At 30.6% G+C, this 67,884-nt stretch overlaps 2 protein-coding genes across 8 annotated transcripts in view; both read right to left on the bottom strand.

Moving 5' to 3' along the window:
* Window positions 1-8,878: 8,878 nt before the first annotated feature.
* Window positions 8,879-47,602, bottom strand: LOC111636093 (multidrug resistance protein 1-like). Of its 7 annotated transcripts, none has more exons than XM_023381272.1 (28): window positions 40,759-41,953; window positions 36,440-36,609; window positions 33,903-33,963; window positions 28,447-28,619; window positions 27,615-27,854; window positions 27,361-27,532; window positions 24,902-25,026; window positions 23,869-24,058; window positions 23,659-23,772; window positions 23,204-23,314; window positions 23,005-23,130; window positions 21,410-21,613; window positions 20,646-20,816; window positions 19,448-19,609; window positions 17,375-17,509; window positions 17,119-17,274; window positions 16,883-16,987; window positions 16,711-16,788; window positions 16,553-16,636; window positions 16,270-16,473; window positions 12,803-12,903; window positions 12,584-12,692; window positions 11,888-11,922; window positions 11,529-11,685; window positions 10,293-10,490; window positions 9,584-9,790; window positions 9,370-9,516; window positions 8,879-9,288 (listed from the first exon to the last, which is right to left on the bottom strand). In XM_023381272.1, exons 2-28 carry the CDS (start codon window positions 36,580-36,582, stop codon window positions 9,079-9,081), a joined length of 3,918 nt encoding a protein of 1,305 aa, XP_023237040.1. In that variant the 5' UTR covers window positions 36,583-36,609; window positions 40,759-41,953; the 3' UTR covers window positions 8,879-9,078. The 7 variants fall into 7 exon arrangements, with proteins under 7 accessions (XP_023237040.1, XP_023237036.1, XP_023237038.1 ...); XM_023381268.1 differs by lacking the exons at window positions 11,529-11,685; window positions 11,888-11,922; window positions 40,759-41,953 and adding exons at window positions 12,190-12,346; window positions 36,732-36,941; window positions 38,314-38,363 and having other exon boundaries at window positions 8,880-9,288; window positions 12,549-12,692; XM_023381270.1 differs by lacking the exons at window positions 11,529-11,685; window positions 11,888-11,922; window positions 40,759-41,953 and adding exons at window positions 12,190-12,346; window positions 47,583-47,602 and having other exon boundaries at window positions 8,880-9,288; window positions 12,549-12,692.
* Window positions 47,603-61,419: 13,817 nt separating this feature from the next.
* The window catches only part of LOC111636092 (integrin beta-PS-like), a gene marked incomplete at its 5' end in the record, with an annotated part of 33,111 nt that continues 26,646 nt past the window's right edge, over window positions 61,420-67,884 (bottom strand). The window contains 2 exons of the mRNA XM_023381265.1: window positions 61,420-63,719; window positions 65,822-65,988. Coding sequence (XP_023237033.1) covers window positions 63,648-63,719; window positions 65,822-65,988 — 239 coding nt within the window. The remainder of the gene's footprint in view (window positions 63,720-65,821; window positions 65,989-67,884) is intronic.

Here is a 67,884-nt window from a genome sequence, read left to right as displayed (position 1 = left end):
TTGGCAGCGACTCAAATTGACAACTCGCTGAAACACGTTTTGCCAAGAAATGAGTTGATCAAATTTAAAAGAAATTTTGCAAATTAATAGAAGTAATAAAATGGCTTGTCGTGACAGAAGCTAAATTTTAAAATTCTACCTAGCTTAATGTATACAGTTACGCGACATGTCAACAGAGTTAAATGAATTGAGAACTTTAATTAATCTTTCACGTTTTTATGAAATACTTGTAAAGTATATCAGATTTATATAAAAAATATCACAACTTTTATAAAATTGCCATCAATGCTTATCTATGTTAAAATATAATTGAAAACTGCAAGTTTTTGAATGAAGTCACATCAGATTATGTATATGTTATAATATAGACTATATGACGCAGTAAGAAGTTATGTTACGAATAATTGCAAAGAAAAGAAATACAAATGTACTGTACACGTTTTAAGAAAAAATTTAAAAGTAAAGAAAATCTTTACTTTTAATTTGTTTTTTTTTTAAATTTTATTTTGCACATTATACAGTAAAAATAAGAAATTTAATTAAAATATCTTTATATACTGTACAGATATTTTATTTTATTTTTATCACTGATGTAAGGTCTTGCTCTATAGACGTTCTCTTAGGCTCTAGGAGTGGCTCAACCTCAACTAATTTTGTGAAGTATCTTCGCGAAAGGCCAACGTCCTATGAATCCGGGATGGAGTATGAAAACGCTCGTATCATATCTTATAAGGATTATATAAGTAAGAATTTAGCTAAATCTTTGCAAATATTATAGGTTATAAATGGTTAGATCAATTAACTGTGGATTATCATTATATATAGTCCGCACGGGAAAAGAATAGATTTGAGTCAGTCTGAGCTGAAAGGGTCTACAATGATGATTTGTTCATCATTGTATTGGCACACAGCCACTTCATAAATTTTCTTGTATAAATTTTTAATAGTAAAAAATCTTGTAGCCCCGTAAAATTTTCACATAATAATTAGATATTATTCATCATATAAAACACTAAATAAAAATATTATTTACGTATTTTTGACGAATAATATTTTTACACGTGTTTACAAATTAGTTTTAAGTGCTACATATCAGCTCCTATCAATGCTGATCGCGAGTAAATTCCAAACCTAAGCCTTGAGAGCGTGCAAGTATGTTTTATGACAGTTTTATATAGTTGAGAGGATAAAAAAATTGCATAAAAATATTTTATNCACGTGTTTACAAATTAGTTTGAAGTGCTACATATCAGCTCCTATCAATGCTGATCGCGAGTAAATTCCAAACCTAAGCCTTGAGAGCGTGCAAGTATGTTTTATGACAGTTTTATATAGTTGAGAGGATAAAAAAATTGCATAAAAATATTTTATATATATGTATTTTAATTTTATTCAAATCAAGCCGCCCGTAGATAATAGGCGCCTTTGTTCAAAGTTATATTTCTGTGCCGCCATAAAATACAAGTTGCAAATTAAAATAAAATTTTTCTTATTTAATACATAAATATAATACATACGTATGTGTATATAAAAATCTATTTAAATATGAATATTTAAATTAATAACGCTGGTGGGCATCTTTTTGTTTATTTAAATTTCCTTTATGTTCCGTCAATAATTAAAACAATTATCGCTTTAAGATTAATGGCAGGGGAATAAAGGCCTATTCACACTGAAAACTAAACATAAACATAAAACCTTGTACCTATGTTGTTAATATTATTATAGTATTAACATATTAATTAATGATGTTATTTTTACAATATTATATATACGATATAAATAAATAGCCTGAGTTTTACAAGCTTTAAAAGTTTACAAACTGCAATTTTTTACGTGATTTAAAACAAGAAACAATCGTAGTGATATGGAATTCCCACTGTTGAATTTTTTTCTGGTTCAACGGATAAATCCCCCATCAACTGTCGCTTGCACTTTTAAATTTTCTGATGCAAAACACCTAAGGTGTACGCTTTGGCGTTATTTATATTCATAAACTCACAGCTCTGTCATCAGTGGTCATCCAAACATCAATCTATTTATCGCCGACCACTATATTAAAATAAAATTCAAATATAATTTTATATTATTTTTTAAAGTGCAGCCCTAAGAATTTGGCCGTCTGCATGAATGCACTCACTGCACACCTACCACACCGGCCCTGCTGGTACGTACCGCCAGAATTCCATGACACTGGAAAATGGGTTTTGCTACATGAGAATGTGCCAGCGTATCAGCTTACTGTGCGATCCTTATGCATCAATACTTGGCTCAGTGTGGTGTGACTGTTTTTGAACACCCGCTATATTCCCTCGATTTAGGTTATGTGGTCTTTTATTTATTTGTTTATTTTTTAGTTTCCTTGCCTAAAAGTGGTCATTGAAAGACCATGTTTTGCTGATGTTTCTGCGATTCAGGTTCATGTTACAGTAGTTCTTAAAATGTTAAAACAACTACTATAAAGTTTTACAAAAGTTGTCATGGAGAGTACTTTGAAGGCCAATGAAAGAAATTCCTATATATCTTCTGTTTCTTTTATTCTAACATTCACCATATACTACATTTTTATCACCTTATGTATATAATTAATTTTATATTAAAAATTATTGAAAATTTGTAATATTGTTCTTTAGAATCGAATTCCTTTAAGTGCAGTTTTTCACTCTTTATTTATTTCATTTTTATTTTTATTTAAATTCAGTATTTACAGTATATTTAAATACTTGTAGCTCCATCTGGTGATATTGTAAAAAAGTTTTAATAAAAATACAGTATATGTATAGCTGCATTTGTATAAAGATAGCGGCACTTCTAAACAATTATTATTTATTTATATTTTCTAATATGAAAAAATATAATGTAAATTAAAATAGTTATTTATATAATTTGCTCATATAGATTCTTTTTTTAAACAGTTTTTCCAATATCTAAACTTTATATTTCAATAATAATTAAATATTCAAACATTCAAATTTTGAATATTTTCGCAAAAACTGATTAGAAGTTATAAGGAAAAAAACTTAAATGTTAATTAATTTATGGTGTAAAGGACGAATTTTCAATATTTTCAAGAAAGATAAAAACAAAATAAAAGTCTTAAGTTTTACCAATCTGGAAATTATGATTATTTAAATGATTCTTTATAAATGATATCCTCCTCTTCTTCTAAGGATTCTGTAATTTCTGGTTTTTCTAAGTATGGGCCGAAAGGTTCAGCTGGAACAAGCATTTCTAGAGTTTCCTTTAAGCAATGTTTCGTTTTCTTCCTTGATGGTACACCCGTTAAAAGGGGATCTGAGTTTAATAGTAACCCGAGTCGTGCCGGTTATCATCTAACACCGTTCAGGGAAAATTTTTTTAATTGAAATAACGTGAATTTCGGTTTGCAACGGAAATTCGTATATAGTTCAGGCCTCATGCCCCTAAGATTTCCGTATCTGGTCTCGTCTTTCAGATGACTGACACGACTCTACTTTTAAAGGAAAAGTATGGTATACAGGGGCAAGCCACTACTAATTTGAGGTGGAGAGCATATAATTAATGTANCAATACTTGGCTCAGTGTGGTGTGACTGTTTTTGAACACCCGCTATATTCCCTCGATTTAGGTTATGTGGTCTTTTATTTATTTGTTTATTTTTTAGTTTCCTTGCCTAAAAGTGGTCATTGAAAGACCATGTTTTGCTGATGTTTCTGCGATTCAGGTTCATGTTACAGTAGTTCTTAAAATGTTAAAACAACTACTATAAAGTTTTACAAAAGTTGTCATGGAGAGTACTTTGAAGGCCAATGAAAGAAATTCCTATATATCTTCTGTTTCTTTTATTCTAACATTCACCATATACTACATTTTTATCACCTTATGTATATAATTAATTTTATATTAAAAATTATTGAAAATTTGTAATATTCTTCTTTAGAATCGAATTCCTTTAAGTGCAGTTTTTCACTCTTTATTTATTTCATTTTTATTTTTATTTAAATTCAGTATTTACAGTATATTTAAATACTTGTAGCTCCATCTGGTGATATTGTAAAAAAGTTTTAATAAAAATACAGTATATGTATAGCTGCATTTGTATAAAGATAGCGGCACTTCTAAACAATTATTATTTATTTATATTTTCTAATATGAAAAAATATAATGTAAATTAAAATAGTTATTTATATAATTTGCTCATATAGATTCTTTTTTTAAACAGTTTTTCCAATATCTAAACTTTATATTTCAATAATAATTAAATATTCAAACATTCAAATTTTGAATATTTTCGCAAAAACTGATTAGAAGTTATAAGGAAAAAAACTTAAATGTTAATTAATTTATGGTGTAAAGGACGAATTTTCAATATTTTCAAGAAAGATAAAAACAAAATAAAAGTCTTAAGTTTTACCAATCTGGAAATTATGATTATTTAAATGATTCTTTATAAATGATATCCTCCTCTTCTTCTAAGGATTCTGTAATTTCTGGTTTTTCTAAGTATGGGCCGAAAGGTTCAGCTGGAACAAGCATTTCTAGAGTTTCCTTTAAGCAATGTTTCGTTTTCTTCCTTGATGGTACACCCGTTAAAAGGGGATCTGAGTTTAATAGTAACCCGAGTCGTGCCGGTTATCATCTAACACCGTTCAGGGAAAATTTTTTTAATTGAAATAACGTGAATTTCGGTTTGCAACGGAAATTCGTATATAGTTCAGGCCTCATGCCCCTAAGATTTCCGTATCTGGTCTCGTCTTTCAGATGACTGACACGACTCTACTTTTAAAGGAAAAGTATGGTATACAGGGGCAAGCCACTACTAATTTGAGGTGGAGAGCATATAATTAAATAAAATAAATTAAAAATATGATTAAAATTTGCATCCCAGCATTGTGACGATTTCACAATAAATATTTGTTCGTTTCAATATAGTAAATATTCTATCAAACTATTTATAAAATAGTAACGAATAAAATATTTCAATAAATTTATAGTGCAATTAAAAATAAAATGAAAAACTCGCACTTGTTTTATAACCATTTGATAACAAACTCCTTTCTGTTTCATTAATTCTGCACGTGTTCCAACTTCAACAACAACTCCTTTATTTATGCAGACGATTTTGTCTGCATTTCTTAGAGTACCCAAGCGATTAGCAAAAACAAATGTCGTTTTACCTTTTCTAACCTATAGAAATTCATCAAAAATAAGATTAATACACGAAAAATAAATATAAAAAAATTATTGATGACTGAATTAAATTTAAACAGAATTTCAGCGAAGTATACAGTAAACGATTTTCTTATGAATGTCATTTAAAATATTGAAACGAATATTTAGTGAGGTTATTAATACTGATATGAGAAGAGCAATTGAAAAATTTAAAAACGAAGTCACTGGCATTTTCATTCATTTTCAGAGCAAACAACCTATGATACGAAGATAACATCGTTGTTTTGGTGGAGTATGACAAAAAAAATGGAAAGATCGGTGAAAATCTTGAATGAAGAGGAAATGAGGCTTGGTCTAAATTACTATATTGGAAAGACAAACACAATGTGTTTTCATAGAATCACGTAAGGAAAACAGTAGAGCAAGGAGTGGTATTGTACCCCTCAGTATTTGAAGAACAACTTACTGGACTCTAGTAGTGACAGCTGGAGCTTTTTAATAGGTCATTCTAAGGATCATACTTATAGAAGGGCTGAAGTCACTAATTTTGAAATTGTGGCAGAGGAAAAAGTGTTTTTGTCTTTCGTCTATTTTCAAATGTTTAAAAGTTACAGCCACTCCTCATTTAATGACCTACTTGTTTAACGACTGCACAAACTTACGACCAGCTCTCCAACGCCTGAAATCCCCTTTCTCAGTTTGAGTCTCAGGAATTCTCCTTCGTAGTCTTAGTCGCGTTCCCGCAGCCGGTCAGGATTTATTACACGAAGTGTTTGCAATCTCCAAGACTACTTATTTCGTTTTTAAATTTATACTTTATTGCATTCCATAGTACAAGATGTCGGCGGAAAGAAAGAGCACGACTTAACCTGGAGGAAGCGCTGTCATAAGGAAGGACAACAGAGTTGGAAGCGGAAGAAGAAAAATGGCTTAGCTAGTGTATTCTCAAAATTGAATGCGGCTATATTAGAACTAGTAGGAGGTATGAATACGAATGTTGAACGATTCATGAAAGTAAAACGTCGATGAATGAACTTTTATGATACTGTTGTAAAATTTATGAAGAACAAAATAAAACTTACAAATTTAATAAATATAAAATACAATGCATTCACTAAAAGTAAAAACCTTTGTCTTTGCTTTTCTTGCCATCGTTTCACACCATCAGTAGTCCATTAAAATTTACAAAAAGTACGGAGACGACCTTCCTTTTTTAGGCTACTGCCTCTGATGCTCTTGCCACTATCACAATATTACATTTTTAACGTCGGCCATGATTTATTTTACTATTTTTACTAAATACTTATATAAAGTTTTGAATTATCTATTTTGTAATTCTATTTAAAAGTGCTCGATCCCGAGGATGACTACATATATAGCCGAAAACGTTAGATTAAACAAAAATAGTTGCTGGAATAGGCTAGTTTTATATATGACTTTGTTGTAGTAGAATCTGCTAAGATCTGTGTAATAAATATATCTAAACAACTTGTCTGTAAATAACTTGATAACGAGGCTGTATTTTCAAATATATGCAAGTAAGTAAATGCTGTTAATATTGCTTCAAACTTTAGAAGACTTCGAATTAAAACTGTTGCTTTTTGCATCAGACTTGTCTGAATCTTGTATCATCGATAAGCGTAGTTTACAAAAGTACCGACAGCGGCATCATCAAAATATCCAAATGTAGTTGTTGGTGCATTGCATTTTCCTGACCATCTTGTCTCACCAATTAGCTTTAATCGTTTTATTTTTTCATGTTCTAGATGTTTTCTAACAACTTCTATCCATGCGGCCATTCTCTTGTGTGATGTTTTCACAAAAGTTGGAGCAAATTGAAAAAAGAAACTACAGACGCGCAACATTTTGTTGTTTCAGTTATCACCAAATTCAAGACATGGATGTAGGTAGCATCATATATGAACATGTCAGTAATTTTATTTTGCAAATCATTCTATAGGCATACTATTAAACTTTTTTTAATATCAATTTTAAGATGCTTTAATGTTTCAGTCAATAGATCAAAAAGTCCGTCCTGTACTCCTGTACCATGATTAATTGGCACAACTAAAAGTAGTCGCTTACAGATAATACTTTTAAACACTAACCGAATAATAATGCAAAACTGATTGATGAGTGAATTATCTTGTGTTGAATCAACTTGAATAGAATAAGGCTATGTACACACTAGGCGTTTTAAAGAACCAAGAGTTCTGCATAGGCATACACACTCAAACGCGCGTTTATAGATTTTTCTTAAAACGCGCGTTTTGCGGGCGTCAGCCGAGCGCTTTGAGATATATGTGCTGCCATGTTACTGTACATTCGATCGCGCGTTTTCGGGTAGAGTGGACGTACGTTGGCCGAAATGGAGAACGATCATTTCGATACTGATCTATTTATTGATGAAATCTAAAAGAGACCAACCATTGTCAAAGGATTTTATAGATATTTTAAAAGAATTAAAAAACTTGGGTTTATTTTGTCTTAGTTTTGGATACAACGTCGCAAACATTCCATGTGTCAGTCTATCTCGTAATATTGGGTGCACCCAAAATTCTCTTTGCCTCTGCCATCGTCTTTTATAGCGACGATGGAGGAGGGGCACACAAGCAATTACTTTCACGTCCATTTCCAAACTGAGCCAGTGCGTATGCTCCACTAAACGGTCGTCTAACGCCGAGCTAACGCGTGCTGTGTACGCTGCTAACGCGCGTTTAACGCAACGCAAAACGCCTAGTGTGTACACAGTCTAATATTTTGCTTAATTAAGAGACTTCATAAATAATTTTTTCTTGTATCATATTCTTCATAATTTGAATTAATACGTTAATAGTTGTCAGGTATATAGGTATAGGTTAATAGTTGTCAGGTATATAGGTATAGGTTAATAGTTGTCAGGTGTAAGTCCACCACTCCTACTACGAATCTTTCTTTGTTCTTCTAATCGTTTGATTCTTCGTGTAGTCTTGTTTTGTACTGCCACAATGAGGTCATATTTTGCCTTCGACTACACTGCAGCTAAAAATTTGCCATAATTCAGAATCTCATTATCCAGAGAGTGGCTGATTCATTTCTGTGACCGCGGAAAGAAAGTGCTTTTTTCCTAACATTTTTATGATGTCTATAATACTTTATATTTAAATTAAAAGTCATAGGGCCATAAAAAATATTAATTAAAAATGCTCATAAAACACAGCTAGCACGAGGTGAAGAGCTGACGAAGCAAACTCAATCTGAACCAATGCAATTAAAAATATTTGCTGTCTTTGAAATGTAAGCAATAGCTCAATACAAAGTTGATTCCGGCTGCACATTATGATCCCAGTTGGATTTCCTACCAAGCTTCATTGCGCAATCTCAATAGTAAAGATTCGAGCCTGTGTAACGAATGCATCGGTCTAACATAATCCGAATCACAATTATATTTTTAGAGTTACTTATTACATTCTTAAATATAATGTATCCTCGAAAAATCACTATTAAAATAGTATTACAACGGAAATTTTAGTTGCATTTAGTAATAATATTAAAACTTCTATTATATTCTTAAGCTACTAAAAAGTCATTAACATTTTTAACATATTGTCTAATGTTTAAGGGCAAGCTGAAAACGCTTTCTTTCCGCCCCGAAGTAGACTAGTGGAACCCTTGACGGGCTTGATAGAATGCATATAACCATAGTGCTCCTGATAATACTATATGGTGAAAATAATAAATAAATAAATAAAAATACATGTTTATTTTTTAATAAAAAATTTTTACAATATCAATAAAAACTTACCGTTTATACATATATATCACAAGCAATATACTATATATTATAAATAAAATGTATCAACATCGACATTAAAAACGGCATAAATAAAATAAGTGTATTTTCTTTAGACACTTTTTAACCCACGTATTCACTGTTCGTGTTGAATTTTATGAATCACTTAATTTTCCAGATTGAAAGGCGCACAGTTTATGATAAAGACCCTTTTTTGATAAAAGAGAATTATGGGTTCCTTTCTCGACAACTTTTCCTTTCTGAATAACTACAATCTGGTCGGCATTTTGTATGGTAGATAATCGATGAGCAATAACGATGCAAGTTCTTCCTACACGCGCTTGATCTAACGCATCCTGTACTATCTGAAATAGGGGATAAAAGATAATTTATTATAGTGAAGAATATTATGAATTATTTTAAAAAAAGTTTTTTATATTATTTACCTTCTCGCTTTCTGTGTCCAGTGCAGATGTTGCTTCATCTAATAAAAGAATTTTTGGTTTTCGAACTAAAGCTCTTGCGATAGCAATGCGCTGTTTCTGACCACCACTTAACTGCGTACCCCTATCGCCTACACTGGTGTCATATCCCTATAAAATTCAAATTAGTTAGTCAATAGCACCAAATAAGTTTTATTATAAAGTTAAGAGTTCTTACAGCTGGCAAGGATGCTATGAAATTGTGAATATTGGCTTTACGAGCGGCTTCGATAATCTCGTCCATCGTAACTTGTCGGGAATTGTCACCGTAAGCTATATTTTCAGCGATGCTATAGCCGAAGAGGACTGGTTCCTGAGATACCAAACCAATTTGTGATCTCAGCCAAGATACATTCAGATTCTCGATGTTAATACCATCGACCAACTGAAATATATTTTGAAAATTATTTAGAAATATATATAAAATTCTTCTACCAAACATGTTAATCCGCATATCAGCACCTAATTTCTAAACCCAAATCTACCAAGCGTTTAAAAGGTATGAAACAATATGCATTTATTTAGCTAATTATTTAATAGTAGCACACCGAATTTCATTATAAAATATCATTTATTTTTTATATAATTAGTATATAGAAAACTAGCTTCCTTTAGAGTAAGTCCAATTTCCACTACTAATTTATATTTACATTTAGGTTTGTATGAAACTAATACGATGATTAATATTATAAGTATAAGTGAAAGTATGAATTATAAATATGCAACGCAATGGAAAGTAGCTTGCACATTGTAGCTACACTTTTGGTACAGCGCGTTAGGTAAGTGCAAGCCTTACGTCCCCGAGTATTATTTAATACAAATATAACAGCACAGACATCTATATCACTACACTTTTATACTTTACAAATGAATTTAATGGAACGTACCACTTCTCCATTAAGTGCATCGTAGAATCTTTCCAATAATTGTATACAGGTACTTTTACCGCATCCACTACTTCCCACTAATGCTACAGTTTGTCCAGAACTTACTGTCAAATCTAGACCTTCTAATACTTTTACTTCTGAACGTGTTGGATAATTGAAAAACAAGTTTTTGAATTGGATACAACCAGATGTTGATACCTGAATAAATTTTAAGTTGTCATTAATTAAAAAATTAAATTTAACATTAAACACTTAGTTAATCTTATTTTAAAACTAAGGCTACTTACTATAAAATACATGATAATTTATTTAAGTGTTTAAACTAATCTACGAATTCACTTTCATTTGAACGATATTTTGAAAAATTAAATTTTGTATAGCCTATAGCTTTGTTGTTTTTAATATTAGAGAATAATAGATTTCTGAAAGCAAAACCAGTATCAATTAGACTTCATTCAAAGTTATTCGATATACAATTCAATTCAATTCAAAGTTATCGATATACAGATACGTCAATATTAAAAAACATCTCTAATATTGATATATTGCTATCGGAATATCGCAATACGAAATTACTTCTTTAGTTAGCTCAGCTTGTTTTTTCTTCATAGAATTAGTATTTTAACGAGTTTCGTAATATGTAATCCATTTTTTTTCTTTGGTTTTACTTCTCTTTCCCACATTTTCCTGTGTCTTCATTTTCCTATCAGTTTCCTTTATCACAAACTTCCTTCCAGTAAACAAAGCTTCCTTTTCCCCTCATAATATGCCGAAACCATCTCGACCTTGCCTCCTGCATTTTCTCACCTATACTTTTATTTGTAATCCTGTCAATCTACACATCCAATATAAAATTCTAGTTTATGCCATCTTAACCTAGTCATGTTAATTCTCTTGAAGAGAAAAGAAAAAATCTTCCTCTCAAAAGTTCTAATACGAAGTAATCAATAAATTTTAATTGAAAGGGTTTTAAAAGTCAATAAGAACATTTATTTAATAGCGTGATTATAAGCAATACTTTTCTTCCAGCAATGAATTCATTATTACTTAGCTGAAATAATACCCGTTTAGAATTTCCCCTAAATAAAGAATTTTATTCAAAAATTTTCTCTACAGGAATATCGACAACTGTTATTATCAGTAGATATCGAGGAGGTCTAATCTAGGTCTATCAGTATATAATAAATAAACAGAATAATTAAAAATAAGTTATTGTATATTGTAATTAATTGTTACCTGTTTGAGCCCCGCTTGACAGAAACTGTCGACTTTTGATTTGATATCTATCAATTTAAATATTCTATTTGTTGCAGCTTTTGCTTTTTGATAGTTTGGTGCAAACGAAACTGCTTCTGCCATCATCATCGTTCCCAGAATAATACTTTCAGTAATTCTATTTAAAATGAAAATGATATAATTATATAATTATTGTTTAATTTTTTAAATTATAAAAATATCACAGAATATAAATGAACATGAAGAAGAATTAAGTAATAAGATTGATAGATATGAACAATCATATTTCATTTAGTTTATTATAGTTAATAGATTTATAAAAGTTCTAAAAATATTCCAACAATAACCTTTCAACTTACTTAAAAAGATCTCCAAACTTTAAGTCGTCCTCCACCATCAATATACTTCCATAATACATGGCTATGGAATAAGCCAAAGAGNAATTTTCTTCCAGCAATGAATTCATTATTACTTAGCTGAAATAATACCCGTTTAGAATTTCCCCTAAATAAAGAATTTTATTCAAAAATTTTCTCTACAGGAATATCGACAACTGTTATTATCAGTAGATATCGAGGAGGTCTAATCTAGGTCTATCAGTATATAATAAATAAACAGAATAATTAAAAATAAGTTATTGTATATTGTAATTAATTGTTACCTGTTTGAGCCCCGCTTGACAGAAACTGTCGACTTTTGATTTGATATCTAACAATTTAAATATTCTATTTGTTGCAGCTTTTGCTTTTTGATAGTTTGGTGCAAACGAAACTGCTTCTGCCATCATCATCGTTCCCAGAATAATACTTTCAGTAATTCTATTTAAAATGAAAATGATATAATTATATAATTATTGTTTAATTTTTTAAATTATAAAAATATCACAGAATATAAATGAACATGAAGAAGAATTAAGTAATAAGATTGATAGATATGAACAATCATATTTCATTTAGTTTATTATAGTTAATAGATTTATAAAAGTTCTAAAAATATTCCAACAATAACCTTTCAACTTACTTAAAAAGATCTCCAAACTTTAAGTCGTCCTCCACCATCAATATACTTCCATAGTACATGGCTATGGAATAAGCAAAAGAGGGAATACTCTGTGCAAAACCAAAGGTCAAACCACGAGCGAAACATCTTGTCTTAAATTTTCTTCTAATTAAAAAAATAATTAAATTTTTATAAAATATTCTAGTTAAGTTTTTAATTTTAAAAAACATCTAAAAATATAAAAAAAACTTTTCATATTGATATGAACATTTTACCTGGATGACTCTGATAAAAATGTTACGTAGCTATTGTAAAATGATTCTTGCTGGTGAAGAGACGTTACTGTGCGAATATTTTCAATGGCTTCAACTGAAATCTACATCAATGATAATTCAAATTGTTTTAAAAATAATTAAAATTTTCTTAAGTAAATTATATTAAATTGTGATAGAAATTCTTCCGTACGTACACTGCTGGACATTAACGATGCTACACCAGGAAGGAAATCAAATATCAGAATCATATTTATTGTGCACATACAGTATAATGGGAGAAAGACATGATTAAATTGACAGGTAATTTTGAGGCAAAAAGCATTATTAAGAGCAGCGCCTCTGGCAGCAATAACAACTGTCATCAAGCTGGGAATCGAGTCGAACAGAGTTTGGATGGCAGGTATGGGTATAGCAGTCCATGCGGCTTCAATTTATGCCAGAGTTTATCTATTGTACGTGCTGGCAAGTGGTGGCATGCTAGTATCTCTGCAACCAATAACCAGACGTTCTTAATTGGTGACAGATCTGGAGAACGTGCTGTCAAACACTCTCTGTAATCAGGAAGGTCAGGACAGTATGGAGTCGTACATTCTGTTGAAAAATAGCTATAGCATTCCATACCATAACTGCAGATGCTGGGCCCGCATGATGATGACGAATGCACACTGGTAATGATCGTTTCCCTCGGTGCATCCACACACGGATACGGCCATCATGATGCTGTATGCAGAACCAGATTTCGTCTGAAAAGACGCCACTCCTGCATCCATATTCGTCGTTGAACGCACCATTGTAGACGCACCTATCTCTGGTGCAGCATCAAGGGAAGTCGCAGCAATGGTCACCATGCTTTTAATCCGTGATGCTGCAGACATCGTCGCACTGTCAGTGCAGATACTTGTTACAATCCCGCAAGGTCAATCAGACAAGATGTCTGTCATCTCGGGCGTTAGTTACCGGGGACCGCTGAGATTACGCACGGCATTCTGTATGCCGATCCTGGATCCATATTCTCGTGACAGTCATGGGATCACGACCAATGCGAACAGCAATAGCGCGGAACGATAAACCGCCGCCCAGGTAGGCTACGATTCTACCACAATCAAACTCTGACACGTGCTGCTAAGCATTCCTAAGCAGCTTCCAGCGACCACAGGCATGACGCGCTTCCAAGTGGAGCGAACAAACTGGTTCAAACTAAGGCCACGTTTCTTTATGTAGCGAGAATATGTTAAGAATAGCTATCGCTACACGTCACTCCATTATAGCTTAGAAACGCTTTCCGCTCGAGCTAAATGTGGATGCAGTAATCTATCCTTTAATTCCAGTTACAGTCGAAAGTAGTGCTTTTTTGTTTTATTAAGTTATGGCAATGCAAAACTTCGGCGATCTGCCTAGGGAGAATGCCTTGCGGGAGATCTTTCAAAGGGTAACTGGCCCCTGTTTAGGCGTTACAGACGCGGAGAAAAGCCGGAAAACTCTTCGTGGTCAGACCGTCCTAGGCGAGGCGCGAACTCACGACCAAACTGCCAGTGTTTAAGGAACGAAACCGTTTGGCCACTGGTAGGTCAAGTAGTGCTTTAGTTAAATAACTACAATACTGTATTTAAATAAAGAAATATAAAGAATTAAGCACTTCTCTTTCCGAAAATGTGAGTAAAGTAAAGAAATAGATAATTATATTTAAAATACAGTACAGTATTTTCTTATTCTTAGATTACTTTCGGAGTCATTTTAGAAAATTTAAACCTTCTTAATCTTTCCAGATTATTTTTATTAACGTTTCTACACGCGCGTGCAGGAAGCAGTTACCAAGCAAGTTTGATCGGCACTTCCAAATAAGAAAATGACTTATTTTGTAGATGAATGAAAACAGAATGACAAGTAATGTGTATATGTTGTATATACTGTACTTCAATTAATAATTTTTACGTAATTTAAGAACTTCCGATTTTGTAAATGCAATATTTTAAAAACAAAAAAACTTTTTAAACTTATTCTATGAAGATTCTTTATATTTGTTGTTTATGTAGTTAGTGATAGCATTTACCTTTCAAATTTCACGTTTTAATGCTTATCATATTTTCCATATCAAACGTTCGACAAAGTCGTCTCGCCACCATTTTTTAAACAACACGCATCCACTCTGGACAGAGGTCGCTCGCGAGTTGGAAGCGCGTACAAAGATTCTTTTCGCTGTCATGTAGGACGCACTCTTACACGAGGCATAAGAAAAGCTTTACACAACCAACCAACGTGCGAATGCTATTTCCGTATGAGAAACCCGCATTGAGATCTTTCCTTTTAAATAGAGTGTAGGTGGCCTTACTCCTACCTGCTTTGCCAGCATGTATTGAAATGCTAATCATTTAGATATCCTTTCACGCAAATTTCGCGTTTGTTGCGTGCAGCTTTCATGATGTAGCAGTTTTAATGGCCAGCAGTGTAATTAAGTTAATAAATATCGGTTAATATTGTTTTTATTTTTTTTATCAGNTGGGATCACGACCAATGCGAACAGCAATAGCGCGGAACGATAAACCGCCGCCCAGGTAGGCTACGATTCTACCTGGGCGGCGGTTTATCGTTCATCACGACATGTGCTGCTAAGCATTCCTAAGCAGCTTCCAGCGACCACAGGCATGACGCGCTTCCAACCAACGTGCGAATGCTATTTCCGTATGAGAAACCCGCATTGCGATCTTCCCTTTTAAACAAACTATAGGTGGTCTTACTCCTACCAGCTTTGCCAGCATTTGTTGAAATGCTAATCATTTAGATATCCTTTCATGCAAATTTCGCATTTGTTGCGTGCAGCTTTCATGATGTAGCAGTTTTAATGGCCAGCAGTGTAATTAAGTTAATAAATATCGGTTAATATTGTTTTTATTCTTTGATCAGTATTCTATATTCTTTTATTAATATATACAGCAAAGAATAGAATATAACTTATGCATAAAATTAAAGAAATAATCAGTTTTAAATTTATACTTTTTACATAAAATTCGTTGGATATAACAGAAAGCTATTTCTATTGAGTACTTTCAAGATATTTTTTCGTTATATCCGGGGTTAAATTTGGGTAAGTTATCCTAGCAATGTTTTGGGGAGTAGTTTATCTCAGGTATGGTAATCTACAATGGAGGAGGACGGAAAAAGATAGGCTGGCTTCTAATCATCCGGCCTCCTCCATTGTAGTCCATGCCCAATGGAATAATCTTATCCATTGGGCATGGACCCGTCGAACTTCGGCCATCTTAGTCCTCATAAGATAAAAAGAGAAAAAAAAAGTCGAAATTAAAAAATATAATTATTTATGAATGTAATAAGATTTAAAATCTTCATAAATTCATTATAAATATATTTATGCTGAGAATCCTGAAAGTACATAATCAATTACGTTCATTACATCTAGATACTGTAATAGCTAATTTAATATCATTAAGTATAGTTTCTATGTCTTATACCTTTGTGGCGCTTTCTGTGGATTTCTTTTCTCTCAAGAGATGTCCACTAATAATTCGACTTTCCAAATAAGTAGCCAGTAAAACAAGAGGGACAAAACTAAGAACGACTAGACCTATCTTCCAATTATAATAAATGCCAATTACAACTGAAGCTATCATTGTGGCGAGAGCTTGATTTAATGTAGCTAGTCGAGATCCCGTAGCCTATAAACATTTCAATATGAGATTCAAAATAATTTGTAAAATATAACAGACACGTTGCTTAAAAAATAAAAATACTTACACCTTGTATTTGAGAAGCATCAGACGATAATTTTGAACACAACGCCCCGGTATTATTTTGAGTTTCATCGAACCATCCAATATGCTTTAAAGGAAAGTATAATTTTTACATAACGTTGTATTAATAGAAATTTTTAATACTACATTTTATATACCAACCTGACGAACCATAACTGCGAATACGTTCTTTCGAAGTTTCATTGTTAATCTTTCTCCAGCAATTGTAAACATCAATGACTAAAGATTATACGTCATAATTTAATTTTATAACCTTACAAAATATCCGAAATTATTAAATTATGATAATTTTTCATAATAACCATTTAAATACCTGAAGAAAAGCCGCAATTGCAGTAATAACCGCCATAATCATGAACAACGTCGAGTACCAGATTGTGTCTTTTCGAATCTGTGCTTTATCTGTGCTTGATAACATCTAAAAGTTATTTTAAAATTTTCATGAAAATCATTATTTTTATGAAGTGTACAAAGTGTGCTTTTTAGAAAATTGTTTTGTAACCATAACAAAAGTGAAATAAGCTCGAAAAAATATTCAATTACACTTACTTGAATAACATCGCCAATAATTATTCCATAAATAGGAACAGATAAACCCATTATTAGAGAACAAGCACATCCAGTAAGTAAATATGGCCACTCCTGCGCTGCAACTTTTATCAATCGTTTATTATTAATATTTTCATCATCGTTTGTATCATTGATCTAAATCGTAATTGAAGGTTTGACAATTAATATATGAGAATTCTGGAAATTAAATTTGGATAAACAACATTTGAACAATTGATTTTCGAAATTTTATTACCTGAGGAGGAACTGGACTAATTTCTGATTTCAAATTAGTGGACCCATTGCTTATTGTGCTTATGTTGCGAGTTAGATTGAGTTTTGTTGTTGGTTGTTCTTCAAAGTTCTCAATCGATTCTTCAGTTTCCAAATTCTATAATAAAAGAAATTTTATAAGCATATTATGTTATGAAAATTTAATTTTTTAAATATAGTATATTTAAAAATTAAATTTATCTTAATTAGATAATAATAGTATTTAAGTTTTTAAGAAAATACATTTATAATAGTCAACAACATAGCAATATAGTTAATTTATAACTTATTGCCATAGAGATCCTAGGTTCGAATCCGATTCAGATTATAATTTATCATTGGCAGTACGACTGTAGGGATTGTTTCCCATCCTTCATCTCACCTACGCTAATTCATCGTGATACTTGGGTCAGGTCTGTTATTAAAATTATGTTTTATATGCCAGCGTGCAGCAAACACCAGCGAACGTTTCGAATTTGTGTTCAGAACTGTAGCATCGCGTTTGGTATAAAAAAATACTGTCTTGATGACTTCTATGAATCTTTGCAATTGATCTTTAAGGAAGTTACATACAAATTTTTCGAGTAAACGACGATCAAACATAATATTTATTTAAAAAAAAACACCGATTGGATGGATTTCACACTTATATCCTGAACTTGCATAAATCACTCAGTTTTTCGAGTATTGTAGAATATTAGCCTTTAGTATTTAATAACATATTAGAAGACATTCGTTCGCCCTTACGTCTACAGAAGAAAGACTTTTACTAACTTTAAGAGTTTTAAAAAATTATATAATCGATATATTGATCTTATATATACTTATGTAATGAATAATTCTGCAACGGTGATCATTTTTTACAACAACATTCCTGAATGTTTATCTAAAGGAAGCAGCAATCACAATAGGTCGATCGCTGATTCATACTACAGTTAAATCTAAATGTCACGGGAAAATAAAACTTTAAAATTAAATTTTTCTGCTACTTTTGAGTTATTAGTTATTAGATTACTATAAGTATAATATTTCAAACCACAATGGGGTGTTGATTGAAGACTACAGACCAGGGATGGCGAACCTTTTTTGAGACTGGGTGACATATTGTAAGCATATTTAACTTTAAATATGTTTATGCGTGTCGGATAACAATATACTTTAACTTGAATAAACGTAAAAAAAGCTGATTGAAAAAAACGATGAACGTGTGGTAAACCGGAAGGATGATTGAAAAACACATGATATATCTAAATCGCATGATACGTTATGTGCCAAATTATTTCTCCTTACGTATCTGTTCTGTTTGTTATGGCAACGCAACACTTGAACGATCTGCCTAGGGGGATGCCTTCCGGGAGGTCTTTTGAAGGGAAACTGGCCAGTTCCCTTTTTAAGGGAAACTAGCGTTACAGACGTGGAAAATTCCACGCGGCCAGCCCGTCCGAGCGAGGCGCGAACCTACGACCGAACTCCCAGTGTTCAGTGTACGAAGACCGCTTAGCCTCTGGTTGGGCCCTTACGTATCACTTTGGGCACGCGTGCCCAAGGTTTGCCACCCGCTATAGACTATTCAACATCCTTTTATTCAATTCTTCACTTTGATCAATACATCATCCAAAACGCGCTTAGAGCTTGAAACCCTTCTTCAGTTTACTCTTGAAGTCTGTCTGTAATAGTTTGTTCTCATGACTTTTGCAGTCTTTCGTACTTCACATTCTTGGTAAATCTTGACAATTAATACTATGGATGTTGTTAGTCGTTTTAAATATCAATACTTCAATTTAGTTCTCGAGAAAAAAAAATTGAAAGAATTAGGAATAAAAAATTGAATGAATGGACGTTTTATAGTGAAGGATCTACAACCAACCCTCCATTGCAGTTTTAAAAAAGTACTGTATATAAAGAATATAGGCACGGTTTCAAATAACGAGATTATATAAGGTTAGCATTTATTTTGAATATTGTAAATATTTTATCAAACTATTTATAAAATAGTAACGACTAAAATATTTAAAAAATATATAGTACAATTAAGAATAAAATGAAAAAGTCGTACTTGTTTTATAACCATTTGATAATAAAGTCCTTTCTGTTTCATTAATTCTGTATGCGTTCCAACCTCAGCAACGACTCCTTTGTTTATGCAGATAATTTTGTCTGCAGTCCTTACAGTACTCAAGCGATGAGCAACAACAAAAGTCGTTCTACCTTTTCTAGCCTATAGAAATTCATAAAATAAATAAGATAAATACATGAAAGTAAATATAAAATTATCGATGACAGAATACGGTGTAGCATAAAGCTTATATTTTCTTATGAATGTAATTAAAAATATCGGAAAGAAATTTTTAGTGAGGTTATTAATATTAATATGAGAAAAACGATTGAGGAATTTAAGAACAAATTTAAGCAACTGGTGTTTACGTAAATCCATGGTTAAAAACAAATAACCAAAATATAATGAACAAGACTTGTTTGGGAGAAGGATGTAGACACTAGAAAGTTTGATCTAAATTTTAATATTGGAAACACAGCACAATATGTTTATAGAGAAACACATAAGGAAACCATCAATGATAAATGGAGAAAGAAATTCAAAATATTATATATATCACTTAAGTTATCTAAACAGAAAAATGACATCTGGGCTATAAGAAGAAAATAATAATTAGATTGGCTAAGGCAAGAATATATTCAAAAAGTTGAGCTCAACAGTGGCTTAATCCTATTACTTTCCCGAGTGTTACGTATTCATAACAAGGATTAATTACAATATTCCCATTAATTCGGGATTAATGGGAATATTGTAATTAATCCGTATCGTTTATACAAAGTACAATTACATTGGGTAACTAATTGCAATGCAACACATACGCTATCTGCCAAGCAAGATGCCTTTCAAGAGTAATTACTATGGGAAAAGGCCCATATTTAGATGTTAGACATATGCAGAAACCCAGAAAACGCAACTCCGCCAACCCTTTATTCACTTGTGACATCGCGACCATCTGTCGGCGTTAAGTGGTTGTATCCACTGAGCAGAAATTTTATGGAATGACAGAAAGAAAAATTATGATCTCACTTATTGGTATTCCAACAATGAAAATGCAAGTAATTTTTGTCATTGCTTTTACAAATAATAAAGTTGAATGTTTTAAAACCATAAAAGATATTTTTAAAAAGCTATTTAAGCATCGATTAATTACTAATTAATCAACGGTAATCAAAATATCATTTTAATTGCAGTTACAAACCTGATCTAAAGCCTGTTGAACAATGGATTCACTTTCGGTATCCAAAGCGGATGTAGCTTCGTCTAAGAGTAGTATTTTAGGATTTCGTACCAAAGCTCTGGCTATGGCAATTCTTTGTTTTTGACCTCCACTCAGTTGTGTTCCTCTTTCACCAACAACAGTTTCATAGCGCTAAAAAATTCAAACATGTAATTTTTTATATAAAAAGGTCATATATTTTCTAACAGTAAAAATAATAAACCTACTTCATGGCATAAATATGCTAAAATTTATAATGCTGAGGACTCACTCAGTAGCATTGTCATGCTATTGAGAGAGTCTTCAATGCGAATTGGAAAATAGTTGTCAAAAAATCAAATTATTAATTTTATACTTGTCCTTTAACAAATAGGGAATATTAGAACGTACTTGTTTGAGATTGAAAACTTTTATTGAGAGAAATTGAAACTGAATTATCATTTTACATGCAAACTTTCGATTTTACAGATGAAGTTATCCTTGACAATATTCTGATATTGACATCAGGCTAGCCTAACTTTTGTGTTGCATAAAAGCAGACATCTTCAAACGAACAATAATGCATTTAAAACGTAATAACAAAAATATTTACATATAGATTTTATTTGTAGTAACTTTTAGTTCTTATCAGCAACTTAATTTTCGAAAATATGATTATTAAAATTTAATTGTTTCTAATATTTTAAATTAAAATTACCAATACGAGAGTTATATTGACTACTCTGGAAGTAAATACTAATAATTACCTTTGGAAGTTTTGAAATGAAATCGTGGGCATTAGCAGCTTTTGCAGCGTTTTGAATTTCTTCATCTGTAGCTTGGGGATAACCATGTCGAATATTTTCAGCAATGGAAGAAGAGAAAAGAACCGGTTCTTGACCAACGACTCCAATCTGCTTTCTCAGCCAACCCAAATTATACGTGCCAATTTCTTTTCCATCTAAAAGTATCTGTTAATTAAACAGATATATTTTATGTCTTTAATAATAAATTAAAATTTTTCTTTTCAGAAATATAATTGATAACATACATGACAGCCCCCATAATAAAATAAACAAATATGAAAATAAATATGGACGTTAAAATAAACAATATAAGTAAAATTTTTCTGTTCAAAATTGTCTAAAATACGAGATTAAATGAAAGATATTACTTGTAGAACGATTACTTAACTAGCAGTATTGGCGAGGCGTTTAAATTACGTTTAATATAAAACTAAATTTAGTAAAATACTCGTATATACGTAAAATTATTTTGCAAAGTATAAGGACAGTTTACAGTATGAACACAAAATCGAATTGAATTGGATTGGTTTGAATAAAGTAACGCAACACGTGGGCGATATGTCAATCAGGGCGCCTTCCGATAAGACATTTGATAGGACATTTGATCCCATATTTAGGTGAAGTGAAGAGAACCCGGAAAAGTCCACATGGCCTGCCCGTTAACGAAGTGAGAACCTGCGACTAATTACAGCGTTCAGTAGTTCATCAATGAACTGCGTTAAAATTAATACATGCAGAACTAAAAATTCTGCAAAAAATAAAATTAGTTAAGATAAATTTTAACGAGCAATTGTTTATTGTGGCATCGTCACAAATGCCGGACTGCAATTTTTAATCATATTTTTAATTAATTTCATTTAAAATATATACTCTCCACCTCAAATTAGTACTGTAGTGTCTTGCCCCTGCACATCATACTTTTCATTTAACAATACAGTCGTGCCGGTCTTCTATTAACTGTTTTCAAAGGAAAGTTTTTAATTGAAGTAACATGTCTTTTGCTTTGCAATGGAAGTTCGTATATAGTTAATCGGAGCCTTCTGCCCCTAAGGTTTTCATATCTGGTCTTGTCTTTCATCTTTCTAACTCCGTTCTCGTTCTCGAGATTAAAGAAAGATTGACAGAAGACGGGTGACAGTGGGAATTTATAGGTCTAGTTTTTTTTCAAATTGCAGCTCAATAAACTTGATAGATATCGTTTATAGGCCTACTTTAAATTCTACTTTAAACATTAATTCAATATGATCCAAAATTATTTTTAGACTCAAAAATATATTTAAATGAAAAAATGGCAACTTATCGAAATATATCAAAACAACTACGAGTAATTACTAGAAAATATAACTCTAAAGCAAAAAATAAAATATAACGCAATTGATTTTTTGTTTTAATGGCTAAAACACTATATTAAAATTTTAAATCTTGCTTTTAATCTAAAAAATAATCTTAAATATGTATCTCTAATATTGCGTTCATTGTATTGAATATTTTTCGTAACAAATTATCATCATTATTCAATATAAAACAACAAAGAAAAAAGCAATAATGATTGTTACCTGTCCACTTAGAGGATCGTAAAATCTTTGCAATAGCTGAATAACAGTACTTTTTCCACAGCCACTTGAACCAACCAGTGCAATTGTTTGACCTGCTTTTCCCTCTAATATAAGTCCATTCAAAACCTATAAAATTAATTATATCTCGTTGAAAGTATTCATAAATTGCTGCCAATTTGAATTTGTTGTTTAGACTTACCGGTACATCGAATCTTGCAGGATATCTGAAACAAACGTTTTTAAACTGAACGTTCCCAATAAGATTTTTTGGTTTTTCTCCGGTTTCTGAAAAACTATCGATATGTGGAACCTACAATAAATGATTACAAGTGTTTATTTACATTGACAATTATTAAACATTATTGTAGATTATAACATTAAATTAAATTATATAAACTTTGTTTTTCTTATTTTTTTAACTTTCTGCCAGTGAACACTAACAAGGCGATTTTCCACATCCATCGTAGGTTTAGCCTGGCCCAAAGCAGGGAGCGACCAGGTTGTGAAAGCCTGGGTCCGACATATCTCGGACAGATCATCCATGAATTACTCTTGATTAATTACTTGTTCGATTCGATCGCGGATCTCCGAGATCAGTAAGTTGATAAATTGCACAAAAAGTGCTTAAGTAAAATTTTATCAGATAAAACTTACCCGTGAAATAATATTGAATATATTAGTAGCGGCTCCTCGAGCCATTGCAAATGCCTCAAAGTATGGTATAGCTTCTCCCATATAGATAGCCGCTTGCAAAACATTGAAAAATACCTGAAAAATATTGTATAAAAATTACATATAAATTTACTATTTTTAAATCCATTTGATTAATTTGTTACGTTCAATTTTTCATAAGTCAATACTAACTATAATTAATGTACTGGGTTTATATTCTTTCGAATTACTTTCATGCGATTTTATGATCAATTCTGTTCCATACCAGAAGGCTAGAGCGTAACTTGAATAAATTGTAAACCATACCAAGCACGACCCAACACTAGTTGCTAATCCACGTTTAATTCCATTCTTTTTTGCATAAATAAGATTTTTTTCATATCTGAAATATATTAAAATCATTCAGTAAACAACAATTTTACTAATTATAATTAAAATGTACTGTACACCAGTGATTTTCGCGGTGTGCTGAGAAAATTTTTGAAGGTTACGAAATAAATTATTTTCGAAAGAAACCCAAAGAACAATAAGTGTATATGTCAAAATTAAAACCTCTTTAAATTAATTATGCGAGTTTTTCATTGTTATAATAAATAAATGTAGCCTATATATAATGTAGTAAAAATGTATATTCATAAGCAAAATTATATGTGCATAACACCGGGTTATTTCATTTAGAATGAAATTTTCTTTAAATCAAAAACGTACCTACAATTGTCCATATTTAGTTCAAATTATTTTAACTTAGAAATAGCAGGCATTGGGCAGGTTTCTAAAGGCAATTATCACGCCACAATGCAAATAAAGAATTAATATTAATTTTTTTCCTTATATAAATAAAAATAATTAGTTTAAATAACTATTGTTGTAACCCACTGCTATTTTATAGAACAACAATACTATTTTATTTAATTTACAAAAAATATAGACAAAAAGAATTAGGTGAAGTGGAAAGTAATATGATGATAAAATGTTTAGATTTTTTCCTCGTAAATTTGTGCCCAGGAAATTTAATTATAGGTTCAAGTGTGCCGTGAGATAAAAAAAAAAGTTGAAAAATACTGATGTACTGTACACACTTATTGTTATAAAAATGATCTCGTCAATATAATAATTTCAAGAAAGCTAATATTATTGGAAATTAAATAATGTGTAAGGTGATAATTTAACGAAATTGATTATTTTTATCATTTATCCTTAGAATAGGCTTAAAAATTCTGTGTACCTGTCAATTTCCTTTCGTTCACCTCCAAAAGATACTACTGTGCGGATTGAGGAAAGTACTTCTTCAGCAACTGCTCCAGCTTTTCCATAAGCTGAAAGTTCTGACATTGATGATTTCGCTTGAATCTAAATTTCAAAATAAACAAAGTTTTTCCATTGTGAAAATATTCATACCTTCTCTAATAAAGTTAAAAGTTCTGTAGAAATTATCGAGTATATGTTAAATGAAGACGAACAGAAATGAATATTTATAAATAGGTATTTAATTTTTTAAGAGCGAAAATTAATTTTACTGTTTGCACTTAAAGGAAGAAAATATGCAATTAAATGAAATAATCATTTCGTATAAACGAGAGCAATATGCATGCTAAAACCATTAAACACTAGTAGTTGGTCATGGATAGGCACCTGACCAACAGATTGGCATTGGAAATTTTTCGTGTTTTCTACGCTTATAACACTTAAATACGAACTAGTATTTGCCACAGAAAGTCTTCTCTGGAAACACTTCTCCCTTAGAAAACGATCCATGAGTTGCGTTTGCTTGTTCTATCAATCCAATCAAATATTCTTATCTAATCCCGCTGGCACAAGAGCTGTGTTCAGTAACTCAGAATGTAAGTAAGAAATCTAATTGGCTAGAAGCTAAATCTAATTAGGGCGGGAGTAAAAAATATACTGAGATGCTTGAACGGTGTATTGAGTTAACAAGAATAGAGGACAGCGTAATAAAATTACCATAAAACAACAAAACAGATAAAACAAATTATCGTAATTATAATAATTTTATGACCATTGAAAAAAATTAAGTAGTTATACTACATATTTATATTTAGTCCAGTATAAGCAGCAAGATTCTGCTTATACTGGACTATATATAATACTGGTGACATCTTGTAATGATGTTACCAATAGAAGTTAGTATAGATAAAACAAGCTGACTGAACTAGTCATAATTCTAACAGTGGGAGGATTCAAACAGTAGAAACGAATTCAGCATCGCTGCATAACCAGATTTAGTAAAATTCGTTGGTACTGAATATGGATCAGAGTTTTGTCGTCGAACAATCTTCAAATTANTTTTTCCATTGTGAAAATATTCATACCTTCTCTAATAAAGTTAAAAGTTCTGTAGAAATTATCGAGTATATGTTAAATGAAGACGAACAGAAATGAATATTTATAAATAGGTATTTAATTTTTTAAGAGCGAAAATTAATTTTACTGTTTGCACTTAAAGGAAGAAAATATGCAATTAAATGAAATAATCATTTCGTATAAACGAGAGCAATATGCATGCTAAAACCATTAAACACTAGTAGTTGGTCATGGATAGGCACCTGACCAACAGATTGGCATTGGAAATTTTTCGTGTTTTCTACGCTTATAACACTTAAATACGAACTAGTATTTGCCACAGAAAGTCTTCTCTGGAGACACTCCTCCCTTAGAAAACGATCCATGAGTTGCGTTTGCTTGTTCTATCAATCCAATCAAATATTCTTATCTAATCCCGCTGGCACAAGAGCTGTGTTCAGTAACTCAGAATGTAAGTAAGAAATCTAATTGGCTAGAAGCTAAATCTAATTAGGGCGGGAGTAAAAAATATACTGAGATGCTTGAACGGTGTATTGAGTTAACAAGAATAGAGGACAGCGTAATAAAATTACCATAAAACAACAAAACAGATAAAACAAATTATCGTAATTATAATAATTTTATGACCATTGAAAAAAATTAAGTAGTTATACTACATATTTATATTTAGTCCAGTATAAGCAGCAAGATTCTGCTTATACTGGACTATATATAATACTGGTGACATCTTGTAATGATGTTACCAATAGAAGTTAGTATAGATAAAACAAGCTGACTGAACTAGTCATAATTCTAACAGTGGGAGGATTCAAACAGTAGAAACGAATTCAGCATCGCTGCATAACCAGATTTAGTAAAATTCGTTGGTACTGAATATGGATCAGAGTTTTGTCGTCGAACAATCTTCAAATTAATTCGATTCCAAATGAAAATCTCTTTTGCTCATTAGAAATTATAACAACTTGAAACAACTGGATGCATTAAAAATATCAAATATAGAGATAACTTGCATTCATTCACACAAATTTTGATCAAAGATAAACCAAAAGCTTATTATTATTATTATTATTATGAAAGCTCTAGATCGAGTTGAAATCAAGTTTACAATAATTCTTTCATTTGTATAAAGAGTATTATTACAAATTTACAAAGGTTATCAACGTATTGGAATTTAGATTTGAGGTAAGAAACTTTTTATTTATTTACGCATAATATATAAAAACTTTCGTGCAAATTATTTAACTGGATATATCTTCTCACTTGAATTGTGAAGAAGTGTATATTTATACTACTAATCTTTTTGCTCTTTTTTATTTATAAATTAGCTATTAAAATATATTTAAAATAAAATTTTATATTAACCTTAGATATAACTGCTGCAGAAACAATCAGAATAGGCATAACAGACATAATAACGAGAGTCAATTTCCAACCAATAGCAAGAGCACAGATGAAACTTAGAATAGTTGTTGACATGAAGTAAATGCAAATACAAACTTTCTCTCCTATTCCTTCTCTTATACGATCCAAATCACTAAAAAAAAGAAATAAAGATTAAAATGAACGAGATTAGAAGCAAAGATATTTTAAACAAGTTGTAAAATATCATAACTTACATCGTAACACGACTAGAGAAATCTCCAGTTTGATGAGTGTCAAACCAACCAATGTCTTGCCTCAGGATAGATTTCATAAACAAACATTTTATTCTAAATATTTGTCTCTCTGCAGTAAAACTGAAGCAAGTCACCATCGTATAGTTTAAGAGAAATAGAAAAACTGCTACTAAAGTGCCTTTTATTGAAAGATCCTTACAAGTCTCTAGAAATTCGTTATTCGTATTATTGTAGAAAATCCTATAAGAAATACAAAATATATAATAATTATATTATATTATATATAATTATAACTGAACCTTAATATATTTACATTTAAACAAAATAGTTTAATACATTTAAAATTTATTAGCATTGTTTATTATTCTAAGTCTAAAATATAAAATAATAGAATAAGTGATTTAGATCAGTGATAAGCAATCTTTCCTGGATACGATCAACAAGAGAACATTGTAAGCTGCAAGCTTTAAGTCTGCTGAGTGCCAACATACTCCAAATCCTTAGTATACTACGTAGTAAAATAATGTATGCTAATGATACGGAAACTACTGGTATATAATTTATTCTTATGTCTTCACTGATCAATTTGTAATTGAACAGTGAAAAGATAAGTATTACAATTATCAATTCAATTAAGGTAGCGTAATGGCCGAGGCAGTAAATAAGGAATACAATTAAGTTGGGAAGGAGTAATGTTGTCATGATATTGATAGAAAATTATTATGCAGCCCGATTGACAAACATAAAGATAGAAAAAATTTACCATGCTCGATTGTATAAGAGTGTTAAGCGACTTTTTACTCATGCTGTATAATTATTTAAATTAACTTACTGAGGTATTGTTGTATTTTCGATTGAAATTTTTCCGTTAATCTCTTTATCGACAAATTCATCAATAAGCCATCCAATGAATAATACCATTGCTGGATACGAAACACCACTAATAACCGCTAAAATACATCCTATGAAAATCAATACTCTTTCGAAGGGCGTAGCATACTTGTACTGAAAATAATATAAAAATTGTAAAATATTTATAATATTTCATACTAAAAGAACTATACATATTGTTACCTTGCTAATAATACCATATTTACACATAAAAAAAGACATCAAATATCACTTAAAAGTCATTTCATATAATAAATTTAATTCATATAACTATCCACATGCCATACGAGTTAAGGAAATTTCTCTAACAGTCATACATAATCTAGTTTCTTATTAAAAATTTGTGTCTGACGATTACTTAAAATAATATTTATTAACAATTCTATAAGCTACTGACACTATATTTCAGTAAATAAGTCTTAACTCAAAAGAAATTCATGGGTCATTCTTAGATACGAGACTAACTTTCCTTGACACAATTTCAATAAACAACTTTGCCCATTAATTGCAAATGGGTAAAGCTAATGAAAACTGGTTGCTGATTTACACCTAACGAACAGGGTGGCCACGTGGAAATTTTGCGAGTTTTCTTTGCAGGTTTAAGATCTAAATAAGAGCAATTTCTCATAGAAAGTTGTCTCGGGAGTATTCCCCTGGCAGATCACCCATTTACCCCATCAAGTCAAATCTAACTAGTAATAAACTTCTAAAGTGAAAGACAAGAAGTATTAAAATTATTAAAGTACCCATTACTTTTTTATTATAAGATATGTTTGAAGAATTGCAGTTGTAGTCTTTCAGGAGCGACGTTTTTAGATAAGTAACATACTACTTTTTAAATTTTCTTTGAATTATTTTTTTATATTTATATTATTTTTATTTATTGTAAATAGTATTAATTAAGTTTTATTTGATTGTAAAAAGTTCTACTTGAATACGTGGAACATTTTACAAAGAAAAAAATTTATTTTAAACGAAAAAAGTTTCTTGAAGCTGAATGAGAGAATTGGATCGTCAATCGATTCAAGGAAGACAATCAAAGAATAATGATGCTGATGATGAAGAGATTGGGTTTGATGGAATATGGCAACGCAATGCATGGACGATCACTGGTGGTGGTTTTATTAACTTCTCTACTGTTGGGCCGAAGACGAGAATAAATCGAGATACTTAAGTGTGAAAAACTGATATATATTCTAATTTTTCTGAAGAGAAAGGACTTAATATTTATTAGTAAACAAGTTTCCAAAATTAAGCCTGAACTTATTTTTGATGTTGCTATTTTATGTTCAAATCGCGTAATTCCCACAATTAAGCAATTATATACAAAATTATTTGTTACGTTATCCACTTCAAACTTTTATAACTATTTCTAAATTCTAAAAAAGGAACAAATTTCATAATTATTTGTCTCGTAATATATAATAAATATCATTTATTTTAACGAAAATCCAGCAACGAGTTGTTTAATTTTCCCGGCAATATTTACAACTGCTTGTGTAACATAGCGCCATATGTTACGATATTTTATTATTAAAAACATTTTATATTTTGATTATTATAAAATAACAAACAGCTTAATTTTGAAGGTAGGGACTGGTTTTATAAAAAAAAAAAAACTGTAAATGCTAATAACGAGCAAAGCCGTCATTAAGAAGATAAAGGGGAATCGTGTGTTATATCTCTTCTCGAGATATAACACGCGATTCATCTTTATGTTCCCACCCTCTCGACCTTTAACCACCAAAATTTAACAGCATCAATCTCCCTAATACACAAAACACCCTGCAAAATTTCTGAAATTTTCGACAAAAAGCACAAGAGTTATTAAGCTTCAAAGAAGGTGAACAAAATCGTGGCTCCCACACACTAATATCCATACATACAGAAAAAAAAATGGTATCAGACTAATTAAATGGTGCTCTTTGACTTCTTCATTAAAACTTTTTTTGTTAATTTTCGACAAAATTTCAGAAATTTTGCAGGATGGTTTGTGTATTAAGGGAATTGATGCTGTTAAATTTTCGTGGTTAAAAAGTTACAACATAAGAGATCTTAAAAATAATTTTCTAGGTAAACAAATAAATCCATCTGATCGTGCATGCAAGACTTCATATGTAATAGCTTAAGAAAATTGAATAAAAAAGCTTTATCATTCCGAAAGTACTGCAGATACATTAATTTTATTTATTTAACAACTACTAAACAACAAAATATAATATAGAATTTACTTACTAATGATAATAAGGATGAGATTTGCAAATTTTTGCTTCGTTGTTTTACGAATTTTTCAAGCCTGAAACAAAAGTGAAAATAAATAAAAATTAAGTTGCATAAGCATAAATAATGATGATGAGGTATTCAAATTTTTGCTATTGTTTTAGAATAAATTTAATGAAATGTCCATGTCTGAAATATTTCAACTTGAAATCGTTATGAAACTCTAATTATGACAGGAATTTCTAATGTGTTTACTTGCCAGCCCTTCTCAAAATAAGGTTTTATTTCTTCGTTCCCCTCCTATTGATGAAGAACAATAAATTATAAAATAGAATGAAATAAATTAAATATTTTATATACCAGATTATGTCTATCCCTTGAGAGAAAAATTTGAAGTTTATTTTTATATTATATACGTGTATATTTGATGAAATATTTAAAGGATCACTGTTTTACTGGAAACAGTTATTCTGTATATATTAATACGAAATTTATATATATTATTAAGATAAAGTTTTACATTGTATGATACAATCAGTTAAAAAATATTTTGTGACAAATATACAGAAAAAAACACTACTTTTTGATCTGCCAAATAGAGTATTATTAAAATAGAGTATTATTAACATCTATATTATTAATTAATATAGATGTTGACTCCCCACATATTTACTGATAAATTGCAAATTTGATATTATTTCATAATTCATCATTGATACGAGAATCCGAACTTTAACGAAAATCGGTCGTCGATGTCGTCATACTTGTTCAATAATTGTTGTCATCTACTACATGAGAGAATCTCCACTTACACTTTCTCGACAGCAAAACCCATAACCTGCTGACTTCCTGGCCGGGCGATATCGTGCTAATAGCGTAATTAACGGCCGAAGAGTCAATGGCCGTTTAGTTCTTTCCGAGATAAAAAGTTGCCGCCGAACCTTAAGGAAAATCGTCGCCAGTTCCTTGACCTATACTCTGTGCCTCTGAAACGGATTATACTATCGACTCGGACCCGAATTGTCTCCGAATTGGAATAACTTCGTCGTCGAAACACCAAATAATTCGAGATTCCATCGACACCAAATCTACTCCCGGAAAAGGACATTTACCTCTCTGACTAGTCTGATATACATTGTCCAGAACTGTTCTCATCCTCTTCTGCATCAAGACTACAACCGGATCCTTCAACTACAGGTATTTATCGCCACGCGAACCTCTTGTAAACTCTTTTGTCTATAGGCCTCTTAAAGCTAATGATTAACGAAATTGTAAATTTTATCATGTTTTCTTTGAAATTAAATCATTATTAGTTGTTAAACTAGCATCCGAGTGATTCTCTTCCGGTACGCTGTCTCTCAACCCATCTCCATCCGGAATCCGATCACCAGCGTACGCAGCCGTTCGCGTGACCTACGTCAAATCCGAATCAACGCGCCGTCTCGGCTTCCGTGTCAAACGAGACACGGTGGTGTCAGTCCTGATGAGACACTAAAGAGATGTCGACCCTCCGGTCACATTAATATTAATATTAATGATGAATTATGGATAATATTACAATCGATTTTTATACAATTTGTTCGAGAAAAAGTTTCTAAATTCAATTCAAATTTTTAATAAATAATTTGAAATTATGATGTGGATTCTGTTTACAATAATTCAAATCATAAATTTTCATAATTATTTCACAATTCTATCTCAAGTGACGAGATAGAATACTTTAGAGCTGTGATTTTCAACTGGAGTGTGCAATAAATTTCAAGTAGTAAAAATGTAAATTATTTTTTGTTTTTTATTACTTTTTTATAATTGAATTGTTTTTAATAGTACAGTAAGACCCCGCTTAACGCTGTTTCGGTATTACGCGGTAGTATTAGAATTCCCCCAGATCGCACGCAATGTTGGGATTCCCCGAACGCACGTTTGATGCGTCACAGTTGATTTATGATCGGTCATCAATTTTATTGTGTGTATAAAGATATAAACATATTATATTTATTTTATTGCGATAAATACGGCATTTTTTAGTATTTACAATGGGTGATTGCAAAGAAAAAGAAAGCAAAGCGGCAAGAAAGAGCATTTCGCTGGAAACTAAAATGCAGGTGAATGGCAATCTGATATCGGCACTGCATTAAATTAGTCAACTTCAACAATAAGGACAATTTTTAAAAAATGAAGAAAAAATCGTATCATCATCAACTACAACCACAACGACTTCGGCAACAAAAATTACCCGTACCATAAGCAATGTGTTTGAAGAAATGGAAAAACGACTTTCCATCTGGATTGACGATGAAGTTGAACGCAATATGCCATTAAGTCAAGCAATTATAATGGAAAATGCGAGAAAAATATTTAATCATATTCAGAATGAAAAAGGCGACACGAATGAAAATTTCGTAGCTAGTCGTGGGTGGGTTTAATCGATTTAAAAACAGGAAAAAATCTTCATGACATACAGGTTACTGGAGAAGCAGCAAGTGGAGATACAAAAGCAGCTGCGGCATTTCCAGCAACATTAATAGCAATCATTGAACGAGGGAATTATCCTCCTGAATTAGCTTTCAATGTTGATGAAACGGGTCTTTTCTGGAAAAGAATGCCAAAACGTACATTTTTATCCCGTGAAGAAAAGCGAGCATCAGGATTTAAAGCTACAAAAGATCGTTTAACACTTCTACTGGGTGGTAACGCTAATGGAGACTTTAAATTAAAACCACTGCTTGTTTATCATTCCAAAACCCCAAGAGTAGTGAGGGGAATTTCAAAATCATCTTTACCAGTAATTTGGGAGTCCAGTAAAAGACCTTGGATCACTATGAAAATTTCCCAGAATTGGTTTACCGAACATTTTTGCCCGTCTGTTAAACGCTACTGCGAATTTAAAAAACTAGAACCGAAAAGCTCCACTTTTGATCGATAATGCTCCAAGCGTGTATTAAGGGAATTGATGCTGTTAAATTTTCGTAGTTAAAAAGTTACAACATAAGAGATCTTAAAAATAATTTTCTAGGTAAACAAATAAATCTATCTGATCGTGCATGCAAGACTTCATATGTAATAGCTTAAGAAAATTGAATAAAAAAGCTTTATCATTCCGAAAGTACTGCAGATACATTAATTTTATTTATTTGACAACTACTAAACAACAAAACATAATATAGAATTACTTACTAATGATAATAAGGATGAGATTTGCAAATTTTTGCTTCGTTGTTTTACGAATTTTTCAAGCCTGAAACAAAAGTGAAAATAAATAAAAATTAAGTTGCATAAGCATAAATAATGATGATGAGGTTTTCAGATTTTTGCTATTGTTTTAGAATAAATTTAATGAAATGTCCATGTCTGAAATATTTCAACTTGAAATCGTTATGAAACTCTAATTATGACAGGAATTTCTAATGTGTTTACTTGCCAGCCCTTCTCAAAATAAGGTTTTATTTCTTCGTTCCCCTCCTATTGATGAAGAACAATAAATTATAAAATAGAATGAAATAAATTAAATATTTTATATACCAGATTATGTCTATCCCTTGAGAGAAAAATTTGAAGTTTATTTTTATATTATATACGTGTATATTTGATGAAATATTTAAAGGATCACTGTTTTACTGGAAACAGTTATTCTGTATATATTAATACGAAATTTATATATATTATTAAGATAAAGTTTTACATTTGTTTACCGAACATTTTTGCCCGTCTGTTAAACGCTACTGCGAATTTAAAAAACTAGAACCGAAAAGCTCCACTTTTGATCGATAATGCTCCAAGCCATCCAACACATTTGTCTGACTTAACAACGTGCATTCCAGTAAAAGTGATTTTCCTGCCGCCAGATTATTATCTGCGGCAGACATTCCGATAAACTTTAAAATTTAATATTACGCCTTGATCCATTGGTTGGATTAACGAAGTTGTATTTGGCGGCAGGAAAATCACTTTTATGTCTGCCGCAGATTATTATCTGCGGCAGACATTCTGACAACTGATTGATAAAACAGATGGAGCAGATAAACAATCCATTAGAGATTTTTGGAAAAACTATAATATCATGGATGCTGTAGACAACATCAATCCTTCCTGGAATGAGGTGACCGAGAAATGTTTGAAAGGAGTATGGAAGAATGTATGGCCGGAGCTAAGCAAGGATGTTGACACAAGAGAATCCATTGTTGATGTCGACGGAATTGTCAAGCTAGCAAATGAAACAGGGTTGAATAATATAAATTTACAGGATATTGAAGAATTATTGCAAATTACAACCGGGGAAAGTTTTTCTAACGACGATCTTAAAGAATTAGTAGAACAACAGGTGCATGAAGATGACGAAATTAACATTTTTGAAGATGAGGAACAAAAGGAACTTTCAACGGATTTTCTAAAAAACGTTTAGCCACTATAACGGAAATTATGGATCAGTTTATACAAAATGAATTAAATTTTGATAGAAGTTCAAAGACAAGACGAAGTGTCGTGGATGCGATATCTTGCTATTGACAACTGCTTGCTGAAGGAAACAGGAAAAGCAAACGACGTTAGATTACTTCTTCACAAAGAAACAAAAGATGTCAAATGACGAAGAACCTCCCTCATCACAAACGACTTCTTTACTCGAATTTTTTTTATGAATGTTTTATGAATAAATATCGATATTAGCAATAAATAAGTCTATAATTAATGTAATAAAAAAGTATTTAAGAATAAATGTTACAAAATAAAAAAAACTGATAGATTTTCTTATTCTCTGTTCTGTTTCACGTATCCCCATTATTTACGTGCTAAGATGACCCCGTTTAAAGCTGTTTTGTTTAGCGCTCTGTCATCTAGGAACGTATCCCCCGTGTTAAGCGGGGTCTTGCTGTAGTTATAATTGCTATTTACACTGGAATGTGCTGATACCAACGTAAGACATTTAATCCAAACTGTTTTCTATTTGTGTCAATTAATAAGAAATTACTTATTAATAGTTACTAAGGGTTCATTTTAAAATTTTCTGGTATAATTATTTGATAATTTAATTATATTGTGATGAGAAAGTTATTACAGTAGAGTCCCGATTATCCGGGTAATTGAATCGAGAGTATCTATGATAATGTAGAATGTTTGATAAAACGTAAACACATACAAATACATAATTATAAAATTAAATTTTATGACGATTACAATTGAAATTTCTCCAATCTTTTTAAAAAATGCGTGTTGTCGTGAAGAGTTACCAGAGTAAATTGTTATAAAAACTTATAAAGCATGCTTCGAGCAGCACAAATCTTGGATTAATTGCTCTAAAACCTACAAACAAACAGTACCGTACTATATTTTCTAGTCTTTATTGACAAATTACACTTCCATAAATCACCACGGTTATTCGAAACTATTTTAATTATACTATTTGAACCAGTAAATATTGTTAAAATGCTGTACGTCATATTATCTTGATATAATTTTCAATGAAAATCTTATATACTGGTACAAAGGTCGTATAGGTTCATCAACATAACTGATTAGAGCTCAGGAGTCCCCTATGTTAAAATGGTATCATTACGTAAGGATAGTTTCATTTTATTTCATTTAATAATTAATTTGAAATTAAGATGTGGATTCTGTTTACAAATTAATACAGTAATTGGTATTGTAGTAATATATCTATTTCGTCTACTATATTGGATTAAAGAAAATAAAACTGAAAGACAATTAAATGCACTTACTTTGATTCTGTCGATCTTAACTTATTACGTTTTAACAAATTATTAACATTTAATATTTGTTCTTTTGCTCCTTCAACGTTATCACTAGAATCTCCATTCAGTGAACGAAAATGCGTTCCAATTATAAATTCTTCTTTACTCATGTTCTCAGTGTATAAAGAATTCTAGATCTGTAAAAAATAAAAGCAAAAATGACTGAAAAACCGAATTTATTTTAATGTATTAAATAGTTCAAAAATTAATAAAATAATATTTGTATGAAAAAAAATATCATAAAAGATTTAGAAAATACCAAAGAACATGGCGGACGAATAGCGGTCAATGCATTTGCCTACCGCTCTGGAGGGATTAGGGATCGAAACTGGCACAGAACCCCAGAATTTTTCATGGTAATCTTACTTAGATACATTGGGCTTCGTCTGTCACCATACGGCTGCACCCATTGTGAGCCTGTCGGATCCACGATGGGCACAGAGAAAGAACCCCCTCTTAGTGTCCCAGGCTTAAACAGTTAAGAAAAATTGTATTTACTTTTTAAAATAAATATCAAAATCAAACTATCTATCAATTAGTTTTCTCTTAATTTACAATTTTTATCTAAATAAAAGAATATTCCAATATTTTATCAGTTGAAACATGAACTCCAAAGTGCTAGCTAGTTTCCGAGTCAAAGTTTGTAGAGTGAAATTACTGAGATAAGGCTTCGTGATAAGTATAATTGCATAGCGACCAGAAAGAATTCTGAATATACATTTAAAAATTATTACTAAAATCATTTGAATGATACATTTTTAGTAAATTTTTAAAAGAATATATTGCTGGCTGTCGTATATGTTATTTTCAGAGAATTATACTACATACAGCCTACAAATTTGCGTTGAATTGATGGTATAAGGCAATGCAACGTAATCCGCCAAGGGCATTTTGACAAACTATTTTATCACTTTTATGGGAAATTGGTTCATATTTAGATGTTAGACAAGTGAAGAAAACTTGGAAAACTCTATGAGACTATCCGTTGTCAGACATGAACCTGCGATTAGTGTTCAAAGGTTTTATCCACTCGGCCAATGATAGGCGCCTACAGATTTAATTGTACAATTCCTTTTAAGGAAGAATGCTCTAATCCTTAGTTATGTAAAATTTAATGATTATCGGAGATAAACAGTAGAAATATTGCTTGCTTTATTCGCTTCATGCTACAATAAATGGAAAAAAAAAATCATAAACAGAATTTATTGTTTATTGATTTTGATCCTGAATTTAGGCTAAAATAGTTCGAAAAAGTTTCTAAATTCAATTCAAATTTTAAAGTTAAATATTTACGTACACTTCATGTAAGTATTTATTAGTTAAAGTTTCAATATTTCCCAGAAAAAAGTGTTTACAAGAATTTTTAAAATATTAATAAAATTACATTTTTTAAATTAACTTAAAAGGCTTAAAAGATGTTAGGCCAATAGCAGAAAATAACGACTTTCAAAGACAGATACGACGTCACTGTGTAAAAATAGATAAACTACTATAACTCTAAAGATAAAAAGCTATGATTAACATTACAATAGATTTTTATACAATTTGTTCATTTTTAAAATATTTATCATTTTTTTATTTATCCCAAAAGTTTCAACTGAATTAACGTTAACACATGGGCAATATACCAAGGAGGAAGGAAACTAGTCCCCATTTAGTTGTCATACAGGATTACAATTATGGTGTTGTATAATTGTGTTATAGTAATAAGTACTCTGTACTGTACTATTCCGTTCTCTGTAATTATTACACAGGGTACAGTACAGAGTAATTATTAATCAAACAATTCGAATGGTTAGCTAATTTTTCACTATGTATTCTTATAGTTCTAGTTAACTTACCTCAAAACTACCATAGTATCAGAATCGACAATCTTTATCGTTGAATTTATTATTATTATTATTTGCAATACTAACGTCTATTATTATAATTTGCAATACTAATATGAGTTTCTGATAATAATAATAATAAATAAAACATGAACATAAGAATGTAAAAATTGTAGAACATCAATTTCTAACCATAACAAATATTAAAACATTCACGGCCGGTTTAATTTATAAAAACAGAGAATGACTCAATGTCTAGTAGTAACTGAGCACGATGATTTATATCATGATTGCACTGATTATCTCGTTTATCACCCAGAAACATTCTTATTTCTCGTGACGCCACATAGACGTAAACGTAAGTCTATATGACGTCATGTAATTTTCTACACATAAAAGTAATATCATGAAACAAAACAAAATATTGTGAAATAAAGTTTTGTAATTTTGCAATACGTTTAATCTGACATCTCTGTTTTCTATTTAAAAATTTACTTCATTTTTTCTAAAAATATAGTCCGTCTATCTTCAACGTCTAAGATAAGATAATTTTCATTTATTTAAATGTTTATTTATAATTAAAAATGAATAAGAGTGATATTAAATTTTATTTTAGCTCAATGATTTATATTTTTGAATTATGAAAATTGTATGTAACAATTATGTGCAAATGAAAAATTCGATACGAAATTATTTTAAATACTTGTATAAATTAATTTATATATATGTACAAAATAGAATCTCTGTTCTCTATACGCTTCTAAACCTTTTGACCAATCTACATCAAATTTTTCAGTTACTCTCTATAACCCTGCAGAAAATATAATCTACCACGAAACATGGACATTTCTCTCCTGATTTTATCTTCTTGACAGTTCAATTGAAGTGCATTGTGGCGGAGAAGAGTCTCAAATTAAGCTCGATTCCGCCGTAAAGACTGGTGTGTTCCTGAGATGTTGAAAAAGGACAGAATATGAAGTTATTTATTGTTTCTTATAATTTGTGAATACTTTTGTATTTTATTATTGTACTGGCCATTATATTTATTAATTCAATTTAATGTTGCTAGAAAAATATACCAGAAATGCCTTACAAAGTTTCATATGATAAAGGATCACAATTGTATAAATTCGTAATCTACTTCAAACAATTTATCGACTATTTTATCTGAGTTTCGATTTATTTTATTTTATCGACTATCAATAGAATATAAAAATAAAAGATCAACGAACAATTGTTTCTTGTGACAGCGTCACAATGCCATACTGCAATTTTTAATTAATTTAATTTAAAATATATATTCTCCACCTCAAATTAGTACTTAGTGCCTTGTTCATCATACTTTTTCTTTAAGAATAGAGTCGTGCCGGTCATCTATCTAACACCTTTCATGGAAAAACTTTGAATTGAAATAACATGATTAACAGTTTTAAATAACGTTCATATAATCAGGGTCTCCTGTTCCTAAGCTGTCTATATCTGGTCTAGACTTTCATCTATTTAACTCCGTTCTCGAAGTTAAGGAATGACAAACGAACGGATGGACGACAATGGAAATTTATAGGTCTGCACTTTCTTCAAATTGCAGTCCAATAATACAAAAGAGACAGTTGGAACTTGCTCTTGGAAATTCTGATTGATAAACATTTCGCAACATTGCAATATAATTTTTGTGTCATTAAATTAATACAACTTTATCAACTATGTAAATTAACGAACAGTGTTTTTATAGATATTTTTGCTTTGTGGGTACGAAGTGGTTTTTGGTAAGCTTATTATGAGTTCTACCAGGCCCATAATGGGACGGCCGGGTGCTGAAGGAGTTTCCCAATATATCCGGAACGGGCTGCCATTTAACACTAGCCGTGGGTTCGCACCTCACCAACGGGCTGCCACGTAAAGTTTTTGAGTTTTCTTCATGTCTCTAACATTTAAATATGAGCCAGTTTCCCGTAGAAAGTCCTCTCAGGAAGATCCCGTTGGCAGAGAGACCACGTGTTGCATTGCTGTATTCCAACAAACCAACTAAATCATTTATTTCGACACTTAAATCGGGACGGGATCGGAATTATTGGGATAAGACGACGCAACACTTGGATGCTGGAGAACTTTCTATAGAAAACTGGTCATTATTTAGATATTAGACACGTAAAAAAATCCGCAAAACTCCATACGGCCAGCCCACTGCTGAGGTACAAACTCGCAACAAACTGCCAATGTTTAGTGAGTATAAACCCACTAAACATATAAACCCACATAAACCCAACAACTAAACTGATTGGGTTTATACCCACTCAGTCGCGATTTTGTAAGAACAGAAAAGTTACTTTTTTAAAATAGCTTTTATTGCAGCTCATATTTGATGCTTGTTTTAAAAATGAATACAGTACAGTACATATATATTAATAGAAAAAATAGAAAATATAAGGCGTAAAAAAAAGAATGACTATTACTTACCTTTCAAATTCGTTTGTAGTTTATTTTATTTTCCTGATAAAGTTGCCGTTATTATTTCTTTGTTATAAAGTAGAATAATAAATATCGTTATCTACGATTTTTCAACAGTTTCTCTCTTTAAATATCAACAACAAAATAGATAAAACACTTTATGTGGAAATATGTTATCTCGGGTAATTTTAGCTTGCAAAACTTTTCTAGGAAATTCTTTTTAATTGAATTCAAAATATTTAATTTCGAATGGAAAGAAAATGCCTGACTTCATTCTAACGGCTTAATTTTCTATTAAATTTGAATTGGATTGACGGGATAAAACAATGCAACATCTTGGCGATCTGCCAGGAAGGACTTTCTATGAGAAACTGACCTCCTATTTACGTATTAGACACGCAAATTAATTAACGAAAAACTTGATAAGGCGCGAACGTAAAATTACCAATGTTTAGTGGTTTCATTCATTCAGCAACGGCCAAATGAATGAAACCACTAAACATGATTCGAAAATAAAACAAGGTAAAAAAATTAATTAAATTTTGTGAAATTTGAATAGAATTTTATAATGAATACAGCCTTTTTCGTTTTCGTTTTGCCTTGTGGACATTATGGGAGCGTTTTTCCATGTCCATCGTGATTTGGCCAAGCACACAATGACACTAAGCGGTGAGGGACGGAGACCGACAAATCCGGGACTTACGGCACATGAATAATTCCTGAAGGGGTTGCTCTCCCGGATTTGATTCGTGGTCCCCGAGCGGTAGGCCTAGTCCTTAATCATTTCATTCTCGGTAATATAGTAATATTTCAGACGAAAATTTTGTAAACTTAAATAAATTTTAGCTATATGTTATCAATTGAATTACACATAATAATGAGATACTCTACAATAAAAAGTACAGAAAGGTATTCTTTAATTAAGTCTCATACTATCAGAATGCAAGGCATTCTCGACTTCATTTACAATTAAAGATTGGTCGTTTACTTTGTACAATCAAAATTGCTATCATATTCGGATTTTTTTACCGTTCGTGGAAATAATCTTCCGCGTGATATCTTGGTATTTTTGAAACATATCTACATTAAATGAATTATAAAAAATATTAGCAATGATTGCAGTCACGTATCTAAAAATTATCTTGATTTAACGATACAGTATTTCGACTTTCGAATTCGTCATCCTTTCAATCGTCAAATGAAAAATAACTTTCAAATTCGCTCCGTCCATCCATTGAACATTTTGAAAATAAAAATAGAATTATTATTATTATTATTATTATTATTTTGAAATTATAACGAATTTCATTTATCATCACTAACAATATCTGTGATATATCAAGATTATCATATTTTTCGAAACGTAGGCCTTATTATAAGGCTTACGGAATAGTTTCGAAAAAGTAACTGACAAAGTCATAAAAAACAAATGTCTGGCTGCAAGTAACATATGCCTACCAGTGACTCAATTACCTCTATTATTGATTTTGAGTGGCCGAGCGGATAAAACCAGTGAACACTTGACAGTTGATCGCGTGGACTTTTCCGGGTTTTTTTTTTACATATTTAGGGACCATTTTCCCACAGAAAGTGCTTCCGGGAGGCATCAACTGTGGTTAATCGCCCACATGTTGCCGTATCTCATCAATTTAATCTTAAACTAAATCTAAACCAAACCTTAAACATTCTCTTCCATATTATGCCAATGTCCCCCAAGATTTGCAATAATCAAAATTTCTCGTTCTTCAATATTATTACAATAGACCTTGTTCTCTATTATTATAATAGACCTATGGAACCAAGGACTTTTATATGGTTGGACGTTGTTCGAACAAATGTTACGCGGCGCAAGACTATTTTTAATTATCTGTATGTACTGTAAACTGTAAACATCGCTTCACATAACACGAAACATTTTTACGAACTTTATTTACATTCTTACTCACAGATTAACTTAAAATCATTTTAGGTTCGAAAACCTAAGGATCTATGAAAAATCAGGCAAGGCCATATTGCATTCGGATCCGGATTCCTTAAAGAAATAGAAAATAATTTTACGTAATTACCAGGATTATGTAATAATTTACAGGAAAAATGACTGAATTAAATAAACTAACGATTTCATGTTTTCAAATTTATAAGTAAATAAAAACATGGAATAAATTTTAATTTCTAAATTTATTCTTTGATCTACAGTTTAGTAAAATTTGTTTTAGATCCAACATTCAACGTCGTTATATAGATTAAAGGAACCCTGTCATCCTTTTTTTCACGCGTTTAACAAGAAAATTAATAAAATTATAAGAGTAGTAATCCAAACCGACTGCCGAATGACTAAGTGGCTAAGGTGATAGTCTACCGCTCTACGGGAACCCGTCCCGGACAAACCCCGACAATGGAATGAGCCACCCCATTATTAGTTACGGCCATAATGGGCTTGCTAAAAATAAGGCCTTCTTGGTACTCACAACAGAGTTAAAAAAATAATAATAGTTAATAAGCAGTGGGATGATTGCGCGACAAAATTTTCATGATGCAATGAAGAATTCGATTTAGTTTGGTTTGGCTTAATTCATTACCACAATGTGACACGTGGGCGATCTGTCAAGAAGGTTGACATCCGGGAGGTCTTTTAGAGGAAATTGGTCTCTATTTAGGTGTTACTAACGTGAAAAATCCCGGAAAACGCCATGTGTCCATCCCATTAGTCAAGCACAAATCAGCAACCGACTACCAGTGGTCGGAGGTTTTATCCACTCGGCTACTTGTGAGTCATGAGGAATTCTGATTCGAACCAAAAGCTTACAACTTACACGATTTTTCATGGATAGCCTACTTGTATCGTAGCGTTATTTTTTACTTCATTTTTGAGTGCCGCCGTTCCATAATAAATTNATGTATGTAGCCTACTGTACTTAATCTTTCGGGTTTTTGATTTTTCGGGATTTCAACTTACGGGATTGTGTCTTGTTATAGTTATGTAATTTAACAGTATTACTTTAACAATTTAAAAATAGTTTTTAGGTATTATATTTATTATTATTATTATTATTTTGAAATTATAACGAATTTCATTTATCATCACTAACAATATCTGTGATATATCAAGATTATCATATTTTTCGAAACGTAGGCCTTATTATAAGGCTTACGGAATAGTTTCGAAAAAGTAACTGACAAAGTCATAAAAAACAAATGTCTGGCTGCAAGTAACATATGCCTACCAGTGACTCAATTACCTCTATTATTGATTTTGAGTGGCCGAGCGGATAAAACCAGTGAACACTTGACAGTTGATCGCGTGGACTTTTCCGGGTTTTTTTTTTACATATTTAGGGACCATTTTCCCACAGAAAGTGCTTCCGGGAGGCATCAACTGTGGTTAATCGCCCACATGTTGCCGTATCTCATCAATTTAATCTTAAACTAAATCTAAACCAAACCTTAAACATTCTCTTCCATATTATGCCAATGTCCCCCAAGATTTGCAATAATCAAAATTTCTCGTTCTTCAATATTATTACAATAGACCTTGTTCTCTATTATTATAATAGACCTATGGAACCAAGGACTTTTATATGGTTGGACGTTGTTCGAACAAATGTTACGCGGCGCAAGACTATTTTTAATTATCTGTATGTACTGTAAACTGTAAACATCGCTTCACATAACACGAAACATTTTTACGAACTTTATTTACATTCTTACTCACAGATTAACTTAAAATCATTTTAGGTTCGAAAACCTAAGGATCTATGAAAAATCAGGCAAGGCCATATTGCATTCGGATCCGGATTCCTTAAAGAAATAGAAAATAATTTTACGTAATTACCAGGATTATGTAATAATTTACAGGAAAAATGACTGAATTAAATAAACTAACGATTTCATGTTTTCAAATTTATAAGTAAATAAAAACATGGAATAAATTTTAATTTCTAAATTTATTCTTTGATCTACAGTTTAGTAAAATTTGTTTTAGATCCAACATTCAACGTCGTTATATAGATTAAAGGAACCCTGTCATCCTTTTTTTCACGCGTTTAACAAGAAAATTAATAAAATTATAAGAGTAGTAATCCAAACCGACTGCCGAATGACTAAGTGGCTAAGGTGATAGTCTACCGCTCTACGGGAACCCGTCCCGGACAAACCCCGACAATGGAATGAGCCACCCCATTATTAGTTACGGCCATAATGGGCTTGCTAAAAATAAGGCCTTCTTGGTACTCACAACAGAGTTAAAAAAATAATAATAGTTAATAAGCAGTGGGATGATTGCGCGACAAAATTTTCATGATGCAATGAAGAATTCGATTTAGTTTGGTTTGGCTTAATTCATTACCACAATGTGACACGTGGGCGATCTGTCAAGAAGGTTGACATCCGGGAGGTCTTTTAGAGGAAATTGGTCTCTATTTAGGTGTTACTAACGTGAAAAAACCATGTGTCCATCCCATTAGTCAGGCACAAATCAGCAACCGACTACCAGTGGTCAGAGGTTTTATCCACTCGGCTACTTGTGAGTCATGAGGAATTCTGATTCGAACCAAAGCTTACAACTTACACGATTTTTCATGGATAGCCTACTTGTATCGTAGCGTTATTTTTTACTTCATTTTTGAGTGCCGCCGTTCCATAATAAATTAAAATATGCGATTTATGCGAGAAATCGGTGCTCTGAGACTCATGGCCTTCCTCAATTTCAAAGAAATTTAAAGAGACATATAAGTCTTAAACGTCCAGAACAACTTAATGAGTAGTCAAATCTATTCGCCCATCAGCGGTCCAGTGAATAAAATCAACAAGTTGGGCGCGGGTTTTTCTGCTATTCTTCACGTGTCCAAAATAGGAGTCAGTTTCCCATAGACAAAAATTATAGCAATTGATTAATAAATAGGCTAATTTATTAAACTTACCTTGTTGAAGTAAATTTCCTTTAATGTATAAATCGGACAAATGAAATTTAGTGGAAAAAAACTTGAGAAGGTAATTTTTTTTCTCCTGATTAACTGAATAACTACTGAAATGCTGAATAAGGACAAGACCAATGACAAGAGGAAATGATTATATACTGAAAAATATCAGTTTCTGAAGTTATTTAAAATGTTTCCGGTAAATTCATTTCGAAATTTTAGCAATTGGCTAATTTCCTTTGACGTGAGAAACGTATCTTTACAGCTATTCGTTCTCGTCATACGATTTTAAAAATGTTACTTCAAAAACACACCCTTGTATTTAAAATGAACTAAAATAAAATATAATTTTGTATGATTAAAATAGAAATTTTATGATATGTAAACATTCAGAAAGTATTTCGTTTTGCGTAAATAAATACTTCGATATTCAACTTTTATTTATTTTATTTCAAATAGTTTGGCTGGACTTTGATCGTATAAGGCAATGAGACGTGTGGGTGCAACCGGGGATAGTTTCTATAGAAACTGGCACCAATTCGGGGTTAGACACATGAATAAAACCCGGCAAATTTCACGTGGCAGCCTATTGGAGGTAAGAGTTTCCTCGATACGCTACTGGTAGTCGATGCCGATCACAATCCCGAAAGGATCAAATCCTTTCGGGAATTACGAAATTCGAAAAAAATGAAATTTATTTGAGAAACATATAAACACGTGACAGAACATTTCATATCCCTTTTATACATAAAATATTTAATAACAGTAATAGTCAATATGTATGTAGCCTACTGTACTTAATCTTTCGGGTTTTTGATTTTTCGGGATTTCAACTTACGGGATTGTGTCTTGTTATAGTTATGTAATTTAACAGTATTACTTTAACAATTTAAAAATAGTTTTTAGGTATTATATTTATTATTATTATTATTAAATTGATATACAGTTATTATATTTCAGGTGTTAAAACTTACTTTTGGAGGTGATTTTGTCATATTTCTGTCATAACAATCATATTTTACTCTACACTCGATATTGTTTATAAATTTTTTAATGTAACTATTTATTTGTGCATTTAAAATATCCTTTTAATCTAGTCCTTAAAATATCCTTTATACTATAGGCGAATTAAAACTAATACATGATAGTTGCTGTATTAAACTAATTGAATTATAAGGTTTATGAAAGTATTAATTATAAATCTACGTAAAATTTAGGATATTTAAATTTTGAGATAAGTTTATGTTGCAAGTCTAGTTAAACTTGCATACGCAGGATTACTATGTAGGCTAAATGTGAAACACGTGATAAACGTGTTTCACATTTATCACGTGTTTCACATTTATCACGTGTTTCACATTTATACTTCTTATTCAAATTCAGAGAATTTGAATAAAAAGTAATTTTGAAAGATGTAATTTATTTCACATATGATTAATAATACAATTGGTAACTTATATTGTTAAGTATTAGTTATTTGTGAAATAAATTACGTCTGTCACGCAGTAACTAGTCACAGGAAAATCGAGAATTTCCCGGTGAGACATTTGCTTTGTGGCCTTTGCTTATTTTAATAGAAGCTAAAATTCACTCGAAAAAAATTAAGTATTAAACAAACTACGAGAGCTATCTGTTATATTAAATTTTAAAAATATCTTACTCTAATTTAAACCTTAAGTCGTCGTGATACGGCTTATACGAACAGACGTCAGGCTCACGGCCCACCAGTGGCCAAGTGGATAAAACTACCGAACACTAATCGCGCCTTGCTAATAGGCTGGTTTATGGAGTTTAACACTCTATCATATAAACCTCAGTTTACCCTGTAAAAACCCATGTTTTGCATTGCCTTATCTCATTAATCCAATCCTAGTCCGGGATCCCGTAGCGTAAAAGAGGCAAATTATAGAGACTTACTTTTTTCAATGTTTCTTCTGAAGCGATCTTCCTGGTTTTACATTCTTACCCTATATTTAAATAGCATATATTTAACGACATTCCTTTATATTTTTAATAACTAACTAGTTTTTGTTCCGAGAAATTTTTAAATCGTCTTTTACCTCGATATAACAAGATGAGTTCGTAAAAATGATTATAAATTATTTATGCGGTCAGTCGTAGTTTATCGAGAAAAAAATAACAACGCGTGACAAAAAAAAAGATATTGAATATATCTTACTTTAAAAAGAAATAAAGATATACAATCGAAACTTCGAGCCTGGAATCTCTGGATATAACGTACTGTCCGATGACATCAAGACGATGCAAGTCATATAGAGGCTGTATACATTTGTAAAAGGAAATTAGCCTAAATAAGAAGCGTAGAAAATAAGAAAAAAAAAATCGTTCTACCGGGTCACAAGTGCATACCTAACTATAATGTTTAGTAATGCCATTCAATACTCGCTTATAACTCGGGTCGGCATTTGAACCGCGAGATCCGAATTATATCGGATTTCATGTGTACATTGTATCTAATTTTGTTTACTTTGACTAGACATATTTTTTTTTGAGTCCGTGTCCATCTGACTGTTTCCATATATTTTTTGCACTCCCACGACGTCCGTTAAAAATGACGGACGTGAAATCAGGCTGACATTAGCCTTAAAGTACAATAAATAACAACGTGTGCAAATATCCGTCGATTCCTTAATAACCGCATTTTCCCCCACAGATGTTAAATTAGGGAATTTTTTCATTTTTTGACAGTATTTTGAACTAAACTGATGTAGTCTCTCAGTGATTACAGCAAAATAAAGAAATGAGTCGCATCAAATCGTTTCCAGAACGAAAATAAAAATAAATAAACGAGTGTAACTAAGCGAGATATTGCAGGACTTCATGGACGGTATCTTGGAAAATGGCGCGGACTTTGAGCGCAATTAAAATATTTTTATTTCGAGTATTTTCCATTGTTTTGCTTTTAAATTGCCAATAGCGTAAACCTAAAACTAAATGTGATGAATCTGCATATGGCAGGTTCTACTGTTTTAAGAAAATCGATTAGATCTTATTGTTTATTATTTTATAAATATTTATTGTTATTTAAATACAGACAAACTTCCGAACAACGGTCATTGACGGAAACTTAAAAAATGGCAGTTGTTCAGACGTTATGTTTGTACCGAGAAAATGACTGCCGTTTAGAGGTGGCCGTTGTTGTGAGGTGACCGCTATTGGAGATTCGACAATATATCTATAAAGTTATCAGTTAATTAACAATACTAGAAATTACTGTTTCATTTGATTTAGCTACCAAATAAAACAGTATTTAAGTTTCTATGATTTTCTTGAGTCTTATTATTTTAACATGATCTTCATGTTATCAAAGTAAAATGCTATCGAATATTTACAGTGATTCATATATTATATATATATATATAACCCAATTGGCATTTCAGAGCTTATTTAACTTAAGAGCAAAGTAAATGCATATCAACTCTCAAATCAATTAGGCCTATAGATAAAAACATATTGTGAAATTAGATAAAGTTTTCTAGACTCTGCTCTACAAATAATAACTTTCATTTTTGATGAATTGATGAGCTGACATTGTATGTATCCAGCAGCGAAAATATGTGAAAAATAAATATTTAAAATGAAAAAATAAGAGTTAAGTCATCAGAAACTTCGTTTCGCTGAATGGGAAATGAGTCACGATTTTTATTTTTTGTTTTATAAGCTTTAAACGTGAAGAATAAAACAGTAATAATAATGCTAATGATACGGTAAAATAATTTTGTTACACATTAAAAACAGAAAAAACATAATTACAACGGCTCTAACCTACAACGTGTAGTTCCTGTGCATTATGTCTTATCCATTCGAATCGAAATTACAAGGAAAGGTGAAACTTCCAAAGACTTATAAGCCTAAGCTAAACAGTCAATTTTCAGAGGCACGTTTTTCGGAAACGCTTGAGAAGCGGGTCCTATTATTTAGACAAGGATCAATTTGTGTTTTGGGCTACGTGCTCACCAAGTTTTGTTCGAATCGGAGACCCGAACGTCTGGCCGTCATCTTGTTAGAATTACAGGAAAGTTAAACATACGCAATCAAAAGGAAATAAATAAAATATTGACGAACTTAATTCTAAAATATTTAAAATAATCACGATTCGTTTACTATAAATTATGATTAATTTGAATATATTCTAATGAATCATAATTTATAGTAAATAAATCGTGATTATTTAGAATTAAGTTTCTCAATATTTTGTTTATTTTCTTTTGATTGCGTTATGTTTATATATATATTGGACATTTATTTTTAATAGTATCCGATGACTGATACAAATATTTTAGAATTAAGTCACTCGATGATTACATCCCGTCACTAATCACTAGTACTTAGTGACGAGTTTGAGCCTTACAAACGTGCTGACTACATGGAGTTTTCCAGGTTTTCTTCACGTGTCTAACACATAAATAAAGCTGTTTTCCGGAAGGCCTTCCTTGGCAGATCGCATGTTTTGCGTTGCCTTATCCCATCATCCACTCCCCATATTTCCCACAGAGCTTCTGTTTTGGCGACTGCACCATTTTTTCGGAATGTAACCCCAGTGGTTTACGAGGAATGATACCTGTGTTAATAAATCATGTTTGTTTCGTTAACACGAGTTATAGAATTTTTATACATAGAAAACAAGAATTTAGATAATGCTGTGTTAGCAACCTTGGCATAAATGGAAGTGTAACAAAAGCACTTGAGTATAAAATTGATGAAATAAGTTTATTTTATGATTCTTGTTTTATTACTTTTAAGAGATAAGGAATTCTTTTTTATTCGGTCATCCAAAACAATGGAGATAATTCTGGGAATTTCAAATTGGAAAATGATAAAATTTGAAACTTATTCTCATCAGTTTTTCCAAAAACATTACATTAAAAGACGAATTTCGAATTTCAACTGTCATTTTGTTTAAAAAAATAGAACAAATTTTGTAGGTGTAGCATCAATTATAATTAACACAGTTATTATCAATATAATTTGAAATACTATAAACTCCGACAGGATCGTTCCTTCGCAGGGGAGTTTGTATGTGAAAAGATAGTTTATTTATTAACTCTTTCTGCCCTGTGGCCCTAAGACCGCCTTTCTTTTAGCTTTAACCCCGGCAATTTATATCAGCCAATTTTTAAAAATATTACCTGAATTTAATTACCTGAAAATTCATATTTACTGTACAATATTTTCGAAATAAAGAGAGGAAACCTAAAACATGAGATGCTAAGCAAGCAACATCAATCAATATCAGTGCAATTTCTATTGATATTTGTTTATAAATTGTGATTTAGTACTAGTGGAGTTATGTAGGATCTTAGTACGCTTCAATCATTTCACATTTTAGATTTCCCTTTTTAATGAGATTAGTGAAATACTTCAGATTTCGTTCTTGATTAACTTCCAGATTCAGAATTTTATTGTTGTTAGTAATGTGCTGTTTGTTTTCCAGTGACCGTTGTAAGTTTGGGTAAAGCAAACATCAGCTCAGAGTGCCAAGCTTCGAGAGACGCCACGACCCAGCATATTCTCAGGCGCGTTATCTAGTAAAGCGGCTTTAATACATATGTATAAAAACAATGTAGTAGTCCATTTCAAGTGAAACGAGCTGTCATTGGTTTGCTTATCGGGCAACGCGCCCTTTATTCGAATCGGTTTGTGAGCAAATTTACAATGCTTTTCCAATTTAGTTTTTTTTTTTTTTTAACTCTTTCCACCCTGTGGGCACTGAGGGTCTCTTTTAGCAAGCCCATTATGGGTTCGGTCAGGCCCACAATGGGGCGGCCGGGTGGCGAGGGACGGGGGCCGACGTATCGGATCGGACCACCTCCCCAAAAATTCCTTGGGATTTTTCGACCCGTCCGGATTCCATCCCGGGCCACCTTGACCGCTTGGCCATCTGGCCGCCCGTGTTATATACTAATACATAACAGCTGGGGAAAGTAATAAAGAAAACAAATTCTTTTTCTCGATGATATAATACGGAAAAATAATTGTGTCAAATTTCTGGGTTTTTGTAAAACTCGACGTTTAGAAACCCCAAACCCAAGAACGTCGAAAAGGGGAGAGAAATTCCGTGTGCACGCTGACATCTATTTCGTTCAATCTCAGGATGGGGTAAAGTTTAAGTAACAAAACTTGGCACGATAACTTGTATATAAGGGGCATTGATGCTATTAAATTTTGGTGGTTAAAGGTCGAGGGGTTGGGAGAAAGGTATTACGTGTCATATAATATCTCGAGTAGTGTTGGGCTAAATGAAAGTTTTACTCGTTATTGGCATTTACAAAATTTTAAAACCTCGTCTCTACTCTTAAAATTAATTTTTATATTATTAATTATTACAAAAAAGATGTTATTTTATACAGCTAGCACTACATACCGGTTTAACTTTCGGCTAACATTATAATGCTTTTTTAAATAAAAAATCTCCATTTAAAAAATTGTCATAATTCAACAAAATTATTCCTTTTAATCTTTTATTACTTAAATTTTATATCCTAATATAATTGAAAGTACAGGATTTTCTAATGGTCTCTATCCTTCTGTTCGAGTGCCAAGAAAGTCCTGAGCAAGACCCTTGCCAGTTTTTATTACATCAAAACATTAAACGGCAATACAGTACTCGTGTACTTGTTACAATCATTCTTGCTAGCACACTTAAAGAAACCTCCACACAATTATTAATACTTTTAAATCAAATTGTTTTACTTCGTAATATCTTAACAATAATTCCTCAAATATAATGTAAAAATTCAATAAAACCTCTTCCGTACTTGCCTTTGAAGTATGTCGCCATCTGCCTTCAACTCAAGTTGATTCTGTTCTTATTTACGACATCGGTACTATTTATATCAACCAATGTCGCGTGAGATTAGTGAGATCAACAGAGGGAGGCAATGCTACAGGAATAGTATGCAGATGTTAAATCCCGTCTATCAGTTTGCTATTTTTCCAATTAATCATGTATTTAAAATAATCTTCGTAACTTACTGGAAATTTTTAAATCAAACAGGCCAATGTTTATAATTTTCAAAATTCTTAATAGATTCAAAACAAGAAATAACATAAAAGTAGTTTGTAAAACGCTTTCTTTGAAAGTTAGCAGACAACATTATAGTTTTGAAAAGATTAAATATAAATCGTATGAGTTAGCACCACTTTGGGGTATATTTTCTCATGCTAATTAATCTATGGTAAATTTCTTGCACAGCTTTGGGGCATATTTCTATTGTGTAGAGTTTTTGACAAATTTCTTACACTTATGTTGTATGTTTTTCCTAACTTTTTATCGTTATAATCCAAATTGGTGCCAGAAATTTGCTACAGACTTAGGAAAAATATACCCCAAAGTGTTTGAAAATTCATACTATTAATATAATGACAACATGAATCAGTGTATAAAAACTGCTAAAGTTGATATAATAATATTCTTAACATTTAAAAAAATATATTTTTAAAGAATATACAAGAAACTGACTCTAATTCCAGTACTTTCACACATTATAAGTGAACTCAATCCCCAATAAGATTGGCTAGCATGGTTCAGGAATGCAGAACATGGCTCTGATCCTATCTAACAGTAAAAAGCATTGGGTCATTGGGGTTGGAATCTAAATAAGCTTAGAAATATTTATATTTTACAAAAACCTTTCATTATCCTGGCAAAACCCACAGATGATAAAGGCCTCTTTGTGGCTACAAGGAAAATGATCAAAATTTTAAAAATATACTAACTGTATCTGACAAATTAGAGATTTTGAACAGGTTCCTGACAGCAACAGGATAGTAAGTTTCATTGTATCCGTCTGACTAAATTTTATTGTGTTAGTTAAAAGTTTTTAAGATAGTCTTCACCCCAAAATAATTTAAAAATCAGTAAATTTATATTTTATTCATTAAAAACATAATACATCATCATTCACTAACTTGGAATGTATTCCACATAAAATATGAAAGGAAATATGTAGCATGTTTCATTTGGCACAACTTATTTTTATGATGATATAAATTATTGCATTACAAAGACACAACAACATTACAAACATTTCTTGAGACTAGAAAAAAATTTCCTTTTCACCAACAATTTATACAATAAATGCATTTAATAATGAAAGTAACAAAACAGATATTAAATGAATAAAAAATATATCACAAGTTTTAAAAGAATTATTTTAAAATTAAAGGTTATATTCTTAATTTTACATCAAAAGCATTACTAATTAAAATGCTATAAACAATAACAATTTTATAATAATCATCTTTATCTGTGTAAAGGTTTGACAGAATACAGTACATCTACAGAATCTATGGAATATTTAAGAAATAGATCTAGAGAATTATTGTTTAATGATTTACATTTAAAAGCTGTGGCAGATGATAAAGTTTAAACTTCATAGCAATTGTACAGTAATAAACTATGACTTTTTAGGTTCTTTAAAAAATTTTTAAATGACAAATCCATATTTAATTTGTCTAAATACATAATACTTTAAATTTAGCATAAAATGTAGCTCTAAATATAACTAACAAAAACATTTCTACAAAAAATAGTTGATAAATTATTTAAAAACAATACATTACAAAAATTGCAGATTATTTTAAAATGCAATGTAATTCATACAAATTAAAATTTATACATACTTCATAAATAAGAACATAAAAACAAATAGCAATTTTTGATTGATTAATGTTTTATTATTAGCTCACAATACAGGACAGAATGAGAATTATTTTTTTAACTTAGTATTTGTTTCTAATGTTTTATTTATTATGAATAATAATAAGTATATACAAACACTTTTCAGTTTTCAATACTTATAACTGAAAACTAATATTAAAAATTAAAAACAGAAATCCAAACAATAATTTTCAAGCCAATACGAAGCAAGGCCAGATTTCTAAATAGGCACAGGAGGCCAGAGTCTACAGTGGCAGATTCTGAGGGCATTGTATAAGAATTTCACAAATAAAAAAAAACTAATATATAATTAAATAATTCCATTAATTTATGATGTAATTTTTAATTAAACAGAAATGTACCATGTACTTTAACAATACCATTTAGTAAAATGTCTCATTTTCATACTGTACAACAATTCACAAAGAGAAAAAAAAATGTCTAAACTTTCAATAAACAGAATATATTATTACTTCATTTATTTTTATTATTAAATTTAATACAGAAATATAGAAATAAGCAAAGCATAAAGCTTTCAAAACTAATTAAATTTCTAATATTAATTAAGTAATTTATATAAACATCTAAAAGCCGGATATTTTGTAATAAGCTAAACAATTACCAGATTTTCGAGCTACTTTACTGCTGCTATTAATAATTGAATACTACATAATTTAATTACTAATAGTAGTGGTAAAGTAGCCCAAAAATCCAACAATTGTTTGGATTATCTATGTCAAAGATTGAAATTGGATGTAACAACTCAGGCAAAAACAGTAGGAAAAATTAGAATGGCTGATATTATTACTAAAATATTGCTATTTGTTTTTATGAAACCTTTCTTCACTTATCAATACAAAATCTTATGTATTTGTAATAATACATTTTAACCAATATAGCAAAAATACAAGGAGGTGTATGAAAGTTTTCTCTCTTCCTCTAAAGGAGGTATAGAGAAAATATAACTCAGTAATAAAATCATTTTCATTAGTATTAGTATTTGGGATCGTCTCCTATTTTTCCAATTTTTGCTACTGTACAGCAATTTTTTCCATATTTATGAAGTTAAAAAAATATTTATAAGAAATGCATTTTCATCATTTAAAGACTTTAATCAAATAAACTGGCACACATATATATGTAAACAGCTGTCAAATTTCAGAAATTAGTAATCATTTGAAAGTATGGAGCTGAGTTAAGATATGACTTGTCAATACTGTTTTTGTATGACAGCATATTAACTTATTACAGATTTGATAAGCAGTTTGACATACTTTACACAGTTTTCCACCTTTTAATACTGAGAAAATAACAACATAATGATAAATAGTAACAAAATATTCTTGTCATTTTTTATACTTAAATTAATAATACTGCTTTCATACTCTAAATAACATTCAGGATGTGCATAAAGTCTGGAACCAATTGGAAATTTTTTCTCATAACAGATTCAGTGATAGTGCAAAGTAAGAAAGGCTGAATGAAGATAACTCTCCTTTGTGGCTGAGAAGGACTTATACAAAGGCAGCCAAATTCGCCAAACCACTGATAACACATGGCATGATGGGGAAACTGCTTCAATAACTTTGAGAACAGGATCAGTCATGACAAGCTCAAAGTGGGTGACCATCTGTCAGCAAGGACACATGTTTTGTAGTGACATTTGTTCATTAACATTAGTACTAATGTGTTCTTGCACATTTTCCCCATTTGTTCCAGACTTTATGTACAGTACATCTTGTATATACTGTATATAAAACTTCAACCATTCTAAACAATGGTTAATTTCTTTTCCCTCTAGTTGCAAAAAGTTCTGCTGCCATTGATCTTATACAATATTAACAAAGTTGCTAAATATATAAAAATACTTTTCTGAAAGCTTCCCTGAAAATTGTATTTATATAACTTGTTGTAATTTTCATAAAAAAATTATTTTCTAAATTAGAAGTATTTCTTATTGTTTACACTGATAATTTTTAAAATGATATGATACATAATATATGATGCTATATTAATAAAGTCTGACAAAACATTACCAATTTTTCAAGAATGTTGTTTCTTTTCCTCTTTTACATCAATATACTTTACAGTATTCTATTAAGTGATCTTAAATATCTATAAAATTTAAGTAAACATGATGGAATGTTCTTTTTAAAATGATTCAATCTTTAAAGTTATAATCAATTGTTTTTTGGGTTATAGGTTGGATTTTGATAGCTAGATACTGCTTTCTTATATAGAGGATTTGTTTCCTAAAAAAATTAAATTATAATAAGTAATGTGCTTTCAATAATAATAATAATAATATTTTTAAAAAATAATGGAATATATTTACATATCACTATATAATAAAATTCATATGTAAAGTATTATGGAAAGGAAGTGTATTACTTTTTCTTTTCCATTGAATACTGAAATCAATGAAATATTTTTAACTGTAAATTTTTCACTTAAAAGATGAGTCATATATATTAATAATTTATTATTTTTATTCACATTTCTATTCTCTGTTATGTTTATATTTAAAATTTTTATTCTCATAATCTGTTACAGTTATTCTATTTTTAAATTTTATGCATTTTGCATTGGTTATTTAATATCTTTTATCTTGCTTTCTTTTTGGTTATGACTTTTTTATTTGAATGTTCTTTAACTGAGGATCAGTCAATCTGGACAAAAACACTTTTATTCCAATAAACTTTTTGCTGGAATTTCAAAGGTTAAATTTTACTTGTGTCATCATTTTCTCTCCAGTTGTATACTATACTCTTGCATATTGTATATTGTTTTTTATGAAGAACTAATTAATATAACTTTTAGTTCATATTTATATTATATAAACTAAAATCTCTTTGATTCTTTGAATTTCGTTAGCATTTATTACAGTTATTACTTTTTTCATATTTCATCTTCTGCCCTGTGAACACTAAGATGATCCAGTCAAACCCACAATGGGGCCAATTGGGTGGTGAGGAACAAGGCCCCCATGTATATATTCCAGTGAGGAATGAGGTTAGACATACAGTATGTCTAACCTCATTCCTCAAATGTTGTATTTCAAAGTTTAACGAATGTATTACATTTTCTGAAGGAGTCTAAATAAAAATGATTGAAAGGTCATTGAAATCTTTTACTTCATGAATTATATTTACCTACTAAATTAATCAATGCACCTTTAACAGTGAAGGTGAAGGAACACTAACATTTTGACTTAGTTAACAGGCCATCTTCAGATGTGGACACATAAAAGTAAATATCACTTCCATCTGTCTGCACCCAAAGATGGTCCATAACCAAATTGAAAATGCTAATGTTCCTTTAACTTCACCCATTTTTAAAGATGCATTGATTAATTCAGCAGATTAACTAGTGACTAGTAGGGTGTGGAGTTCAAGTCAGAAGCAAATTTGTTGCTAGAGGAATCAAAATTAGTAAAAATGAAACAAAAATGCTTAAAACGTAGCCCGATTTCTGAACACCATTCTGGGTTAATATAATCAAAGTATGTTTTAAACTTTTTTGTTGCTTAAACACTATGTAGTGTAATTAATTGATCACTTGGCTTTCCTTCATCTTTTAATTTCCTAATCAGTTGATACACGTTTCTTGGATACATGTTTTGGGCTTGAATTGCCCTCTTCAGTCAACTAAAAAGTTATAAAAATACACATAGTTCATAAAAAAGACAAAAATCACATAAAAGATTGTAATCTACAGGTATGTCTTGTAAATTAACTGTACCAACCGGTACAGTTAATTTAGAAGACATACCTGTAGATTACATGTAGATATATGTGTTTTTTGTCTTTTTATGAACTATGTGTATTTTTATAACTTTTTAGTTCACTGAAGAGGGGCAATTCAAGCCTGAAACGTGTATCCAAAAAACATGTATCAACTGATTTGGAAATAAAAAGATGAAACAAAGCCAAGTGATCGATTAATTACACTACATAGTGTTTAAGCAACAAATAAGAATTACAACTCNGTAAAGCGGCTTTAATACATATGTATAAAAACAATGTAGTAGTCCATTTCAAGTGAAATGAGCTGTCATTGGTTTGCTTATCGGGCAACGCGCCCTTTATTCGAATCGGTTTGTGAGCAAATTTACAATGCTTTTCCAATTTAGTTTTTTTTTTTAACTCTTTCCACCCTGTGGGCACTGAGGGTCTCTTTTAGCAAGCCCATTATGGGTTCGGTCAGGCCCACAATGGGGCGGCCGGGTGGCGAGGGACGGGGGCCGACGTATCGGATCGGACCACCTCCCCAAAAATTCCTGGGGATTTTTCGACCCGTCCGGATTCCATCCCGGGCCACCTTGACCGCTTGGCCATCTGGCCGCCCGTGTTATATACTAATACATAACAGCTGGGGAAAGTAATAAAGAAAACAAATTCTTTTTCTCGATGATATAATACGGAAAAATAATTGTGTCAAATTTCTGGGTTTTTGTAAAACTCGACGTTTAGAAACCCCAAACCCAAGAACGTCGAAAAGGGGAGAGAAATTCCGTGTGCACGCTGACATCTATTTCGTTCAATCTCAGGATGGGGTAAAGTTTAAGTAACAAAACTTGGCACGATAACTTGTATATAAGGGGCATTGATGCTATTAAATTTTGGTGGTTAAAGGTCGAGGGGTTGGGAGAAAGGTATTACGTGTCATATAATATCTCGAGTAGTGTTGGGCTAAATGAAAGTTTTACTCGTTATTGGCATTTACAAAATTTTAAAACCTCGTCTCTACTCTTAAAATTAATTTTTATATTATTAATTATTACAAAAAAGATGTTATTTTATACAGCTAGCACTACATACCGGTTTAACTTTCGGCTAACATTATAATGCTTTTTTAAATAAAAAATCTCCATTTAAAAAATTGTCATAATTCAACAAAATTATTCCTTTTAATCTTTTATTACTTAAATTTTATATCCTAATATAATTGAAAGTACAGGATTTTCTAATGGTCTCTATCCTTCTGTTCGAGTGCCAAGAAAGTCCTGAGCAAGACCCTTGCCAGTTTTTATTACATCAAAACATTAAACGGCAATACAGTACTCGTGTACTTGTTACAATCATTCTTGCTAGCACACTTAAAGAAACCTCCACACAATTATTAATACTTTTAAATCAAATTGTTTTACTTCGTAATATCTTAACAATAATTCCTCAAATATAATGTAAAAATTCAATAAAACCTCTTCCGTACTTGCCTTTGAAGTATGTCGCCATCTGCCTTCAACTCAAGTTGATTCTGTTCTTATTTACGACATCGGTACTATTTATATCAACCAATGTCGCGTGAGATTAGTGAGATCAACAGAGGGAGGCAATGCTACAGGAATAGTATGCAGATGTTAAATCCCGTCTATCAGTTTGCTATTTTTCCAATTAATCATGTATTTAAAATAATCTTCGTAACTTACTGGAAATTTTTAAATCAAACAGGCCAATGTTTATAATTTTCAAAATTCTTAATAGATTCAAAACAAGAAATAACATAAAAGTAGTTTGTAAAACGCTTTCTTTGAAAGTTAGCAGACAACATTATAGTTTTGAAAAGATTAAATATAAATCGTATGAGTTAGCACCACTTTGGGGTATATTTTCTCATGCTAATTAATCTATGGTAAATTTCTTGCACAGCTTTGGGGCATATTTCTATTGTGTAGAGTTTTTGACAAATTTCTTACACTTATGTTGTATGTTTTTCCTAACTTTTTATCGTTATAATCCAAATTGGTGCCAGAAATTTGCTACAGACTTAGGAAAAATATACCCCAAAGTGTTTGAAAATTCATACTATTAATATAATGACAACATGAATCAGTGTATAAAAACTGCTAAAGTTGATATAATAATATTCTTAACATTTAAAAAAATATATTTTTAAAGAATATACAAGAAACTGACTCTAATTCCAGTACTTTCACACATTATAAGTGAACTCAATCCCCAATAAGATTGGCTAGCATGGTTCAGGAATGCAGAACATGGCTCTGATCCTATCTAACAGTAAAAAGCATTGGGTCATTGGGGTTGGAGTCTAAATAAGCTTAGAAATATTTATATTTTACAAAAACCTTTCATTATCCTGGCAAAACCCACAGATGATAAAGGCCTCTTTGTGGCTACAAGGAAAATGATCAAAATTTTAAAAATATACTAACTGTATCTGACAAATTAGAGATTTTGAACAGGTTCCTGACAGCAACAGGATAGTAAGTTTCATTGTATCCGTCTGACTAAATTTTATTGTGTTAGTTAAAAGTTTTTAAGATAGTCTTCACCCCAAAATAATTTAAAAATCAGTAAATTTATATTTTATTCATTAAAAACATAATACATCATCATTCACTAACTTGGAATGTATTCCACATAAAATATGAAAGGAAATATGTAGCATGTTTCATTTGGCACAACTTATTTTTATGATGATATAAATTATTGCATTACAAAGACACAACAACATTACAAACATTTCTTGAGACTAGAAAAAAATTTCCTTTTCACCAACAATTTATACAATAAATGCATTTAATAATGAAAGTAACAAAACAGATATTAAATGAATAAAAAATATATCACAAGTTTTAAAAGAATTATTTTAAAATTAAAGGTTATATTCTTAATTTTACATCAAAAGCATTACTAATTAAAATGCTATAAACAATAACAATTTTATAATAATCATCTTTATCTGTGTAAAGGTTTGACAGAATACAGTACATCTACAGAATCTATGGAATATTTAAGAAATAGATCTAGAGAATTATTGTTTAATGATTTACATTTAAAAGCTGTGGCAGATGATAAAGTTTAAACTTCATAGCAATTGTACAGTAATAAACTATGACTTTTTAGGTTCTTTAAAAAATTTTTAAATGACAAATCCATATTTAATTTGTCTAAATACATAATACTTTAAATTTAGCATAAAATGTAGCTCTAAATATAACTAACAAAAACATTTCTACAAAAAATAGTTGATAAATTATTTAAAAACAATACATTACAAAAATTGCAGATTATTTTAAAATGCAATGTAATTCATACAAATTAAAATTTATACATACTTCATAAATAAGAACATAAAAACAAATAGCAATTTTTGATTGATTAATGTTTTATTATTAGCTCACAATACAGGACAGAATGAGAATTATTTTTTTAACTTAGTATTTGTTTCTAATGTTTTATTTATTATGAATAATAATAAGTATATACAAACACTTTTCAGTTTTCAATACTTATAACTGAAAACTAATATTAAAAATTAAAAACAGAAATCCAAACAATAATTTTCAAGCCAATACGAAGCAAGGCCAGATTTCTAAATAGGCACAGGAGGCCAGAGTCTACAGTGGCAGATTCTGAGGGCATTGTATAAGAATTTCACAAATAAAAAAAAACTAATATATAATTAAATAATTCCATTAATTTATGATGTAATTTTTAATTAAACAGAAATGTACCATGTACTTTAACAATACCATTTAGTAAAATGTCTCATTTTCATACTGTACAACAATTCACAAAGAGAAAAAAAAATGTCTAAACTTTCAATAAACAGAATATATTATTACTTCATTTATTTTTATTATTAAATTTAATACAGAAATATAGAAATAAGCAAAGCATAAAGCTTTCAAAACTAATTAAATTTCTAATATTAATTAAGTAATTTATATAAACATCTAAAAGCCGGATATTTTGTAATAAGCTAAACAATTACCAGATTTTCGAGCTACTTTACTGCTGCTATTAATAATTGAATACTACATAATTTAATTACTAATAGTAGTGGTAAAGTAGCCCAAAAATCCAACAATTGTTTGGATTATCTATGTCAAAGATTGAAATTGGATGTAACAACTCAGGCAAAAACAGTAGGAAAAATTAGAATGGCTGATATTATTACTAAAATATTGCTATTTGTTTTTATGAAACCTTTCTTCACTTATCAATACAAAATCTTATGTATTTGTAATAATACATTTTAACCAATATAGCAAAAATACAAGGAGGTGTATGAAAGTTTTCTCTCTTCCTCTAAAGGAGGTATAGAGAAAATATAACTCAGTAATAAAATCATTTTCATTAGTATTAGTATTTGGGATCGTCTCCTATTTTTCCAATTTTTGCTACTGTACAGCAATTTTTTCCATATTTATGAAGTTAAAAAAATATTTATAAGGAATGCATTTTCATCATTTAAAGACTTTAATCAAATAAACTGGCACACATATATATGTAAACAGCTGTCAAATTTCAGAAATTAGTAATCATTTGAAAGTATGGAGCTGAGTTAAGATATGACTTGTCAATACTGTTTTTGTATGACAGCATATTAACTTATTACAGATTTGATAAGCAGTTTGACATACTTTACACAGTTTTCCACCTTTTAATACTGAGAAAATAACAACATAATGATAAATAGTAACAAAATATTCTTGTCATTTTTTATACTTAAATTAATAATACTGCTTTCATACTCTAAATAACATTCAGGATGTGCATAAAGTCTGGAACCAATTGGAAATTTTTTTCTCATAACAGATTCAGTGATAGTGCGAAGTAAGAAAGGCTGAATGAAGATAACTCTCCTTTGTGGCTGAGAAGGACTTATACAAAGGCAGCCAAATTCGCCAAACCGCTGATAACACATGGCATGATGGGGAAACTGCTTCAATAACTTTGAGAACAGGATCAGTCATGACAAGCTCAAAGTGGGTGACCATCTGTCAGCAAGGACACATGTTTTGTAGTGACATTTGTTCATTAACATTAGTACTAATGTGTTCTTGCACATTTTCCCCATTTGTTCCAGACTTTATGTACAGTACATCTTGTATATACTGTATATAAAACTTCAACCATTCTAAACAATGGTTAATTTCTTTTCCCTCTAGTTGCAAAAAGTTCTGCTGCCATTGATCTTATACAATATTAACAAAGTTGCTAAATATATAAAAATACTTTTCTGAAAGCTTCCCTGAAAATTGTATTTATATAACTTGTTGTAATTTTCATAAAAAATTTATTTTCTAAATTAGAAGTATTTCTTATTGTTTACACTGATAATTTTTAAAATGATATGATACATAATATATGATGCTATATTAATAAAGTCTGACAAAACATTACCAATTTTTCAAGAATGTTGTTTCTTTTCCTCTTTTACATCAATATACTTTACAGTATTCTATTAAGTGATCTTAAATATCTATAAAATTTAAGTAAACATGATGGAATGTTCTTTTTAAAATGATTCAATCTTTAAAGTTATAATCAATTGTTTTTTGGGTTATAGGTTGGATTTTGATAGCTAGATACTGCTTTCTTATATAGAGGATTTGTTTCCTAAAAAAATTAAATTATAATAAGTAATGTGCTTTCAATAATAATAATAATAATATTTTTAAAAAATAATGGAATATATTTACATATCACTATATAATAAAATTCATATGTAAAGTATTATGGAAAGGAAGTGTATTACTTTTTCTTTTCCATTGAATACTGAAATCAATGAAATATTTTTAACTGTAAATTTTTCACTTAAAAGATGAGTCATATATATTAATAATTTATTATTTTTATTCACATTTCTATTCTCTGTTATGTTTATATTTAAAATTTTTATTCTCATAATCTGTTACAGTTATTCTATTTTTAAATTTTATGCATTTTGCATTGGTTATTTAATATCTTTTATCTTGCTTTCTTTTTGGTTATGACTTTTTTATTTGAATGTTCTTTAACTGAGGATCAGTCAATCTGGACAAAAACACTTTTATTCCAATAAACTTTTTGCTGGAATTTCAAAGGTTAAATTTTACTTGTGTCATCATTTTCTCTCCAGTTGTATACTATACTCTTGCATATTGTATATTGTTTTTTATGAAGAACTAATTAATATAACTTTTAGTTCATATTTATATTATATAAACTAAAATCTCTTTGATTCTTTGAATTTCGTTAGCATTTATTACAGTTATTACTTTTTTCATATTTCATCTTCTGCCCTGTGAACACTAAGATGATCCAGTCAAACCCACAATGGGGCCAATTGGGTGGTGAGGAACAAGGCCCCCATGTATATATTCCAGTGAGGAATGAGGTTAGACATACAGTATGTCTAACCTCATTCCTCATATGTTGTATTTCAAAGTTTAACAAATATATTACATTTTCTGAAGGCGTCTAAATAAAAATGATTGAAAGGTCATTGAAATCTTTTACTTCATGAATTATATTTACCTACTAAATTAATCAATGCACCTTTAACAGTGAAGGTGAAGGAACACTAACATTTTGACTTAGTTAACATCTTCTTCAGATGTGGACACATAAAAGTAAATATCACTTCCATCTGTCTGCACCCAAAGATGGTCCATAACCAAATTGAAAATGCTAATGTTCCTTTAACTTCACCCATTTTTAAAGATGCATTGATTAATTCAGCAGATTAACTAGTGACTAGTAGGGTGTGGAGTTCAAGTCAGAAGCAAATTTGTTGCTAGAGGAATCAAAATTAGTAAAAATGAAACAAAAATGCTTAAAACGTAGCCCGATTTCTGAACACCATTCTGGGTTAATATAATCAAAGTATGTTTTAAACTTTTTTGTTGCTTAAACACTATGTAGTGTAATTAATTGATCACTTGGCTTTCCTTCATCTTTTAATTTCCTAATCAGTTGATACACGTTTCTTGGATACATGTTTTGGGCTTAAATTGCCCCTCTTCAGTCAACTAAAAAGTTATAAAAATACACACAGTTCATAAAAAGACAAAAATCACATAAAAGATTGTAATCTACAGGTATGTCTTGTAAATTAACTGTACCGGTTATATATGTGTTTTTTGTCTTTTTATGAACTATGTGTATTTTTATAAGTTTTTAGTTGACTGAAGAGGGGCAATTCAAGCCTGAAACGTGTATCCAAAAAACGTGTATCAACTGATTTGGAAATAAAAAGATGAAAGAAAGCCAAGTGATTGATTAATTACACTACATAGTGTTTAAGCAACAAATAAGAATTACAACTCAGTTTCAGATTGGCAAATGTTAGAGTAGGACTTTTTGAAATTCGGAGTTGGGGGCTTCATCTAATGACTTTATAGCCCAGTGGCTAGTTCATTTTTATCATCATTATCCAAACCAAACCACTTTTTTTTTTTCATAGACAAATTTCAAAAACTATAGAAAATGCTGAAGTTCTTTAGAGAATTTGAACTTTTTGTTCGATTTTACATTTAAGAACTTTCCTTAAATTTTAAATTATAATTATATTCTGTGATGTCTACAACATACCATGATCTATTTTTAATGTATTAATAAAATTTTCTGAAATATAGATCACAACCAAAGTAAATTTGCATTATTTGTTCTTACAAATTTAAATAATAATAGTTTCACTTAAATTTCTAACAAATATAACATTAAAATATTTCACTTACTTGACCCCATTTAAGTTTATCAACTTCTTCTTGAAATTTTTTGTAATCTCGTAAATCTTTTAAATGGATACAAAATCTTATTATTAAAACTGCAATTAGTCCAATTAGAAATACTCCACCAGCTACAATTCCAACTACTAAAGGCACATTTATTGGTTTTGGACATTCTACAATAAATATTTATTGGAAATTTAAATAAACATCACTTAAATAACAATTAATAATTTATTAGAAGTTAAGCTTTAGCTAAAAACAACTAAATCTTATATATTACAAAATATATGAAGTGTGAAATGCCATTTTCTTTAAATACATTTTACTGAAGAATTGAATTCTAAATGCAATGTTTTCTGCTGCAAAAACATATTGTGGCGATAGTGACGCTGTAACTGGATGTATTTTGAAGTTGAATTTATGTGAAGCCATAACATTTAAAGTGCAAGTCACATGACTTTTGGCACTTAAAACATTACAACTTATATTTACATCATTTTCATATTCAAGAGATTTTTATATTTTTATCTTTTTATTGTAAAATTAAAATGAATTCATTCACTAGAAAATGTGTTTTTTACCTCTCCTGAAAAGTTGTTTTTTGACATTTACAACATTATGGCATTGCATGCTTCATGTAATAATATGATATGTAAAAACCATTATAAATCTGGTAATTTTTATTATTAAAGCTTCTTGTCCTTTTCCTTCGTAATTTATTCTTATACAGCTATGTATTTTTGGCTATTATTTTTGAACTTATCATATCACATTATCTTAGGAATCTTGACTTGTCTTTTTTTCTCTTTATTTTTTTAGTAAGATTAAACTCCAATATGTACAGTACATTTCAGGTTTTTTACCCCTCTTCAGTTGGATCATTACATTTAGATTGTGGCTGTATACCATAATTTTAAGTTATTATAGAATATTATAGATTGTAGTTTCTGTCCTCAATTCTTACCATTTCCTGTTTCTAGAACTTTCTCCTGCCCTTTATTTCTACTTCACTCAGTTGTTGATAGACATTCTGAACTGTCCCATGGGGAGATTAAATGTCTGAGAGCCCAAATGTGGAAATAATGGCTTTTTGGAGAAGGGAGAGAACACAGATGAGAGGGAGACAGCAAAGAAAGAAGGTCAATTTGTATCATAGTGAAGAATCTAGGAGTTTTCTGAAGGCTTTGTGCCACCAGAGTTGTAAGGTAGCCAACCTAGGCTAGGAACTTGAACTAAGCTAGGGAACTTGAAAACCCACTCCTTGGCATCAGTGTAAGGTTGCCATCTTTTAGGTGGGATCAGTTAATCCTGCATCAGGATGAACTCCTTTACCACAGCCCACATGCAGACTAAGGGAAGTCTGCATGTGGGCTGTGGTAAAGGAGGCAAATGATGACAAGTGTTTTCCAAATTAAAGCTGTTTATTTGGTAACATTTATGCTTACATCAAATATTTGACAACCTATACAGTCTAATATATATAGCCTATATGTATTTCAAAGGAAACAGGCTACAGGATGACTTTAAGTAATCTTCAGCAAGAGATTTTTGTGTGAAAGAGAAAAGAAAAAAACAAAGAAACAAAAGGACACTTCCTCGTATATTTCTTTGTGATGCCAGAAAGGACTTTGATATTTTACTAATTTCTGCATATGCCAACAAGTCAAAGTTTATACTTTTCTTCCAATCATAAACTTTTCCCACACTTCATTTCCATTTCTACATTTTCATAATGTAAAAAACCATGAAATTAAATTAGTTCTTAATTTCATGTGTAGTAACTATCCATGTCATTTTGTTTAATTATTGTATCCTATTTCATAATTCTGTGGTGATTTTTAAGTAAACTCACCTTTTTTTTAATTTTTTTTTTAGTTTTTCAACATATATAGACAATGGAGGAAACAGGTGTAGGATAGATTTCTGTCAGTGTGTACACAATTTCATAATCTCCACAATGTATATGTTCAGATATGAAGTAAGTTAAATAGATTCAATTGACTAATTAAAATTTCTACTGTATAAGTTAAATAACAGTTGTTCTTAAATGCAATGGTATTGTTCATTCT

The sequence above is a fragment of the Centruroides sculpturatus genome, unplaced genomic scaffold (assembly GCF_000671375.1).
Source record: "Centruroides sculpturatus isolate CEXI.00-Female unplaced genomic scaffold, Cexi_2.0 scaffold1029, whole genome shotgun sequence".
Lineage (NCBI taxonomy): Eukaryota > Metazoa > Arthropoda > Arachnida > Scorpiones > Buthidae > Centruroides > Centruroides sculpturatus.
This window is presented reverse-complemented; position numbering and strand designations above follow the sequence as displayed.

Coding starts and splice junctions, on each gene's coding strand:
- LOC111636093 (XM_023381270.1), bottom strand. CDS start 36,582: ATGAGTAAAGAAGAATTTATAATTGGAACGCATTTTCGTTCACTGAAT. Junction 17,510..19,447: donor ATCAAATGGTTATAAAACAA/GTACGACTTTTT, acceptor CTTTTATTATAG/AATTTGGAAACTGAAGAATC. Junction 16,474..16,552: donor ATGCTTCTCAAATACAAGGT/GTAAGTATTTTT, acceptor AAATGTTTATAG/GCTACGGGATCTCGACTAGC.